This window comes from Bufo bufo, chromosome 2 (assembly GCF_905171765.1).
Source record: "Bufo bufo chromosome 2, aBufBuf1.1, whole genome shotgun sequence".
In the NCBI taxonomy this organism is placed as follows: Eukaryota; Metazoa; Chordata; class Amphibia; order Anura; family Bufonidae; genus Bufo; species Bufo bufo.
The window spans coordinates 831,693,308-831,765,396 of record NC_053390.1 but is presented as its reverse complement, the minus strand read 5'-3'; the positions used below and the strand labels follow the sequence as shown (position 1 = coordinate 831,765,396).

At 45.9% G+C, this 72,089-nt stretch overlaps 1 protein-coding gene across 1 annotated transcript; it reads left to right on the top strand.

Moving 5' to 3' along the window:
* The first annotated feature begins 29,922 nt into the window (after positions 1-29,922).
* LOC120991096 (vomeronasal type-2 receptor 26-like) lies at positions 29,923-70,719 on the top strand. Its single transcript, XM_040419987.1, has 4 exons — positions 29,923-29,979; positions 30,349-30,472; positions 69,812-70,185; positions 70,333-70,719. The coding sequence occupies exons 2-4, from the start codon at positions 30,397-30,399 to the stop codon at positions 70,717-70,719; spliced, it is 837 nt and encodes a 278-aa protein (XP_040275921.1). The 5' UTR covers positions 29,923-29,979; positions 30,349-30,396.
* Positions 70,720-72,089: the final 1,370 nt, after the last annotated feature.

The following is a 72,089-nucleotide window of genomic DNA, read 5'->3' as shown; positions in this document are numbered from 1 at the left end:
CCCCGGCACCCAGACAGAGGAGAGGTTCATTCAACTTTGGGTTGCCCCGCAATATAATGGTAAAATGAAATTAAAAATAGTATTGAATGAGGAAGTGCCCTGGAGTAGAATGATATATTGTTAAGGGGAGGTAGTTAATATCTAAACTGCACAAGGGATGGACAGGTCCTGTGGGATCCATGCCTGGTTCATTTTTATGAACGTCAGCTTGTCCACATTGGCTGTAGACAGGCGGCTGCGTTTGTCTGTAATGACGCCCCCTGCCGTGCTGAATACACGTTCAGACAAAACGCTGGCCGCCGGGCAGGCCAGCACCTCCAAGGCATAAAAGGCTAGCTCTGGCCACGTGGACAATTTGGAGACCCAGAAGTTGAATGGGGCCGAACCATCAGTCAGTACGTGGAGGGGTGTGCACAGGTACTGTTCCACCATGTTAGTGAAATGTTGCCTCCTGCTAACACGTTCCGTATCAGGTGGTGGTGCAGTTAGCTGTGGCGTGGTGACAAAACTTTTCCACATCTCTGCCATGCTAACCCTGCCCTCAGAGGAGCTGGCCGTGACACAGTTGCGTTGGCGACCTCTTGCTCCTCCTCTGCCTTCGCCTTAGGCTTCCACTGGTTCCCCTGTGACATTTGGGAATGCTCTCAGTAGCGCGTCTACCAACGTGCGCTTGTACTCGCGCATCTTCCTATCACGCTCCAGTGTAGGAAGTAAGGTGGGCACATTGTCTTTGTACCGGGGATCCAGCAGGGTGGCAACCCAGTAGTCCGCACACGTTAAAATGTGGGCAACTCTGCTGTCGTTGCGCAGGCACTGCAGCATGTAGTCGCTCATGTGTGCCAGGCTGCCCAGAGGTAAGGACAAGCTGTCCTCTGTGGGAGGCGTATCGTCATCGTCCTGTGTTTCCCCCCAGCCACGCACCAGTGATGGGCCCGAGCTGCTTTGGGTGCCACCCCGCTGTGAACATGCTTCATCTTCATCCTCCTCCACCTCCTCCTCATCCTCGTCCTCCTCGTCCTCCAGTAGTGGGCCCTGTCTGGCCACATTTGTACCTGGCCTCTGGTGTTGCAAAAAACCTCCCTCTGAGTCACTTTGAAGAGACTGGCCTGAAAGTGCTAAAAATGACCCCTCTTCCTCCTCTTCCTCCTGGGCCACCTCCTCTTCCATCATCGCCCTAAGTGTTTTCTCAAGGAGACATAGAAGTGGTATTGTAACGCTGATAACGGCGTCATCGCCACTGGCCATGTTGGTGGAGTACTCGAAACAGCGCAACAGGGCACACAGGTCTCGCATGGAGGCCCAGTCATTGGTGGTGAAGTGTGTCTGATCCGCAGTGCGACTGACCCGTGCGTGCTGCAGCTGAAACTCCACTATGGCCTGCTGCTGCTCGCACAGTCTGTCCAGCATATGCAAGGTGGAGTTCCACCTGGTGGGCACGACGCATATGAGGCGGTGAGCGGGAAGGCCGAAGTTACGCTGTAGCGCAGACAGGCGAGCAGCGTCAGGGTGTGAACGCCGGAAGCGCGAACAGACGGCCCGCACTTTATGCAGCAGCTCTGACATGTCGGGGTAGTTGCGAATGAACTTCTGCACCACCAAATTCAGCACATGTGCCAGGCAAGGGATGTGCGTCAAACCGGCTAGTCCCAGAGCTGCAACGAGATTTCGCCCATTATCGCACACCACCAGGCCGGGCTTGAGGCTCACCGGCAGCAACCACTCGTCGGTCTGTTGTTCTATACCCTGCCACAACTCCTGTGCGGTGTGGGGCCTGTCCCCCAAACATATGAGTTTCAGAACGGCCTGCTGACGTTTACCCCGGGCTGTGCTGAAGTTGGTGGTGAAGGTGTGTGGCTGACTGGATGAGCAGGTGGAAGAAGAGGAGGAGGAAGCTGAGTAGGAGGAGGAGGAGACAGGAGGCAAAGAATGTTGCCCTGCGATCCTTGGCGGTGGAAGGACGTGCGCCAAACAGCTCTCCGCCTGGGGCCCAGCCGCCACTACATTTACCCAGTGTGCAGTTAGGGAGATATAGAGTCCCTGGCCGTGCTTGCTTACTGGTCCACGTATCTGTGGTTAGGTGGACCTTGCCACAGATGGCGTTGCGCAGTGCACACTTGATTTTATCGGACACTTGTTTGTGCAGGGAAGGCACGGCTCTCTTGGAGAAGTAGTGGCGGCTGGGAACAACATACTGTGGGACAGCAAGTGACATGAGCTGTTTGAAGCTGTGTGTGTCCACCAGCCTAAATGACAGCATTTCATAGGCCAGTAGTTTAGAAATGCTGGCATTCAGGGCCAGGGATCGAGGGTGGCTAGGTGGGAATTTACGCTTTCTCTCAAATGTTTGTGAGATGGAGAGCTGAACGCTGCCGTGTGACATGGTTGAGATGCTTGGTGATGCAGGTGGTGGTGTTGGTGGTACATCCCATGTTTGCTGGGCGGCAGGTGCCAACGTTCCTCCAGAGGCGGAGGAAGAGGCGGCAGCAGCAGAAGAGGCCGAGGCGGCGGCAGCAGAAGAGGTAGCAGGGGGAGCCTGAGTGACTTCCTTGTTTTTAAGGTGTTTACTCCACTGCAGTTCATGCTTTGCATGCAGGTGCCTGGTCATGCAGGTTGTGCTAAGGTTCAGAACGTTAATGCCTCGCTTCAGGCTCTGATGGCACAGCGTGCAAACCACTCGGGTCTTGTCGTCAGCACATTGTTTGAAGAAGTGCCATGCCAGGGAACTCCTTGAAGCTGCCTTTGGGGTGCTCGGTCCCAGATGGCGGCGGTCCGTAGCAGGCGGAGTCTCTTGGCGGCGGGTGTTCTGATTTTGCCCACTGTTCCCTCTTTTGCTACGCTGTTGGCTCGGTCTCACCACTGCCTCTTCCTCCGAACTGTGAAAGTCAGTGGCACGACCTTCATTCCATGTGGGGTCTAGGACCTCATCGTCCCCTGCATCGTCTTCCATCCAGTATTGATCCCTGACCTCCTGTTCAGTCTGCACACTGCAGAAAGACGCAGCAGAGTCTTCAAACAGCATAAGAGACTGCTGCATAACTTGAGGCTCAGACAGTTTCCCTGATATGCATGGGGGTGATGTGACAGACCGATGGGCTTGGTTTTCATGCGCCATCTGTGCGCTTTCTGCAGAAGACTGGGTGGGAGATAATGTGAACGTGCTGGAGCCACCCAATTGACTAATGCCTGTACCTGCTCAGGCCTTACCATCCTTAGAACGGCATTGGGCCCCACCAAATATCGCTGTAAATTCTGCTGGCTACTGGGACCTGAGGTAGTTGGTTCACTAGGACGTGTGGCTGTGGCAGAACGGCCACGTCCTCTCCCAGCACCAGAGGGTCCACTAACACCACCACGACCATGTCCACGTCCGCGTCCCTTATTAGATGTTTTCCTCATTGTTCCCGTTCACCACAATTTTGAGAATGGCAAATTTGGGAATGCTTTTTCAACCCAGAACAAAAAGTGTGCTTTTACGGTCACCACAAATATTTTGACCTGCTAAAATAGTGCAGATTTGGTTGAATAGAGATGTGAGACCTGTTTTTTTTTTGCGCTGTGTGACAGGTATAGGTTTAATCACAGAATCACACTTCTATCAGCACGCTAGTGTGTGTCTTAGGTTTTTCTGAATGACACTATCAATACCTTCAATGTAAGATTTTCTTTTTGGGATAGATTTCAAGTAGGCCTCAAATACCAGAAACTAGTTATTTTGAGAATGGCAAATTTGGGAATGCTTTTTAACCCAGAACAAAAAGTGTGCTTTTACGGTCACTACAAATAACTTGACCAGCTAAAATAGTGCAGATTTGGTTGAATAGAGATGTGAGACCTGTTTTTTTTTGCGCTGTGTGTCAGTTATAGGTTTAATCACAGAATCACACTTGTATCAGCACGCTAGCGTGTGTCTTAGGTTTTTCTGAATGACACTATCAATACCTTCAATGTAAGATTTTATTTTTGGGATAGATTTCAAGTAGGCCTCAAATACCAGAAACTAGTTATTTTGAGAATGGCAAATTTGGGAATGCTTTTTCAACCCAGAAAAAAAAGTGTGCTTTTACGGTCAATACAAATAACTTGACCAGCTAAAACTGTGCAGATTTGGTTGAATAGAAATGTCAGGTCTATTTTTTAGGCGCTGGGTGACAGGCTCAACTTGCCCCTGATGTAATATATGGCCAAAAAATAACCACACTGTTGATGGTTAAATGCACTTGGGTGACACAGGCTCAGCCTGCACCAGATGTAGTATACGGCCAAAAAATAACCAGACTGTTGATGGTTAAATGCACTTCTTTGACACAGGCTCAGCCTGCAGCTAATGTAGTATATGGCCAAAAAATAATCAGACTGTTGATGGTTAAATGCACTTGGGTGACACAGGCTCAGCCTGCAGCTGATGTAGTATATGGCCAAAAAATAATCAGACTGTTGATGGTTAAATGCACTTCGGTGACACAGGCTCAGCCTGCACCAGATGTAGTTTATGGCCAAAAAATAACCAGACTGTTGATGGTTAAATGCACTTCGGTGACACAGGCTCAGCCTGCAGCTGATGTAGGATATAGCACACAATAACCACACTATCGATGGTTAAATACACTTGGTGATAGCTCGTGCTGGCGCACCACAAGTCACAAAATGGCCGCCGATCACCCCAGAAAAAAAGTGATATAAAAACGCTCTGGGCAGCCTCAAAAAAGTGAGCAAGTCAATAATAGCACTTCAATGATCCACAGCTGCAGATCGATCACAGAATGAAGTCTTTTGGAGGAGTTAATCTGCCTAATCTCGCCCTAACGTCGCAGCTGCAACCTCTCCCTATACTGATCATAGCAGAGTGACGTGCGGCGCTACGTGACTCCAGCTTAAATAGAGGCTGGGTCACATGGTGCACTGGCCAATCACAGCCATGCCAATAGTAGGCATGGCTGTGATGGCCTCTTGGGCCAAGTAGTATGACTCTTGTTGATTGGCTGCTTTGCAGCCTTTCAAAAAGCGCCAAGAAAGCGCCGAACACCGAACCCGGACTTTTACGAAAATGTTCGGGTCTGTGTCACGGACACCCCAAAATTCGGTACGAACCCGAACTATACAGTTCGGGTTCGCTCATCCCTACCCATAATGTTTTAGATGGTCAGACCAGCAGTCCCTCGCTCCTATTGTTTTTGAGGGTTACCAGCAGGCCATCAATCATTGTAAAGGGTGTGTATGATTCCCTCCTTTATGTGTAACTAAGGGTGTATCGGAGTGCCTCTTCCATTATGTAAAACTGGAGTACTATTCGGACAACATAGTTCCCAGCATCGACCTGGGAGTCCAAGATGCATCCATCATACATCCTCCCCATCAGGGGCACCCAGGAATTTTGTCTAGGGGGGGGTCCGAAAGGCAACAAATGTGGCACGTGTAGCGCACTTTGGCAATTATTTTGCCGGCCCATTTTTCTAAGGCTGAGTTCACATCAGCGTTCAGCCTTTCCGCTCTCCTACTCCGTTAGAGGAGCAGGAAAACGGAAAGGACGGATTCAGTACATAACGGAGCCTACGGACCCTATAGACTATAATGGGGCCTGTTAGGTTTACGCTCAGAAGATGATTTTGGAGCGGAGACAAAAGTAGTGCATGCAGGTTTTTTATCTCCACTTCAAAAATCTTCCTCTGGGCGGAAACCTAACGGACCCCATTATAGTCTATGGGGCCCGTGGGCTCCGTTCGGCTCAGTTATGTGCCGAATCCGTCCTTTTCGTTTTCCTGCTCCTATAACGGAGTAGGAAGACGGAAAGGCTGAACGCTGATGTGAACTCAGCCTAAGCCCCCTTCATATTTAAAAATGCGGGGCGCGTAGCGTGCTGCGCCGATTCTTTTCCCTGGCCATTTCTAAAAGCCCTTTAGAAGTTGCAATTTATTTTAGCCCCGCCCAATATTAAAAGCCCCTCCTACATATAATGGGCCACTCCCAACAAACACTGTAAAGCTGACATTCTATAGTTGCGGCCTGTCTCTACACATCATACGGAGAGGGGGGGCCTGTCCTGGCTGCACTGCCTGCTTCACATTATACAACAGACAGCCGGCTACAGCCAGGACGCTCCTCCGCTCTCCTCCCTCCTCAGATCCTGCTCAAGGCCTGTGTTTCCCCCCACCATCTGCCACCCGTCCTCACCCAGTTCTGAATCCTCCTTCTGCAAATGGCAGGGGGGGGGGGGAGCCGGAGCATCTCCTCTCCTACATAGAGCCCCATACCTCTTACATCCAGTGATGTCATTGTTGTAGACGTTCTCTTTCCTCATCTTCTCCATTCAGACCAGACCGCCATGATGATTTGTCTGCCATCTCCCGTCTCTGCAGAGATTGACAAACAGACATTAGTTTCCCACATTTCCATCATCTTTCCATCTTCTGAACACCCTTTCCTGCCACCCCCAAAACTATACTGCAGAAACAGTACCCCTGGAAATATTACTACCACACAGATAGTGCCCCCAATACTGTACCCGCTGTGCCCCCAATACTATACTGCAGAAACAGTCCCCCTGGAAATACTGCTACCACACAGATAGTGCCCCCTTTAACAATTTTTGGCACACAGTGCTCTAAAAAGTAAATGCGCCCAGACACTAATAGTATAAAGATAATGTCCCCCAAAAATAATTGTGCTAAGCTGATACTGTACCAGGGTGCCTCCCAGAGTAACAGTGCTCCCCAAAATCCCACCAATAGAAATAATTCTCTACCAGAGCACACTTAGTAGTAATAATGCCCCTATAGTGCCCATACTAGTAGTCATGTTCCTCATAGCCCCTCAGTAGTAGTAAAGCTCCCCATAATACCCCCTAGTAGTAATAATTCTCCCTATAATATGACAGTACATGAAATACCTCCGTTTAGTGCCCGCAGTTGAGCTAATGTCCCCATAATGTATGCCAGTATAAAAATACCCCTATATAGTGCCTTAATAAATGCCCTCATACTGCTCCTCTCCCTCTTCCCCATAGTGTCCTCTATAATGTGCCAGTAAGAACTGCCCCCATAGTGCTACCCCAAAAAAAATGGGGCTGTAAGAAATGCCAGATGCCCCTTTAGTGCCAGTCCCCCCCCCCCCCCCAAAAAAAAGACAAAAACAAAACACTAATACTTACCTCCATCAGCAGCGATGTGATGCAGCCTCTTCCGGCCTGTGTCCCCTGCTGTGTGCAGCCCGGATCAGGTGGCGAGATGATAATGACATCATCGCGCCGCCTGAGCCGGCCTCTGATAGGCTGCAGGCATTAGTGCCTGCGGCTTATCAGAAGAGCAGGGAAGGAAGACGCCTCTCCCTCCCCCGCCGCAGCACAGCCATCTGTATCACTGTCCTGAGGATGGCGATACAGATGAATATGGAGATGAGCGCTTCCACAATGGAAGCGCTCATCTCCTACTGACCCCTCACCGCCCTGAGGGATAAAAAAATATTAAAAATGATTCACTGGTTGTTCTAGGGGGGGTCCAGACCCACTGGACCACCCCTGTCGGTGCACCACTGCTCCCCATGCTGTTACAGAACCATTTTGGTTGACATTTTCTTATGAACCAGGCACCCTCCCCTCTTCAGAGCAGGGGGCGCCTGGTTTAATGCTCGCGTTCTCCTATTGACTTCCATTATACTCGGGTGCTCGGTCGATCACGATGTGTTCGGCCCGAGCCCCGAGCACTACGGTGCTCCATCAACACTAGACACAAGCACAGCAATAGATAAAAAATCTTATTATGAAAAAGCACTGATTGAACAGTTTCAGACTGCCACTAAAAACTGTATGTATAAAATCAAAATGTATTTACAGGAATTGTTCATTTTCTGTAGACCATAGGCAGCAGATCATGAATGAGGTTAAAGCCCATAGATACAACCAGACAGAGACAGATTAATAAGCAGTTATGATAAATGAGTCAATCAATCAAAGGAAGGAGACAGTGTATTTTTTTTATAAAGCAATATTGAATTTAGTAAAGGGAGGGAAATGTGTGCTGCCTACGACCTAAAAGAAATTTAAATTTCAGGTAAATACATTTTAATTTTCCTGGACGTCTTGGGCAGCACAAGCATGAATGGGACCTACAAAGCAGTGTTCAAGTTTGTGGAACAAAAGACTACACCCAAATATTTTTGGGTAAATAGAGGCCAATGCAGTGAGAATGTCGAGTTTATAATTCTTCATCAAGGGTGAAAACATTGACCCCGCAGCAGAGTTGCAAATTTGTTTCAAGTGGCACGTGCTCAAGTTTAGTCCATGAGATAGCAGTTGAGCAGCTAAGGTGACTAATGAACTTCTCAATAGATTCTCTGTTCCTCCACAATAGTGGCGGCATCACTTGCTCTCTAATATGCCTTGTAGAGAAATGTGTAATATACCAGTAAAAAACGAAAAAAGGTGTACATCTTAGAGAGTTGGTATAAAACCTTCCCGGACACCTGATGTACCTGTGTGCCAAATTTGGTGAAGATCGGTCCAGTCGTTTGGTTGTGCATAAAGAACAGACAGACAGAAACTCATTTTTATATACAGTATATAAGAGACTAGCAGAAGGAGCCAGCTTCGCACGGGTATATTTCATCTAGTTCAATTAATGTTTCTATGACCAGGTGCGGGCACTATGGAGGTCACTGTTAAAGGGGCGGGCAATGTGTAGGTCACTGTTAAAGGGGCAGGCACGGTGTAGGTCACTGTTAAAAGAGCGGGCGCTTTGGAGGTCACTGTTAGAGGCGGGCGCTTTGGAGGTCACTGTTAAATGGGTGGGGGATGTGAAGGTCACTGTTAAAGGGGTGGGGGATGTGGAGGTCACTGTTAAATGGGTGGGGGATGTGTCCCTCTATATAGCTGCGGTATGGCAGCAGAACCGCACACAACTGCTGCAAAATACAAATGCACTATAATATACTTTCTATGTTAGATAGTATATTATAAGTTTATCACACCTATCGATAGCACACCTATACCAGTCCTTAAAAGGATTTTTGCGGCCATATTAGCTAGCATTTGGTGTCCCTAACAGCCTGTCCCTGCTCCACACAGCAACCTCTCCCTACACTGGCAAAACACTGAATGTAAAATGGCTGCCAGATCAGGTTCTGTTATAGGGTGGGTGTGTGTCCATGTGCTAAAACGTCTTAATTGGCTTTCCTGTCCCACCTGATGTGTGCGTCATGAGTCAAAGTTTGGCGAAATTCAAAAGAATATGGCGCCAGCGGACCTCGTCATATGTTCGCATGGTCGGAAAATCACGAACGTGCAAAATTCCCCGCAAAACAACTGCCGGGCGAACCGCAAGGCCATCTCTAAGGCTTGATTTAGTTGGTCCGTTTTGGCCCCGTAAGTGCCCAAATAAGAGAAGTGTGCAGTGATTCTAAGAGCGACGCCTGTCATCTGCATGTCATACGGACTCACAGTATTATTTCACTACCACAGCAGTCTCCCTATGCGTGTTCAGGCTCATGCACACGACCGTATGCCCTCCGAGTCATACGATCCGTGAGCGGGCCATATATTCTGGAGCGGCATATATCGTGCGCACGGGAGTACACAGCATCATAGATTACAATGATGCTGTGCATGTTGAGCATCATATGAGTGCAGGACAATGGCACCACGGGTGGTCCGACGTGCACAGCATTATTGTAATCTATGATGCTGTGTACTGCGGTGCGCACAATTTATACCGCTCCAGGACATCCGCTCGCGGACCGTATGTCTCGGAGGGCATACGGTCGTGTGCATGAGCCCTTACTGCAAGGCACAGTGTTCTACATTACTATAAAGGCTCTCTGCAGGCAGGAAATAGCTGTTTAACGCGATTCGTCACAAATACATTTGTTAACAATCCGCTTATCTCTACAACCCATGTAGGCGACACAGCAAAGGTGCTTTGGTCACATGAGACCAAAGTTAAACTTTTTGACCTAAATGCAAAACTAACCCTGCACATCACACTGAACACACCATCCCCACCATGAAACAAGGAGGTGGCAGCATCATGCTGGGGGAGGCTTTTCTCCAGCAGGGACAGGGAAGCTGGTCAGAGTTGATAGGAAGATCGATGGAGCTAAATACAGAAAGTGGTAGAGGCTGCAGAAGACTTGAGAATGGGGCGGAGGTTCACCTTCCAGCAGGACAACGACCCTAAAGATCCAGCTAGAGCTACATTGGAAGGGTTTCGCTCAAAGCATCTTCATTAGTGTTGGTCGAGCACCAAAGGGCTCGTGTGTTCGAGTAAAACACTTTGCGATGCTCGGGTGTTCTACCGAGCCCTCGAGCACAATAGAAGTCAATGGGAGAACCCCAGGCACCCCCTGCTCAGAAGAGGGGAGGGTGTTGGGACTCTAGTTCTGCTTAAGAGTCCCGGCTCGGACTCCATAAATAGCTATGTCCATATATGGAGTCAGTGCTTGGGGACACCCCAGTGTATTTAAATGTCATTTAGCCTGTATTTCAGAAAAGTTTGAGGGGGGATGCAAACTCACAAGCTTTGACATTACAGCCCAGAATGTTATCCACCACACTACAAGAGCTGCTGAATAGTTACTATATAAAAATGTATAAATAACACAATTTGAGACTCCAGCTGGATAGGAATACTTAGCAGTATTTAGGGTTCCTATACAGCAGAAGTCTCACATGTATTTTTCCTTAGTAACTGGCCATGCAGCTCTTGATTCTGGGCTGTAATGTCAAAGCTTGTGAGTTCGAATCCCACCTCAAACTTTTCAGAAATACAGGCTAAATTTAATTTAAACATATATATAACTTTTTAACCCTAATATATTTACATATATTATTATATATTTAAAACATATAATATATTGTAATATATGTAAATATATTATGGCTAAAACATCAGTAGTAGTTCCCCACATATTTTGCATACATATGTATCAGTATGATTTTATCTATGATTTAAATTCGAATGAGAATCTGCGGCAAGACTTTAAAATCACGGACGCTCTCCATCCAATCTGACTGAGCGCAAGCTCTTCTGCAAAGAAGAATGGGCAAAAATGTCAGCCTCTAGATGCGCAAAGATGGTAGAGACAAACCCCAAAAGACCTGCAGCTGTAACTGCAGAGAACAGTGGTCCTACAAAGTACTGACTGCGGGGGAGCTGATAGCACAGAGGATTAATGGCATGGGGGGAGCCGATGGCACTGGGGGACTGATGGCATGGGGGAGCTGATGGCACAGAGGATTAATGGCATGGGGGGAGCTGATGGCACAGAGGACTGATGGCACAGAGGATTAATGGCATGGGGGGAGCTGATGGTACAGAGGACTGATGGCACAGAGAATTAATGGCATGGGGGGAGCTGATGGCACTGGGGGACTGATGGCATGGGGGAGCTGATGGCACAGAGGACTGATGGCACAGAGGATTAATGGCATGGGGGGAGCTGATGGCACTGGGGGACTGATGGCCCACAGGACTGATGAGATGGGGGAGCTGATAGCACAGAGGATTGATGGCACTGGGGGGAGCTGATGGCACAGAGGATTAATGGCATGGGGGGAACTGATGGCACAGAGGACTGATGGCACAGAGGATTAATGGCATGGGGGGAGCTGATGGTACAGAGGACTGATGGCACAGAGGATTAATGGCATGGGGGGAGCTGATAGCACAGAGGATTGATGGCACTGGGGGGAGCTGATGGCACTGGGGGACTGATGGCATGGGGGAGCTGATGGCACAGAGGACTGATGGCACAGAGGATTAATGGCATGGGGGGAGCTGATGGCACTGGGGGACTGATGGCCCACAGGACTGATGAGATGGGGGAGCTGATAGCACAGAGGATTGATGGCACTGGGGGGAGCTGATGGCACAGAGGATTGATGGCATGGGGGAGCTGATGGCACTGGGGGACTGATGGCACAGAGGATTGATGGCACTAGGGGGAGTTGATGGCACAGAGGACTTATAGCACTGGGGGGGCTGATGGCACAGAGGATTAATGGCACTGGGGGGAGTTGATGGCACAGAGGATTGATGGCACTGGGGGACTGATGGCACAGAGGATTAATGGCACTGGGGGGAGTTGATGGCACAGAGGATTGATGGCACTGGGGGACTGATGGTACAGAGGACTGATGGCACTGGGGAGAGTTGATGGCACAGAGGATTGATGGAACTGGGGGGAGCTGATGGCACTGGGGGACTGATGGCACAGAGGATTGATGGCACTGGGGGGAGTTGATGGCACAGAGGATTGATGGCACTGGGGGGAGCTGATGGCACAGAGGACTGATGGCACTGGAGGACTGATAGCACAGAGGATTGATGGCACTGGGGGGAGTTGATGGCACAGAGGACTGATGGCACTGGGGGGAGTTGATGGCACAGAGGACTGATGACACTGGAGGAAGGATGGCACAGAGGATTGATGGCACTGGGGGACTGATGGCACAGAGGACTGATGGCATGGGGAGCTGATGGCACAGAGGACTGATGACACTGGGGGAGCTGATGACACTGGAGGACTGATGGCACAGAGGACTAATGGCACTGGGGGTCTGATGGTATGGGAAAAGCTGATGGCACAGGGGGTCTGATGACATTTAATAATGGAAAATGTTCTTTTTTTATTAGTTTTTTCTTATTAGAGTACTCGATTAATCGTTGAATTATTCGATAGATTACTTGATTACTAAAGTATTCGATAGCTGCAGCCCTAGACTCTACACTGTCCCTAAAATTATTTTCTGTCAGACACCACATAGAGCCATCCACCCTCATTCACATCCCAACACTTAATGACTTTCTGCAAGGACACCTCCCTGCCCGCTGCAGCACTGATTGACCCATCCAGTCTATCGGCCTTTGAGCCAATGTGGGCAAGCCCTCCCCCCACTTCCTCTTAGGGTCGTGTGAGCATCCATATTCCTCCTCTATGTGTTTTCCCACGATATGGTCAGTAAAATAGGGCTGTGCGTGAATGTCCTCCGCCACCAGTTCACCCCCCACTGGGTTCAGGTGGCTATGAGATGTAGGTCCCACATATCCTGTCCCCTGGCCAGCCAGATTTATTAGCATCTGCTCCAGGATGTGAAGGAGTGGAATTACATAATTCATCCCATAGTTCTGGCTACCTCAGAGGGGCTGCTTCTGTGTTATTGGACGAGTGCACGCATACTGTTGTCTTTCTGCAATGGCCTTGTGATCAGTTGCTGGAAAAATGAGTGATGAGGAGTAGGAGGAGGAGCATCAGGAGCATCAGGACCAGTAGATGATGGGAAGGAAACACAGCTCCCTTCTGCTGAGGTGGTGAAGCCTTGACTGCTGGAAAAGGATTGCGGGCCGTACCTGAACTTTAGCACCACGGTTTTCCCAGGCCACTTTATGGTGACACTACATGGGTTGATGCAGCGCTGTGGTGCCAACATTGGCACCCTGGCCACGCTTCACCTTCTGCCAACTGATTCATGAAAAGTCACACCAGTGAGTAGGGAATTTTACCCCCTTCACTCCATGCTAATTGCCTGCCGCCTCCTTTATGAACCCATGCACTGCTAGTTTTTTCGGACAGATATGCTCCTGAATAGCAGACGGTCTACCCCTGACACGTTTGGCTCCAGACCTCACACTGCTTACACCCCGCCAACTCCCGGCCATGCTACCACCCTGCTGGCTCAGCCGCTGTCTCATGCGCAAGCTGCCACCCTCATCCCCTGATGATGAAGCCCCCTGTTCACCAGGCTCCCACGTGCTATCGGTTAAATCATCATCCCTCCACTACTGTCTGCACGTCACTGATGTCCTCCTCACCAGTCTCAGAGCCATGTGCCTGACCGCTCGCAACACCAGCTCCCACGCGACTCTCATTGTTGCTACTTGCCCGCCTACTGGAGGAAGCAGCCGATCTCTCCTCCACATCTTGTCTGGGCAGTAGCTGCTGACTGTCCTCACTGAAAAGTGAAGCCAAGCCGACAGCATACAATACCTCCTGAGCAGATGGAACATGACAGAGGAAGTTTCAGGACAGGTGGGGACACATGGCCTTCTCCCAGGTTATGCCAACTAAGCGTTGTGTTAGAGGAACCCACCGAATCTTGGCTAGGGGTGTCTGATGCTACTTGTGACGAAGTAGAAGACCAAGTCAACCATTCAAACATCACTGGGTTGCTGGTCAAAACACAACCTCCTTCCCCCCTTCTTCCGCTGCTACTTCTACCAGCTGCAGAAACATTTTTGCCACTGTGTGTTCCCTTAGAAGGCCCTGGCACCTGTTTGTCTGACATACTGTACTATAACTGTAAGTATAAAATAGCAGTAGTATAAGCAGGGCCAGTGTTGGCTGGGGGTCAAACTGGGAAATTGCCCAGGGCCCCCATGGTCTAAGGGGCCTCCTGCTTCAGTGTTGCTGTTCAGCTGAACGTTAGTGGAAGCAGGTGGGCGGACAGCGGAAAACCTCCACTGTAATGCAGTGTAAGGTCCCTGTACATATAAGAGAAATCATTACTACAGCGCTGCTCTGGGAACTAACAGCTCCTGACACCAGCAGCGCTCTTCTACTGGAGCTGTAGGACCTGCCATGATGTCAGGTGCAGGAGGCGGAGCTCAGCAGAGAAGAGGGGATGCAGCATCTGTGATGACCTCGCCATCATGTGACCAGAACAGGAGGCGGAGCTCAGCAGTGCAGTAAAGTAATGAAGAAGAAGACCAGTGATGCATGGGAAGAAGTGAAGGACGGATTTAATGTAAGTGCGAGGTAATGCTGGGAGTTATAGTCCTCTCCTCTTATACCTCCTGTAATGTGCTCTTATATTACATAATAATGAGCCAGACATGCTGGGAGTTGTAGTCCTCTCCTCTTATACCTCCTGTTATGTAATATCAGAGTACATTTGAAGATAAAGTATGAGGAGAGGACTACAACTCCCAGCATGTCCAGCTTGTTATGTAATATCAAAGTACATTACAAGAGGAGGTATAAATGTCCACACTGCTGGGGGAACCAGGGAAGGGGGAAGGAGATCATTAGATATACCGCACACTAGTGGGGAGGAATGGAGGAGCATTATATACTGGCACTACGATGTACATTATATATATACTGGCACTTTGGGGGGGGAGCATTATATATTGAAACTAGTGGGGGGCACTACAGGGGGACAATAGACCCATTGGGAGCATTATGGTTATATTATTACTATTAGGGTACTGTAAAAGCGTTATTATTATTTGACACAATATGGATATATCACTATCATCAATATCTTGGGGAGGATTATCACTATTGGGGTCACTATTACTAATGAGGACAGTCTGGGTGTATAGTATAGTGTTTATGGACATACGGGGAGCACAGCAGGCTCAGTATTATGAGTAGCTTCAAGAGGTTCTCCAGGTTTTTTAATATTGATGACATCAGGATAGGTCACCCGGCACCCCCGCTGATCAGCTGTTTGAGGAGAAGGAATGTGCTGTGCGGACGTGTCAATACCCTTCTCTCTTCCTAATCTGCTTCTGTATGTCTATGGGACAGCAGCAGTGAAGAGCACACATCTCCTGAAACAGCTGATCGGCGGGGGTGCCAAGTGTCGGACTGTGTTTTTAGCGCATTATTACAAGATTTGGGGCCTCACTTTTGATTTTGCCCAGAGCCACATTTTGTCTAAACCCGGCCCTGAGTATAGGATGCAATTTCACCCCCGAAACAAGGATGAATGGATGTACTTACATATAGGAGAACGTGAGCACCCTCAAATCAGTAGTATCAGACCGCAATTTCACCCCAATCACAGAATCAAGAATTAATGGAAATAACTTTTGTAAAATAACAATGTGATCCCTCCCAAAATCTGTAGAATCAGTCCACTATTTCATCACAATTACATAATCAAGGATTAATGGAATTACTTCTGTATAATCCTCTGGATCAACTTGCAGGATAACAGGCTGACCTGGATGGAGAGATGTCTTTTTTCAGCCTTATAAACTATGTTATTATGTTACTAATGTGAACACCCTGAAATCAGTAGTATTAAACCTCTATTTCACCAAAGCTTTACACTCTCCTATTGGTCCCTTTTCTCTCCCTGTAGTGTGGATAATGCCTCCCTATTATCTCTACACTATCTCTAAGCTGTCCCCGCTCTCTCCCTATAGTGTGGATAAAGCCTCCCTAATATATCCCTACACTATATCTAAGCTGTCCCTGCTCTCTCCCTATAGTGTGGATAAAACCTCTTATTATATCCCTACACTATCACTAAACTGTCCCGGCTCTCTTCCTATAGTGTGGATAAAGCCTTCCTATTATATCCCTACACAATCTCTAAGCTGTCCCTGCACTCTCCCTAAAGTGTGGATAAAGCCTTCCTATTATATCCCTACACTATCTCTAAGCTGTCTCCGCTCTCTCCCTATAGTGTGGATAAAGCCTTCCTATTATATCCCTACACTATCTCTAAGCTGTCTCCGCTCTCTCCCTATAGTGTGGATAAAACCTCTTATTATATCCCTACACTATCACTAAACTGTCCCCGCTCTCTCCCTAAAGTGTGGATAAAGCCTCCCTATTATCTCTACACTATCTCTAAGCTGTCCCCGCTCTCTCCCTATAGTGTGGATAAAGCCTCCCTAATATATCCCTACACTATATCTAAGCTGTCCCTGCTCTCTCCCTATAGTGTGGATAAAACCTCTTATTATATCCCTACACTATCACTAAACTGTCCCGGCTCTCTTCCTATAGTGTGGATAAAGCCTTCCTATTATATCCCTACACAATCTCTAAGCTGTCCCTGCACTCTCCCTAAAGTGTGGATAAAGCCTTCCTATTATATCCCTACACTATCTCTAAGCTGTCTCCGCTCTCTCCCTATAGTGTGGATAAAGCCTTCCTATTATATCCCTACACTATCTCTAAGCTGTCTCCGCTCTCTCCCTATAGTGTGGATAAAACCTCTTATTATATCCCTACACTATCACTAAACTGTCCCCGCTCTCTCCCTAAAGTGTGGATAAAGCCTCCCTATTATCTCTACACTGTCTCTAAGCTGTCCCCGCTCTCTCCCTAAAGTGTGGATAAAACCTCTTATTATATCCCTACACTATCACTAAACTGTCCCGGCTCTCTTTCTATAGTGTGGATAAAGCCTTCCTATTATATCCCTACACAATCTCTAAGCTGTCCCCGCTCTCTCCCTATAGTGTGGATAAAGCCTTCCTATTATATCCCTACACTATCTCTAAGCTGTCCCTGCTCTCTCCCTAAAGTGTGGATAAAACCTCTTATTATATCCCTACACTATCACTAAACTGTCCCCGCTCTCTTCCTATAGTGTGGATAAAGCCTTCTTATTATATCCCTACACTATCTCGAAGCTGTCCCCGCTCTCTCCCTAAAGTGTGGATAAAGCCTTCCTATTATATCCCTACACTATCTCTAAGCTGTCTCCGCTCTCTCCCTATAGTGTGGATAAAACCTCTTATTATATCCTTACACTTTCTGTAAGCTGTCCCCGCTCTCTCCCTAAAGTGTGGATAAAGCCTCCCTATTATCTCTACACTATCTCTAAGCTGTCCCCGCTCTCTCCCTATAGTGTGGATAAAACCTCTTATTATATCCCTACACTTTCTGTAAGCTGTCCCTGCTCTCTCCCTATAGTGTGGATAAAGCCTTCCTATTATATCCCTACACTATCTCTAAGCTGTCCCTGTTCTCTCCCTATAGTGTGGATATTGCCTCCCTAATATATCCCTACACTATCTCTAAGCTGCCCCTGCACTCTCCCTACAGTGTGGATAAAATCTCTTATTATATCCCTACACTATCACTAAACTGTCCCCGCTCTCTTCCTATAGTGTGGATAAAGCCTTCCTATTATATCCCTACACAATCTCTAAGCTGTCCCTGCTCTCTCCCTATTGTGTGGATAAAGCCTCCCTATTATATCCCTACACTTTCTCTAAGCTGTCCCCGCTCTCTCCCTATTGTGTGGATAAAGCCTCCCTATTATATCCCTACACTATATCTAAGCTGTCCCCGCTCTCTCCCTATAATGGGGGGGGGGGGTTTATCAAACTAGTGCAACTTAGAACTGGCTTAGCTGCCCATAGCAACCAATCAGATTCCACCTTTCATTTTCTAAAGGCCTGTGAGCCAATGTGGTCAAGCTCTCCTCCCCAGATCCTCTTAGGGTCATGTGAGCATCCATGTTCCTCCGCTATGCATTTTCCCACTGACATTGGCAGTAAATAAGGGCTGTGCGTGAAAGTCTTCCTCCGCCAGTCCAGCCCCCACCAGATGGTGACTCAATTATTAGGGGTACAGATAGGGAGCTCTGCACAAAGACTGGGATCGTCGAACGGTGTGTTGTCTTCCTGGCTCTCGAGTTCGACACATTGCGGATCGGGTTGACAGAGAACTGGTAAGGGCTGGAGAAGATACAGCAGTCGTGGTCCATATTGAAACCAATGACAAAGTTAGAGGTACAGTTGCAAGAAAAAGTATGTGAACCCTTTCTGCACAAATTGGTCATAAAATGTGATCTGATCTTCAACTAAGTCACAACAATAGACAATCACAATCTGCTTAAACTAATAACAAACAAAGAGTTAAATGTTACCATGTTTTTATTGAACACACCATGTAAACATTCACAGTGCAGGTGGAAAAAGTATGTGAACTCCTAGACTAATGGGCACTCAGATCTTTGGAGTGGCGGAGTGAGTTCAGCCTCGTGTCCTTGGACGTTGAGAGTTTATATACCCGTATCCCCCACGACCTAGGACTCAGGGCCATTCAACGTACCCTTAGTCGGAGTAATAAGGATACCTTGTTCCAGCACATTATCCAGGAGGCCTTGGACCTTGTCCTCGCCAACAATGTATTCCAGTTTAACGGCCAATGGTACCGCCAGGTACTAGGTACTGCAATGGGCACACCGGTCTCGTGCACATTTGCAAACCTGTACCTGGCGGTATTTGAAGAGACCTATATCTTCTCGACGGATAACCCCTTCCTGCAGTCCATTCACCTGTTTTTAAGATATGTGGACGACATTTTTCTGGTCTGGTCGGGGAGCGAAGCGTCATGCCGTGCTTTTATTGACTATCTTAACACGCGCAACCAGATGAACATGAGATTCACCGTCAATTATGGTGGTGAATCCCTTGACTTTCTGGACGTGCGCGTCATGGTCATAGATGGTGTAGTACACACCAAGGGCTTTCGCAAGCCCACGGCGACCAATTCGCTCCTCCACCAGACCAGCTTCCACCCGCCCTCAGGGAAACGTGCGGTCCCGTGTGGGCAATTTGTCCGGCTAAGGAGGATCAACGACACTGACGCTGGATTTTTTCAACAGGCCGGCGAACTTGAGAGCAGGCTGCTGGACAGGGGTTATCCGTCGGGTAGTGTCTCAGCGGCTTTGCGCAAGGCGGCCGCTCTGGATCGTAATTCCTTGCTTACCCAGGGAAGGAGGAACAGAACACCTCCTCGTTTTGCGTTCTCTTTTAAGTATAGCCCGGTTGCAACGGCAATAAAACGGGCTATTTATGATAATTGGGACCTTCTCAAGGGGGACTCATCCCTGAACAACTTGTCCAATCAAAGACCCTTAGTTACATTTAGGAAGTGCCCCACCCTCAAGGATAAGCTGGTCAGAAGCGTGTACAGCCAACCGCAGGAAGTGACCTGGCTTAGAAAACCTAGAGGAAATTTTAGGTGCGGTCACTGTTCTTTTTGTTCATTAAATACATGTAGCAAAAGGGTAGAGGTAGGAGGAATTAACCACACCGTACGAGATTTCATTAATTGCCGTACACCCTATGTGGTGTACGTCGTTTTCTGTCCCTGTAAACGCTTTTATATCGGCAAAACTATCCGCCCCTTATTTGAGCGAATCCGCGAACATGTGGGTTCCATACGATCAGGCAGAGGTTGTCCACGCTTAATTGAGCATGTCCGCACTGCCCATGATGCCCATCCACGGTGCCTCTCCTTTGCAGGAGTAGAACATGTCCGACCTATCCCAAGAGGTGGGGACTGACATCGCCTGCTCCTGCAGAGGGAGGCAAGGTGGATTATGCTCACTGAGGCCATGGGAGCTGCGGGGTTAAACGAGAGGAATGATATGTCAGTGTTCATATGAGCTATCCCTCTGTGCACATGGTCTGACTTAGCCCCTTATGTATACTCCTTTGATACCATATATGCATATTTTGTGCTCTGTTTTGATTCCGGTACACATCTTGTTTTGACTTCATAAGAAATGTAATGTGCCCCCTCCTTTTTCCCTTTTTTTCACCTTTTTTATTTGTAGTGCAATTGAGAAATCCTTTTCCTGCTTCACTTGTTTTTAGAATGTCACTAATCAGCGGCGCACAGCTGTGGCTAATAGTACAGGTCACATTCAGCCCGCCCTTTATAAAGCGCAAGTCTGCGCCATGACGTTGTCCGCAGCCAGAAGAAGCGCGCCTGCCGCGTGAAACGGCTGTAGCCGCTACTATCTGCCACACTGTGTCTGCCCCTGGATCCGATGTAACGCTTTTCTTCTTGGAAGTATGAATAAAGCCGCAACATAATCACAGCTTCGGTGAGTGCCGCGAACTTTGTTTCTTTCTCTACCTACATTATAACTCCTAGACTAATGACATGTCCAAGAGCTAATTGGAGTGAGGTGTCAGCCAACTGGAGTCCAATCAATGAGATGAGATTGGAGCTGTTGGTTACAGCTGCCCTGCCCTATAAAAACACACCAGTTCTGGGTTTGATATTCACAAGAAGCATTGCCTGATGTGAATGATGCCTCGCAGAAAAGAGCTCTCAGAAGATCTACGATTAAGAATTGTTGACTTGCATAAAGCTGGAAAGGGTTATAAAAGTATCTCCAAAAGCCTTGCTGTTCATCAGTCCATGGTAAGACAAACTGTCTATAAATGGAGAAAGTTCAGCACTGCTGCTACTCTCCCTAGGAGTGGCCGTCATGTAAAGATGACTGCAAGAGCACAGCGCAGACTGCTCAATGAGGTGAAGAAGAATCCTAGAGTGTCAGCTAAAGACTTACAAAAGTCTCTGGCATATGCTAACATCCCTGTTAGCGAATCTACGATACGTAAAACACTAAACAAGAATAGATTTCATGGGAGGATACCACAGAGGAAGCCACTGCTGTCCAAAAAAAACATTGCTTCACGTTTACAGCTTGCACAAGAGCACCTGGATGTTCCACAGCAGTACTGGCAAAATATTCTGTGGACAGATGAAACCAAAGTTGAGTTCTTTGGAAGAAACACACAATACTATGTGTGGAGAAAAAGAGGCACAACACACCAACATCAAAACCTCATCCCAACTGTGAAGTATGGTGGTGGGGGCATCATGGTTTGGGCCTGGACGGATTGCTATCATCGAAGGAAAAATGAATTCCCAATTTTATCAAGACATTTTGCAGGAGAACTTAAGGCCATCTGTCCACCAGCTGAAGCTCAACAGAGGATTGGTGTTGCAACAGGACAACGACCCAAAGCATAGAAGTAAATCAACAACAGAATGACTTAAACAGAAGAAAATACGCCTTCTGGAGTGGCCCAGAGTCCTGACCTCAACCTGATTGAGATGCTGTGGCATGACCTCAAGAAAGCGATTCACACCGGACATCCCAAGAATATTGCTGAACTGAAACCGTTCTGTAAAGAGGAGTGGTCAAGAATTACTCCTGACCGTTGTGCACGTCTGATCTGCAACTACAGGAAACGTTTGGTGGAAGTTATTGCTGCCAAAGGAGGTTCAGCCAGTTATTAAATCCACGGGTTCACATACTTTTTCCACCTGCACTGTGAATGTTTACTTGGTCTGTTCAATAAAAACATGGTAACATTTAACTCTTTGTGTGTTATTAGTTTAAGCAGACTGTGATTGTCTATTGTTGTGACTTAGATGAAGATCAGATCACATTTTATGACCAATTTGTGCAGAAATCCATATCATTCCAAAGGGTTCACATACTTTTTCTTGCAACTGTAGGTGGAGCGTCCTTAAAAATTATTTTAGGGATTTAGGTCACAAGCTTAGGGCAAGGACCTCAAAGGCTGTGTTTTCCGAAATACTACCTGTACCGCGAGCCACACAAGAAAGGCAGCGGGAGATTAGCGAGGTTATTAAGTGGCTCAAGAACTGGTGTAGGAAGGAGGGGTTTGGGCTCCTGGAGAACTGGGCCGACATCTCTGTCGGCTACAAGCTCTATCGTAGGGATGGGCTGCGCCTCAATGGGGAAGGGGCAGCTGTGTTTGGGAGAAGATGGCTAGAAGGTTGGAGGAGTGTTTAAACTAGGACCTGGGGGGCAGGGTAATTATGTTATAGGATGGAAAGATAGTGCAGATAGAGACCGGGGGTGAGGTAATGGGACCGGGGAGGGGGGGTAATTACATTATAGGAGGGGAAGATAGTGCAGATAGAGACCGGGGGTGAGGTAATGGGACCGGGGAGGGGGAGTAATTACATTATAGGAGGGGAAGATAGTGCAGATAGAGACCGGGGGTGAGGTAATGGGACTGGGGAGGGGGAGTAATTACATTATAGGAGGGGAAGATAGTGCAGATAGAGACCTGGGGGAGGTAATGGGACTGGGGAGGGGGAGTAATTACATTATAGGAGGGGAAGATAGTGCAGATAGAGACTGGGGGGAGGTAATGGGACCGGGGAGGGGGAGTAATTACATTATAGGAGGGGAAGATAGTGCAGATAGAGACCTGGGGGAGGTAATGGGACTGGGGAGGGGGGGTAATTACATTATAGGAGGGGAAGATAGTGCAGATAGAGACCGGGGGGAGGTAATGGGACCGGGGGAGGGGGAGTAATTACATTATAGGAGGGGAAGATAGTGCAGATAGAGACCGGGGGGAGGTAATGGGACTGGGGAGGAATGGAAAGAGGGACTAGAACAGTTCAGAAGGAAAGGTGTAGGGTAAAAAATATACATAAACCTCTTAATTGTATGTATATTAATGTCAGAAGCCTGACTAATAAAACTGGGGAACTGGAATTAGTGATGTGTGAGGAGGACTGTGACAGTGGGAATAACTGAGACATGGCTGGATGATAGCTATGACATAGTGGGAATAACTGAGACATGGCTGGATGATAGCTATGACAGTGGGAATAACTGAGACATGGCTGGATGATAGCTATGACTGGGCAGTTAATGTACAGGATTACAGTCTGATTAGAAAGGATCGCAAAAAACGGAGAGGGGGAGGTGTCTGCCTTTAAGTCCTGTCTAAAGCCCACACTCAGGGAAGATGTAAGTGAGGGACATGAACACGTGGAGTCACTGTGGGTAGAGATACATGAAAAGCAAAACAATAATAAATTACTAATAGGAGTTTACTATAAACCACCTAATATACCAGAGTCCACAGAAAATCTACTACTAAACGAGATAGACGAGGCGGCAAATCACAATGAGGTGGTTATTATGGGGGAACTCCGCAGATATAGACTGGGAAACTGAAACCTGTACATCTCATAAGGGAAACAGGTTCTTGGCAATAACCAAAGACAATGACCTCTCCCAACTGGTTCAGGACCCGACTAGAGGGACGGCCATACTGGACTTAGTACTAACCAATAGGCCTGACAGAACAACAGACGTGCAGGTCGGGGGACACCTGGGAAATAGTGACTATAAAGTAATAACCTTCAAATTATCATTCAAAAGAGCGTTTCTACAGGGAGGAACAAAAATACCAAACTTCAAAAAAGCTAAATTTAGCAAACTAAGAGAGGCCATAGGCCTAACTAAATGGCACAAAATCCTCAAAAATAAAGATACAGCCACAAAATGGGATATCTTTAAAAGCATCCTAAAATCTAATTGTGAGAGGTACATACCGTATGGGAATAAAAGGTTAAGGAACAAGAAAAAACTATGTGGATAAATAGAACTGTAAAAAAAGCAATAAATGACAAAAAGAAAGCATATAAATCACTAAAACAGGGGGGTAGCGAGGAAGCACTGAAAAACTAAGGAAAAAAATTGAATATGTAAAAAACAAATAAAAGCAGCCAAACTAGAGACCGAGAGATTAATTGCCAAAGAGAGTAAAACTAACCCTAAAATGTTCTTCAATTATATAAATGGGCAAAAAGAGAGCCTGGAAACTATAGGCCGGTAAGTGTAACATCTGTTGTGGGTAAACTGTTTGAAGGTTTTCTAAGAGATGATATCTTAGAGGATCTCAATGAAAACAAGCAAATAACGTCATATCAGCATGGCTTCATGAGGGATCGGTCATGCCAAACTAATGTAATCAGTTTCTATGAGGAGGTAAGTTCTAGACTTGACAGCTGCGAATCAATGGCTGTCGTATATCTGGACTTCTCCAAAGCATCTGACACTGTGCCACATAAAAGGTTAGTATATAAAATGTGGACGACATTTTTCTGGTCTGGTCGGGGAGCGAAGCGTCATGCCTTGCTTTTATTGACTATCTTAACACGCGCAACCAGATGAACATGAGATTCACCGTCAATTATGGTGGTGAATCCCTTGACTTTCTGGACGTGCGCGTCATGGTCATAGATGGTGTAGTACACACCAAGGGCTTTCGCAAGCCCACGGCGACCAATTCGCTCCTCCACCAGACCAGCTTCCACCCGCCCTCAGGGAAACGTGCGGTCCCGTGTGGGCAATTTGTCCGGCTAAGGAGGATCAACGACACTGACGCTGGATTTTTTCAACAGGCCGGCGAACTTGAGAGCAGGCTGCTGGACAGGGGTTATCCGTCGGGTAGTGTCTCAGCGGCTTTGCGCAAGGCGGCCGCTCTGGATCGTAATTCCTTGCTTACCCAGGGAAGGAGGAACAGAACACCTCCTCGTTTTGCGTTCTCTTTTAAGTATAGCCCGGTTGCAACGGCAATAAAACGGGCTATTTATGATAATTGGGACCTTCTCAAGGGGGACTCATCCCTGAACAACTTGTCCAATCAAAGACCCTTAGTTACATTTAAAAAATATGTACATTTACAATATGTAAAAAACAAATAAAAGCAGCCAAACTAGAGACCGAGAGATTAATTGCCAAAGAGAGTAAAACTAACCCTAAAATGTTCTTCAATTATATAAATGGGCAAAAAGAGAGCCTGGAAACTATAGGCCGGTAAGTGTAACATCTGTTGTGGGTAAACTGTTTGAAGGTTTTCTAAGAGATGATATCTTAGAGGATCTCAATGAAAACAAGCAAATAACGTCATATCAGCATGGCTTCATGAGGGATCGGTCATGCCAAACTAATGTAATCAGTTTCTATGAGGAGGTAAGTTCTAGACTTGACAGCTGCGAATCAATGGCTGTCGTATATCTGGACTTCTCCAAAGCATCTGACACTGTGCCACATAAAAGGTTAGTATATAAAATGAGAATGCTCGGACTGGGAGAAAACGTCTGTATGTGGGTAAGTAACTGGCTGAGGGATAGAAAACAGAGGGTGGTTATTAGTGGTACACACTCAGATTGGGTCACTGTCACTAGTGGAGTACCTCAGGGGTCAGTATTGGGCCCTATTCTCTTCAATATATTTATTAATGATCTTGTAGAAGGCTTGCATAGTAAAGTATAAATTTTCGCAGATGACACTAAACTGTGTAAGTAATTAACATAGAAGAGGACAGTATACTGTATATATACAGTACAGACCAAAAGTTTGGACACACCTCATTCAAAGAGTTTTCTTTATTTTCATGACTATGAAGGCATCAAAACTATGAATTAACACATGTGGAATTATATACATAACAAACAAGTGTGAAACAACTGAAAATATGTCATATTCTAGGTTCTTCAAAGTAGCCACCTTTTGCTTTGATTACTGCTTTGCACACTCTTGGCATTCTCTTGATGAGCTTCAAGAGGTAGTCCCCTGAAATGGTTTTCACTTCACAGGTGTGCCCTGTCAGGTTTAATAAGTGGGATTTCTTGCCTTATAAATGGGATTGGGACCATCAGTTGCGTTGAGGAGAAGTCAGGTGGATACACAGCTGATAGTCCTACTGAATAGACTGTTAGAATTTGTATTATGGCAAGAAAAACGCAGCTAAGTAAAGAAAAACGAGTGGCCATCATTACTTTAAGAAATGAAGGTCAGTCAGTCAGCCGAAAAATTGGGAAAACTTTGAAAGTAAGGGCTATTTGACCATGAAGGAGAGTGATGGGGTGCTGCGCCAGATGACCTGGCCTCCACAGTCATCGGACCTGAACCCAATCGAGATGGTTTGGGGTGAGCTGGACCGCAGAGTGAAGGCAAAAGGGCCAACAAGTGCTAAGCATCTCTGGGAACTCCTTCAAGACTGTTGGAAGACCATTTCAGGGGACTACCTCTTGAAGCTCATCAAGAGAATGCCAAGAGTGTGCAAAGCAGTAATCAAAGCAAAAGGTGGCTACTTTGAAGAATCTAGAATATTACATATTTTCAGTTGTTTCACACTTGTTTGTTATGTATATAATTCCACATGTGTTAATTCATAGTTTTGATGCCTTCATAGTCATGAAAATAAAGAAAACTCTTTGAATGAGAAGGTGTCCAAACTTTTGGTCTGTACTGTTTATATACAGAGGGATCTGGATAGATTGGAGGCTTGGGCAGATAAGTGGCAGATGATGTTTAACACTGACAAATGTAAGGTTATGCACATGGGAAGGAATAATAATGCAAGTCACCCGTACATATTAAATGGCAAAACACTGGGTAACACTGACATGGAAAAGGATCTAGGAATTTTAATAAACAGCAAACTAAGCTGTAGAAACCAGTGTCAGGCAGCTGCTGCCAAGGCCAATAAGATATTGGGTTGGATCAAAAGGGGCATAGATGGCGGTGATGAGAACATAGTCCTACCACTTTACACATCACTAGTCAGACCACACATGGAGGACTGTGTACAGTTCTGGGCTCCTGTGAACAAGGCAGACATAGCAGAGCTGGAGAGGGTCCAGAGGAGGGCAACTAAAGTAATAACTGGAATGGGGGGACTACAGTACCCTGAAAGATTATCACCATTAGGGTTATTCACTTTAGAAAAAAGACGACTGAGGGGAGATCTAATTACTATGTATAAATATATCAGGGGTCAGTACAGAGATCTCTCCCATCATCTATTTATCCCCAGGACTGTGACTGTGACGAGGGGACATCCTCTGCGTCTGGAGGAAAGAAGGTTTGTACACAAACATAGAAGAGGATTCTTTACGGTAAGAGCAGTGAGACTATGGAGCTCTCTGCCTGAGGAGGTGGTGATGGTGGGTACAACTTGCAGGATAACAGGCCGAACTAGATGGACAGATGTCTTTTTTCAGCCTTATATACTATGTTACTATGTTACATCAGAAAGGAGTAGAGGGATTGGTTATCTCACCGGTGTTTCATGATAATTAGATTAACCGTTTCATTTCCGTAGTGTTTATCCCCCTCCTTACCAGGGCAATTTTTCAGTTTTAGCAACAGGCCTATTTAACTGCAAATAACAAATTAATGTCACGGTGCCTCCTGTGAGAGAGGTGAGAAGATCGGATAGACTTGCTGCACGTGAGGCTATCTGACAGGTCTCTCTGTTTTCCTCTTTGTATGTTGTGGGTTGGCAGGATCTCACCGCTCCTCAGGTGCGGCTTGTTATCAGTGATGAGGCCCTATTTAGGACCGCCTCACACTAGTGACCATGCGATTAATAGTTTCTGCTTGGAGTTGTTAGAGCCTGTGTGTCTTGGATCTCCTGCTTCTCCATACATCTCGAAGCTAAGTACTTGTTGCCTTTGCTGTATGTTGTTATCTGGTGTGTGTTGTTTCTAGGCCTCAGGGAGATGTGGGTTCCTTCATTGTGGAAGAAACCAGCTGTCTCATCCGCGCCTACCTATCCTAGGTCTCGACTGTTTCAGCAGGGCTTTAGGTATCCGGCGTATGAGCATTTCCACCATCAGGATCTGCTCATACTGGCAGGAGTTAGGGAAAGGCCTAGGGATAACTAGAAGGTCATCATCCCTCTTCCTTAGCTTTTGAGGCCTAGATTGTCGTCTATTCGTTGTGGTGTGTATTTGGTGTTTTCCCTTCCCCTTACCCGTGGCAATTCAATTCTGAGCCAGCCTACATGTATGTTATATTATTATTCATGGGACACCTTAGAAGTTTGTTTTGTGTCATTAGATGACAGATATAATATTTTTTTTTTAAAACAAATATTTTAATAAAAACTCCAAATTATGAAAAATCTTTTTTTTTTATAATTTTTTGCTGTTACAAAAGAATTCAAGACAAAATATTTCTAAAACCATTACCATATGTTTTTACTGTGGAAATGGACACTTTTTGGATAATTTATCTACTGGCTGGGCCCACCACAAGACTTCAGAGGACTGGAGCGCTTTTTGGATTTTGGCAGCCTATTTTTCTATTGCTGATTCTGTGGCACCGTACCACCAGAACAAGTGTTGTACAGAGCCAAAACATTAGAAGCTCCTTCAAGGTGACTTTTACATGTTTTAAGTTTAAGTTTTTTTTTTTCATTTTTAAATCAGATTAAAATAAGTGTTTGCATATTTTACATAATATATATAGCTAAAAAAAAATACCTATACTTTCAAAATTTGGAAGAAATAAAAAAAATACACATTTGTATCTTTAACACAAACAATGTCTGCTATGCTATTACTGTTCTCTATATTTATACTATTCTTTATTCCATTTTTTATTATTTTTTACATTGTTATTAATTTTTTATTTATATATTTAACTATTATTTTTTATTTTTATTTTTTCTGAAATCTGAAAAAAGTGAATTTACCCCTTCCTGCCACAGTCAGGGCAGCCTGAAGGCTCACAATTAATTTAACTACCAACAGGGGGCACTCTGACATCAAGAAGAGCATGATCCTGCCGGCTTTTTGACTTCACACTGCGATGGATCGCTGTACACCTGCCTGGGCTCTGGGATACTTACTGTGACCGGAGATGTCTAATGACAGCACATGGAGATCTACAGGGTGGGCCATTTATATGGATACACCTTAATAAAATGGGAATGGTTGGTGATATTAACTTCCTGTTTGTGGCACATTAGTATATGTGAGGGGGGAAACTTTTCAAGATGGGTGGTGACCATGGCGGCCATTTTGAAGTCAGCCATTTTGAATCCAACTTTTGTTTTTTCAATAGGAAGAGGGTCATGTGACACATCAAACTTATTGGGAATTTCACAAGAAAAACAATGGTTTGCTTGGTTTTAACGTAACTTTATTCTTTCATGAGTTATTTACAAGTTTCTGACCACGTATAAAATGTGTTCAATGTGCTGCCCATTGTGTTGGATTGTCAATGCAACACTCTTCTCCCACTCTTCACACACTGATAGCAACACCGCAGGAGAAATGCTAGCACAGGCTTCCAGTATCCGTAGTTTCAGGTGCTGCACATCTCGTATCATCTGAAGGCAATTGTCTATGCTGTGAAGATACGAGATGTGCAGCACCTGAAACTACGGATACTGGAAGCCTGTGCTAGCATTTCTCCTGCGGTGTTGCTATCAGGGTGTGAAGAGTGGGAGAAGAGGGTTGCATTGACAATCCAACACAATGGGCAGCACATTGAACACATTTTGTAAGTGGTCAGAAACTTGTAAATAACACATGAAAGAATAAAGTTACGTTAAAACCAAGCAAACCATTGTTTTTCTTGTGAAATTCCCAATAAGCTTGATGTGTCACATGACCCTCTTCCAATTGAAAAAACAAAAGTTGGATTCAAAATGGCCGACTTCAAAATGGCCGCCATGGTCACCACTCATCTTGAAAAGTTTCCCCCCTCACATATACTAATGTGCCACAAACAGGAAGTTAATATCACCAACCATTCCCATTTTATTAAGGTGTATCAATATAAATGGCCCACCCTGTACAACCCCATGGAGTGCTGACAGATCTCAATGTGACCTGTCACTTTCATACGTCGGGCTACATGTAAGAGCTTACAGCCACAACGCAAATAGTATGGCGGTAAACAAAAGGTTAATGTATGCTGGTTGGTGTTTCATACCATTGTATTTAGTCTGTATTTGTATGGCCTGAAAAAGGCTGATATGAAAGGGGTATTCCACATAGAGAAAGTGATCCCCTTTAAGTGGAAATGTCGCTATGCTTCACATATGTCTGTAACCTAAAGCTAGAAGAAATAGGACCTGCTGACGTCACTCTTCTATGTAATATTCGGAGAACCGCTGGTGTTGTCTTCATTTACTTCTTATGATGGTGACTTTACTTTCTGTAGTCCACCCTTCTAGGTCTCCTCATCACTATTATCACATTTGTGCCTTTTCTCTTTTCCTTCAGATCCCGGTATCCCGCTGCTCAGACCCATGTTTACCTGGAAGCCGGAAAATGGCGAGACCAACAATTCACACCTGCTGCTATGACTGCGTCCCATGTTCAGAAGGAGAGATATCCAATATAACCGGTGTGTGGTAGTATGAGTTGTAGTACTGTGTTACCAGTGTTGATGATCAGAGATGAGCGAATCGAAGTTGACAAAGTGGAATTCGATAAAAATTTCAGGAATTATTCGATTTGCACTAAATCCAAATTTCCTCATGTTTCGTGATATTTTCCTAAAATGGCTGCTGCACATGTTAGGACATGGAACAAGGGTCTCTGGGAACGAGGGATCCCCCATAATGCCATGCATGCAGCCAATCAGCAGCCAGCCCTGTGATGTCACAGCCCTATAAATAGCCTCAGCCATCTTGGATTCTGACATTTTCCAGTGTCCTTAGTGCAGGGAGAGATGTCAGCAGGCGCTAGGGACAGTGCTAGGAAAGACATGAAACTTATATTTTTCTCAATAGAAGTTCAGGGAAAGAGCATTAGAGGAAAGGATAGGGATGAATCATGCCAGAGTATTGAAGCAGAACAGGGTTCAGTAGGGCAGTGTACAGCCCGGGTAATAGGAACAATCCTATTACACCTTGCTGCACTGACTGGGGAACCAAATTGGTGTTATACTGCTGCTTTTAGGTTTGCACTATATGATACCTCTGTAATTCCAGCAAACAGTAATTGTTATTGGGGTCTTATTAGCCCTTGTGCGGTGCAGTTATATATATATATGTTCTAAAGCCCTTTTTGGCGTGTATTAGTGGCAAAAAAAAAATATTGTTTGCCATTCACGGCCACAGTTATATGTTCTAAAGCCTTTTTTTGGCGTGTATTAGTTGGGAAAAAGAAAAGGGTTTATTAGCTATTGTGTGGTGAAGTGAGAAAATTACAGCCCTTTTTGTCGTGTATTAATTTCCTTTTTATTTACTTGTTTGATCTAACAGTATGTCAGACAGAGAAGTGCCCGGCCCTGCACAGGGGAAGGGCACAGGCCTAAATGTTTCGGGGGCAGGAACAGGTCGCAGCAGAGTAAGGGGCGTAGCAGCAGGGGTCACTTCGAGAGCCCTGAGCTCCCAGTGTCAGCTAGCGGTCATGTCTTGACCAGCAACCCAGCGGTTCTTGAATGGTTGACTCGATCTTTTACTTCGTAGCAAGTGACATCAGACACCCCCAGTCAAGAGTCAGTGGGTTCATCAGACACAACCCTTAGTTGGCATGGCCCGGGAGCAGGACCTGTGCCCTCACCTGTCCTCAACCTGCCTCTGTCCTTTTCTGTTCCCTCAGCCAGAGAAGTACTATATACTGTGGGCTCAGCTCCACTATATAGCGAGGACAAGCAACTAGAGGACAGTCATCAGCTACTGCACAGCCAAGATCCAGAGGAGACATCCGCCTCTTTCTCCGGTAGGCGGGCAAGTAGTGATGAGGAGAGTGGTGTGAGAGATGGTGTTGCAAGAGGTCAGGCTCCTAGGTCAGGGACCGTTGAGGAGGACATCAGTGACGTGCAGACAGTACTCGATGATGTATCCAATCGCAATTGGGGGCTTCATCATCATCGGGAGAAGAGGGTGTCAGCTTGCGCGTGAGACAGCGGTGGAGCAAGCAAGTCAGTAGCGTGGCCGGGAGTCAGCAGGGTGGCAGCAGTAGGAGGTCGGGAGCCAAAAATGCCCGAGGTAGACCACCCGCTTCCCAGGAGCCTACCTGTCAGGAAAGTAGTGGTGCAGGGGGTTCACGGAGGCAGTGGCGGTAGCAGAGTGTTGGGGGTAAAATCAACTAATTGGCGGTGTGGCAGTTTTTGTTAATTCGCTGGGGAAGGTGAACATGGGCATTTGTCAAATCTGTAGGCAGAATCTTAAGCATGGCCAGGGTGCCAATGTTGGCACCACGGCCCTGTGTCAACATATGCAGCGTCACCATAAAGTGGCCTGGGAGAACCATGGCTCCGATGTGGTGGTCCAGCCTGCCGCAGCAACCGCTGCATCACCCAGTGCCATGCACCCGATTTCAGGCAGTCAAGGTTCTACCACCTCAGGAAGGAAGCTGTCTGTCCTTCCCATCATCTGCTGGTCCTAATGCTCCTGCTCTTGCTCTTCCTCCTCCTAGTCAATCATTCCGCCAGCAATCGATCACCGAAGCGATTTCCAAGAGACAACAGTATGTGTACACTCATCCAACGGCGCAGAAGCTGAACGTGCTCCTGGCCAAGTTGCTGGTACAGTTGTAAGCCGTGTACCGGGGTGGGCTCCCCAGGATACAGACAAGAAAAGCGACACTGACACCAGCTATATATGCAAGAACAGAAACTTTACTTTAACAATAGTGAAAACACAACAATATAAGTATACAGACTAAGTTATACCCCAGGCCCACAGTCACCGTCCCTGTCCGAGGGACAGGCCTAGCCCGATGGCGCACACAGCAGAGCTTACAAGTCGTGCCGTGCCGCTAAAGAGGATACACCTAGTCGGTGGCGGACGCAGCAGAGCCTGCAAGTCAAATACTGCACCGCAGTCCAGTACAGTAAGGCCTAGCAAAACATATAACCCTAACTATCTAACTACTATAAGGCCTAGGCTAGTCTCTGTTACTTCAGGCGCCACACATTAGAATACAATCAGTAACCAGGTGTACTGACCTGCATCCGTTCTGGGCCCGAGGATGCCGCTTACCTGGGATGGCCACCAACCTCTCAGCAACCGTGCGGCCTTGCCTGATAATAAGACTTCTGCCCACACGCTGTAAACTGTCTTCCTGGAGCACTCTCTCTTTCGAAGAGCCGGATCCAGTAAGGGGACAACAGCTAATCTCCTTCCTCTGCGTGTCCATTCACTCCCGGACATCCGCAAGTCAGGATGGAATCGGATTCAGTCTCTCAAAGAACATTGCTTCCACCATGTCAGATCAGCACTTCCTGGTTTTCAGAAGCAGCTAGCATGATTCATTATCTGCTTTACATATGCAGATCCCAGAGTGTGCTGCAAAACAGTGGCCTCTAGTGCCCGGAATGCCAAAAGACAGCTTCAATACAATTTAAACATAAACATTTACAGGCAGAGTTTATCCACAATCTCACACTGCAGTCCCTCCCTTTCCAAGTTGTGGACTCTGCACCTTTCAGAGAACTGATGGCTTGTGCCGAGCCGAGGTTGAGAGTCCAAAAAAACGTAATTTCTTTGCCAAAAAGGCAGTACCGGCCCTGCACACACATGTAGAACAGAAGGTGGGCCAGTCCTTGAGCCTGTTGGTGGCTGCCAAAGTGCAAGTCAGCGCCGACGTGTGGAACTATAGCTACGGTCAAGGACAATATATGTCCGTTATGGACCACTGGGTAAATGTGGTTCCTGTGGCCTCCTGATGCTAACGCCACCTCCACACTGTCATTGGGCCCCTCTGTGTTCTCCTCATACTGCTTCCACCTCACCACTATGTCATAGAGCCACTCTGTGCACTTTTCATGCTGTTCCCACCCCCCCTACTTTATTACTTTTTTTTCCTGCTTCCCACTACATCATATGCAATATTAAATGGTGATGTTGAAAAGTGCAACTTGTCCCGCAAAAAACAAGCCCTCAATTGGCTATGTGGACAGACAAATAACAAACTTATGGCTCTAGGAAGGCAGGGAGCGCAAAACAAACTCCCCCCCCCCAAAAAAAAATAAAAAAAATCTGGGCCTGAAAGGGTTAACATTAGGGTTGAGCGAACTTTAGGATATTTTTACCCCGGACCCGAACCCGAACATTTTAGTAAAAGTTTGGGTTCGGGTTCGGTGTTTGGCGATTTCTTGGCGCTTTTTTAAGGGCTGCAGAGCAGCCAATCAACAAGCGTTTAACTCTGTGCCCTTAGAAGTCATCACAGCCATGCCTACTAATGGCATGGCTGTGATTGGCCAGTGCAGCATGTGACCCAGCCGCTATATAAGCTGGAGACACGTAGCGCTGCACGTCACTCTGCTGTGCTTAGTGTAGGGAGAGGATGCTGCTGGTGATTTCAGGGAGAGAATAGGAGAGAATCTTTGTTCAGAACTGGAATCTAACTCAGCGATCTACATAGATTTAGTTGTATGGGTGCAGGGCACAATCTTTTTACCCTGCCCTGAGCCCAGTGACAGAAAAAAAAATCTTTTATCTGTCTGTTAGTTAGGTGGGCGGCAGCGGCGGCCATTTTATGCAAGCTCATGGCACCAGCACTGCATCTGAGCTTTTGTGACATTGTAATCCAATCTTTGGAAAACTGCACTAATAATCTGGTTGTAAAAAAATCACCCTTTTTTGGCAATATACAACATCTGGTGCATTTGCAGGATTAGTCAGTGTGCAATTTAAGCTAGAAATACAGCCATAATTTTCTAGGTTTTTACAAACACCCTTTATTGCCAAAATACCCAATTTTACAGCCCTTGCAGCATCAGCACGTGTGAAATTCAAGGGTTATACACAGCTTTCATATTCTGTTAGTAAAAAAACACACTTTTTTGATAATATCCAACATCTGGATTAGTCGATGTGTAATTTAAGCTAGAAATACAGCCATCATTTTCTGGGTTTTTAAAAACACCCTTTTTTTTTTGGCCAAAATCCACTATTTTACAGATCTGCACGTGTGAAATTCAAGTTTAATATATACAGCTTTCATATTCTGTTACTAAAAAAACACATTTTTTTGGCAATATACAACATCTGGATTAGTCAGTGTGCAATTAAAGCTAGAAATACAGCTATAATTTTCTGGATTTTTAAAAACACCCTTTTTTTGATAAAATCCACTATTTTACATCTCTTGCAGCCTCAGCATGTATGAAATTCAAGGGTTATATACAGCTGTCATATTCAGTTATTAAACAAATTACATAGTGTGGTTCTATTCAGTTATTTGAAAAACAGCCATTTTTCGGAACAAATCTTTAATTGCGGCCTAGTGTGGGTCAGGGTGTGTGAGATACACCCTGTATATACAGTGGTTATATTCTTCTATTAATAAAACACCCTTGACTTTCTAGGATGGAAGATCCCTTTAGTCATACACCATACCTTCCGACTTACCCCGCCCTTCTACCCAAATTAAGACACAAGGATACATTCTTGGAGAAAGAGGCCTTCACTGCCCAATTTATTAAGCAGTACATATTCACCAACTTTTCCAATAATAATAATGAACACAGAAACATATCAAAATGTAACAACATTCCAAACCTAGTAATAGAATAATAGGATCCTAGAAGGCAACCAGGCAAGCCATATTCTTCACTCTTCCCCTCCACTTGTCATACCACCTTACCCTTGGCCGCGGTCACCGACCCAAGGGCACCACATCCTCCAAATTATAGTTCCATCTACCCCTGTGGACCCATTTTGCCCAAACAGGGGCCCCATCCACCAGCTTACCGAACCTCATGCAATGCACGCTCCAACTTGTCATGCACCTATTAAGCCTTGCATTGCCTTCCAGGACCCTCCATTAACATGCCCGTGAACATACCCCCCTCAAAACATCCTGACAGGTAGGGTGGGTGGGAAACTTGACTGAATAATACTGTACGCCAGTGGGAGGTGCCTCCTCCCCCCAGGATTAAATACAGCCCGCGAATCCCTAGTCCAACCCCTATCCTACCAGATAACACATTAACCCTTCCTGCCTTCAACTTCCCCCCAAGTCAGGTTACACTATGCTATGCTGCGCCCCGCTCCGTTGCTCTCATGACTTACTGGGATGGAAGATCCCTTCAGTCATACACCGTACCTTCCTACTTACCCCGCCCTTCTACCCAAATTAAGACACAAGGATATATTCTTGGAGAAAGAGGCCTTCACGGCCCAATTTATTAAACAGTACATATTCACCAACTTTTCCAATAATAATAATAATAATAATAATAATAATGAACACAGAAACATATCAAAATGTAACAACATTTCAAACCTAGTAATAGAATAATAGGATCCTAGAAGGTAACCAGGCAAGCCATATTCGCCACTCTTCCCCTCTACTTGTTATACCACTTTACCCTTGGCCGCGGTCACCGACCCAAGGGCACTACATCCTCCAAATTATAGTTCCATCTACCCCTGTGGGCCCATTTTGCCCAAACAGGGGCCCCATCCACCAGATTACCGAACCTCATGCGATGCACGCTCCAACTTGTTATGCACCTATTAAGCCTTGCATTGCCTTCCAGGACCCTCCATTAACATGCCACAAACGACCAGAGGTGACACCTCACCTATGGGCGTCCTGCCACACCCTACCCTTCCACACGTCTCCAAGCCCTACTGAAGCCCCAAAGCCCACATGTCAGTACCCACATCATTGAGATGAACCAGGTCATCCCTCAGGAGCCTCCAATTCCCTATGGTGCAACCCTATTCCACCATGATGCCGCACAAAGTGCCCCACTCAGTGGCGTACCTACAATATAGGCAGACCATGCAGCTGCTATGGGGCCCGTGAGAAAGAGGGGCCCGAAGTGGAGAAGAAGCCCCGCCCCATAATTGCTCCTGTATATCTTTCTAAAGCTAAAGGACCTTTGATGATGTCATCACAGGTCCTGTAAGGGAACTGCACAGTGTAAAGTGTAGTTCCCAGGTTAGAACAGTGCATATGCCAGGACCTGTGATGACATCATCTTCAACATCACAGGTCCTGCAGAATCTAGAAAAGGAACTGCGCCAAAAATTGTATAGTTCCAAGTTTTGAAAGGTACATCTGCCAGGACCTGTGATAACAGGTCCTTCAACCCCTAACAGCAAGTATTAGAAGTTCACAATCAGCTCTGCATGGATCCATACAGACTGAAATGGAGTTGTAAGAGGAGGTCCTCCACTTCTCACTCATATATAATACTTCAGACAGGTACAGTGACCACTGCCTCATGTATCTCACACACACAATGACCATAATATATAACTGACCACATATTTCTGTAAACACTGCATCTACAGTATTATACTGTCACGGCGGACATTATATAAGATACACAGATAACTTCTCTAGGCGAGAAGCTGGGGATAAGGTCACCTCCTAGCAAATCCCTAACAGCTCTCCCTATACTGCTAAGCCCACATTCAGACCCTAATGGTGGGAATAATGTGTCCTCGTGCCTGGGTTGAAAATAGCCTAGAATCCCTGAGATGGTGAAAGTGGAAAAGTGGCAGCCTGCTCCCTCAGAACCAGGAGGGGACAGACGACACTCAAACAGCCTAGACAGCAAACCAAAGAAATCAGAAACCAACTTATCTTATCTGAGCAGGAAAAGCCAATCCTTCCCTCCTTGCTTCCACAGCCTGACAGAAGCTATAACCCGCACGGAACACTGGGAGGGGAGTAATTTAAATCAACGACCCCACCCAGTGCACCTGAAGGGAGGCGGATCTAGCACGACTCCAAAACAAAACAAATGACTAGACACGTGCTGCTAATCTGGCAGTCCTCCGCACATAGTCTGAGCAGGGCATGACAGTACCCCCCCTTCTACGGGTGACATCCGGACACCCCGGACCAACCTTATCCGGGTGGGATCTGTGAAAAGCCCTCACCAGTCGGCTGGCACTGACATACAGTGCCAGAACCCACATCCTTTCCTCAAGGCCGTATCCCCTCTAGTGTGCCAGGTACTGAAGGGAACCCCGAAGAACTCTAGAGTCAAGAACCCTGGAGATCTCGAACTCTAAATTTCCATCGACCAGAACAGGAGGAGGGGGCAATGGCGATGGTTCCACCGGTTTCACATATATTTTCTGTAAAGACCTGTGGAACACATCATGGATCCTCCAAGTCTGCGGAAGATCCAGCCAAAACGCTACTGGATTGATCACCGCAGATATTTTGTATGGACCAATAAATCTTGGACCCAGTTTCCAAGATGGCACTCTCAGTTTAATATTTTTAGTGGACAACCACACCAGATCACCCACACACAGGTCCGGACCAGTCACACGTCTCTTGTCAGCCATTCACTTATACTTCTCACCAATCTTCGCCAAATTCACTTGGATCCTCCGCCAGATAGAAGACAAGGCAGAAGAAAATCTCTCCTCCTCTGGCATCTCAGAGAAACTAGTCCCAGAAAAGGTACCAAACTGCGGATGAAAACCGTATGCGCCAAAAAATGGCGACTTATCCGTGGATTCCTGCCTATGGTTATTCAAAGCAAACTCTGCTAGGGACAAGAATGAGGACCAGTCCTCCTGATTCTCAGCCACAAAGCACCTCAAGTAGGTCTCCAGGTTTTGATTAGTACACTCTGTCTGTCCATTCGACTGCGGATGAAAAGCCGAAAAGAACGAAAGTTGAATGCCAAGCCGAGAGCAGAACACCCTCCAAAACCTGGAGACAAACTGCGTGCCCCTGTCAGAAACCACATCCGAAGGAATACCATGCAATTTCACGATATTATCAACAAAAATCTGCGCAAGAGTCTTGGCATTAGGCAGACTAGTTAACGATATAAAGTGAGCCATTTTACTAAAACGGTCAACTACCACCAAAATTACTGTTTTCGCGGAGGAACTCGGCAGATCCGTAATAAAGTCCATAGACAAGTGTGTCCAAGGACGAGATGGAATCGACAAAGGAAGAAGTGAACCAGCCGGTCGAGTATGAGCAACCTTTGACCGTGCACAGGTTTCACAAGCTGCCACGTAATCCTCAATGCTCTTACGTAACCCGGGCCACCAGAACCTCCGGGACACAAGGTCACAGGTGGACTTACCACCAGGATGTCCAGCAAGGACAGTATCGTGATGTTCCTTGAATACCTTGTATCGCAGTCCTTCAGGAACAAACAACCTCCCTGGGGGACAAGAACCAGGAGCCCCCTCCTGGGCTCCCAACACCTCCATCTCCAATTCGGGGTACAGAGCGGAGACCACCACCCCATCAGCCAAAATCGGAGCAGGATCCTCTGAATCACATCCCCCAGGAAAACTGCGAGACAACGCATCTGCCTTGACGTTTTTAACCCCCGGGCGAAAAGTCACCACAAAATTGAACCTGGTAAAAAACAGTGACCATCTGGGCTGTCTAGGGTTCAGACGCTTGGCAGATTGCAGGTAAGCCAAATTCTTATGATCCGTATGTACTGTAACGGGGTGAGACGCCTCCTCCAACCAGTGACGCCATTCCTCAAAGGACAACTTGATGGCCAGCAATTCTCTATCTCCCACATCATAATTCTTCTCGGCGACCGAGAGCTTCTTGGAAAAAAAAGCACACGGGACCCACTTACCAGGAGATGAACCCTGCGACAGCACCGCTCCAACCCCCACTTCTGATGCATCAACCTCCACCACGAATGACTGAGACACATCGAGCTGCACCAGAATGGGAGCAGACGCAAAACACTCCTTAATAGTCGAAAAGGCCTGCAATGCCTCATCCGACCAGACAGAGACGTCGGCGCCCTTCTTAGTCATATCAGTCAGAGGTCTTACAATGGTAGAATAGTTCAAAATAAATTTTCTATAATAATTAGTAAACCCCAAAAACCGCATCAAAGCTTTCTGATTCTCTGGTCGATCCCATTCCAGAACCACCCGGACCTTTTCGGGGTCCATACGAAAACCAGAGTCAGAAAGCAGATAACCCATAAACGGAAGCTCCTGCACAGAAAACACACATTTCTCCAATTTGGCATATAATTTATTCTCCCGAAGGATCGTCAAAACCTGTCTCACATGATCCTGATGGGTCTTCAGATCAGGAGAGTAAATTAAAATGTCATCCAAGTAAACTACCACGAACCTCCCCACCAAATGATGGAAAATGTAATTGACGAATCGCTGAAATACCGCTGGCGCGTTCGTCAACCCAAAAGGCATAACCAGATTCTTAAAATAACCCTCGTGCATATTGAAGGCTGTTTTCCACTCATCCACCTCCTTGATTCTGATCAGATTGTAGGCCCCTCTCAAATCCAACTTGGAGAACACCTTGGCACCAACAATCTGATCAAAAAGGTCAGAGATCAAAGGAAGGGGATACGGATCCCGGACCGTAATACGGTTCAATTCCCGGAAATCCAAACAAGGTCTCAGCGATCGATCCTTTTTTTTTTTAACAAAGAATAAACCTACTGCCACCGGAGACTTAGATGGCCTAATATGACCTTTTGCCAAACTCTCGGCGATATACTTCCGCATGACCTCTCTTTCAGGTTGAGAAAGATTGTAAAGCCGAGACTTTGGCAACTTAGCCCCTGGGATGAGATTAACTGGACAATCATAGTCACGATGAGGGGGCAATTCCTGAGCCCCACCCTCCGAAAAGACATCCGCAAAATCTGAGAGATACTGAGGTAGAGCCGTAGTGAACACACCAGAGATAGATGTGCCAAGACAATTATCCGAACAAAATTCACTCCAGCCAATGATTTGTCTTGCTTGCCAATCTATAATTGGGTTATGTTTTGTCAACCACGGCAACCCTAAGTCTATAGGAGCGGGCAAATCCTTCATGACAAAACAAGACATAATCTCAACATGTGAATCACCCACCCTTAACTGAATACCATGAGCAATATGAGTGAGACTCCTTTGAGAAAGAGGGGAAGAATCAATTGCGAAAACCGGAATCTCTCTTTCTAAAGTGCAAGTACTTAGACCCAGATTTTGAAGAAAAATAAAGTCAATAAGGTTTACCCCAGCACCACAGTCAATGAATACTTCAACAAAAAATGTTCTTGAGTCTAGCGCCACCATAGCTGGAAGGAGAAAACGAGTATTACAGGGAGCTTGCATACCTGCTTGCTCCACCACTCCATTCAAGCTACCAAGAGTCAGGACGTTTATTTTTTTCTCTTTCTTATCAACATGCGGTTTAACAAAAGGACAAGCAAAAATAAAATGACCACTTTTCCCACAGTAGTAACATAGTTTATGCAATTTCCTAAAGTCTCTACTATCAGAACGGAAAGATACCTGACCCAGCTGCATGGGTTCCTCCCCTTCCCCAGAGTTACCTGTAACATCACCCTGGGAAACAGTAGAGACGAAACCACTCACAGAAGGGATCCCTTGCGCGGAGGGAGCCTTACACCTCTCTCTAATACGTCTATCTAACCGTACTTCCAAAGACATAGCATTCTCCAAAGAATCTGGGTACTCATGAAAAGCAAGGGCATCTTTCAATCTCTCAGATAACCCCTGACAAAACTGACTACGTAACGCAGGGTCATTCCACTCTGACTCTGTATCCCATCTCCTAAACTCAACGCAGTAAACCTCTGCAGTATGTTCACCCTGTAATAAATTACGCAATTTAGATTCCGCCATCGAGACTCGATCTGGGTCATCGTAAATTAATCCCAGGGGTTTGAAAAATTCTTCCACCGACCGGAGAGCCAGAGAACCGGGCGGCAGAGAAAAGGCCCAGGATTGCGCGTCCCCTTTAAGCAGAGAAATTATTATACCAACCCTCTGACTTTCATCACCTGAAGAAGATGGACGCAGCCGAAAATACAACTTGCATGACTCTTTAAAGCGGATAAAGTCATCCGCACCCCCTGCAAATCTCTCAGGAAGAGCGACTTTAGGCTCCCCAAAAATTTGACCTGCACCTGATGCCAGAGCATTCTGACACCGTGTGACCAAACTACGCAGATCCGCAACCTCTAGAGATAATCCCTGCATGCGGTCAACTAGCGCATTAATTGACGCCTTCACAAAACCGCTGAGTAATGGCAGTCAAAGTATGGCGGGTTATAATGTCAGGGCGGACAGGATATAAGATACACAGATAACTAAACAAACAAGTTTTCTAGGCGAGAAGCTGGGCATAAGGTCACCTCCTAGCAAATCCCTAACAGCTCTCCCCATACTGCTAAGCCCACATTCAGACCCTAATGGTGGGAATAATGTGTCCTCGTGCCTGGGCTGAAAATACCCTAGAATCCCTGAGATGGTGAAAGGGGAAAAGGGGCAGCCTGCTCCCTCAGAACCAGGAGGGGACAGACGACACTCAAACAGCCTAGACAGCAAACCAAAGAAATCAGAAACCAACTTATCTTATCTGAGCAGGAAAAGCCAATCCTTCCCTCCTTGCTTCCACAGCCTGACAGAAACTATAACCCGCACGGAACACTAGGAGGGCAGTAATTTAAACCAATGACCCCACCCAGTGCACCTGAAGGGAGGCGGATCTAGCACGACTCCAAAACAAAACAAATGACTAGACACGTGCTGCTAATTTGGCAGACCTCCGCACAGTCTGAGCAGGGCATGACATATACCTTGTATGTTTCACATCAATACACTGCTTTGCGTATATGTACATGTACTTTGCGTATATGTACTTTGCGTATATGTACAACCAATCACATGGCAGTTGCTTCAATGCATTTAGGGGGGTGCTCCTGGTCAAGACAATCTCCTGAACTCCAAACTGAATGTCAGAATGGGAAAGAAAGGTGATTTAAGCAGTTTTGAGCGTGGCATGGTTGTTGGTGCCAGACGGGCCGGTCTGAGTATTTCACAATCTGCTCGGGGATTTTCACGCACAACCATTTCTAGGGTTTACAAAGAATGGTGTGAAAAGGGAAAAACATCCAGTATGCGGCAGTCCTGTGGGCAAAAATGCCTTGTGGATGCTAGAGGTCAGAGGAGAATGGGCCGACTGATTCAAGCTGATAGAAGAGCAACGTTGACTGAAATAACCACTCGTTACAACCGAGGTATGCAGCAAAGCATTTGTGAAGCCACAACACGCCCAACCTTGAGGCGGATGGGCTACAACAGCAGAAGACCCCACCGGGTACCACTCATCTCCACTACAAATAGGAAAAAGAGGCTACAATTTGCACGTGCTCACCAAAATTGGACTGTTGAAGACTGGAAAAATGTTGCCTGGTCTGATGAGTCTCGATTTCTGTTGAGACATTCAAATGGTAGAGTCCGAATTTGGCGTAAACAGAATGAGAACATGTATCCATCCTCTGATGGCTACTTCCAGCAGGATAATGCACCATGTCACAAAGCTCCAATCATTTCACATTGGTTTCTTGAACATGACAATAAGTTCACTGTACTAAAATGGCCCCCACAGTCACCAGATCTCAACCCAATAGAGCATCTTTGGGATGTGGTGGAACGGGAGCTTCGTGCCCTGGATGTGCATCCCTCAAATCTCCATCAACTGCAAGATGCTATCCTATCAATATGGGCCAACATTTCTAAAGAATGCTATCAGCACTGTGTGGTATCAATGCCACGTAGAATTAAGGCAGTTCTGAAGGCAAAAGGGGGTCCAACACCGTATTAGTATGGGGGCACTAATAATTCTTTAGGGGAGTCTATAGTATATACAGCAGTGTACTGATATGTGAGGTACGAGGTATAATAGATGCAGTGTGTACAGATATATAGTATATACAGCAGTGTACTGATATGTGAGGTACGAGGTATAATAGATGCAGTGTGTACAGATATATAGTATATACAGCAGTGTACTGATATGTGAGGTACGAGGTATAATAGATGCAGTGTGTACAGATATATAGTATATACAGCAGTGTACTGATATGTGAGGTACGTGCTGTCAATACACTGCTGTATTTACTATATACCTATACACACTGCATCTATTATACCTCGTACCTCACATATCAGTACAGGCTGTATATACAATATATCTGTACACACTGCATCCATTATTCCTTTTACCTCACATATTACACTGCTGTATATACTATATACCTGTACACACTGCATATATTATACCCTGTACCTCACTTATCAGTACAGTACAGAATATACTATATACCTGTACACACTGCATGTATTATACCTCGTACCTCACATATTAGTACACCGCTGTATATACTATATATATGTACACACTGCATCTATTATAGCTCTTTTGTGTGCCGGCCCTGATGCAATAAATTATAAAACGCAGCAGCAAGAATAGTTCATGGAACAAAGGGAGAGGCCTGGAATGGGTAATGGGAGGGGCTATAAAAGGGGAATGGGGGCCCAATTTAGATTCTTGCTATGGGGCCCAGTGATTTCTATGTATGCCCCTGGCCCCACTTCCTTTTTAGCTTTGCCCTCGCCCTATTAATCCGGTCCACCGACCGCGCAAAACGCCAAGCTTTCCAACCACACCACCAACAACCCAGGAAAATCACACCATAACCGCAACAAGTCCAGTTTAATATCCCGAATCACCTCTCTAGAACTACGAACCCCTAAATCGTTACCGCCCACATGCAACAACAAAATATCTGGTGCACTGTCAAAAGAAACAGAAGCATGAAATTCCTGAAGCACCCATCCCCATAAGAGCCCCCACAAACCAATCCATCGCACTTGCAATTCATCGGGTCGGAAACCCAATTGCCTTCAGTTCCTCCGCACGTCCGCACGCAAAGCTCCCCAATAAACGTAGGAATGTCCAAAAGTCCACGCCAAGCACAGTGATGAACCTAAAACAAAACAATTACACTTGCTGAACTGAATATCACCAACAACGTGAACAGCGCAATACCAATCACAACCCAGAATTACAGCATGTGAGGACGAATGTACGAGCAATAACACACTGATTCCCAATGCCCTATCCGCTTGATAGCTTCCTCGCCCAAACCCCATCTAGCCGCATCAGGTCGCAGCGCCAATCCTGAAAGAATGAGACGCAGACAGGCATTTTCTAAATACCGCCACAAATTAAAAACGGGACAAAGCCGATCCATCCCGATGCATCAGCAACGAACCTGGAACATCAGGCCTAACTCTCAAAAATTCCTCCACACTCCTAATTGGTCACAAGACCGACCCACTCAAAGCGCGCAACACAATACCCACCCCCTTGCCCTCCTGGTCAGTCTTAGACCTGCGCAACACACACCGCAACCCCACTTCACCAAAGCAAATGTCCTCACGTAACAAGCCGCCCCCACCAAACAGACTACTAGCCACCAACTCCGAGACCCGAAAGGCACCAAAAAAGGCCAAAGAAAAAGCGGCTCTAAACAGACTCACCTCAAACCCAGATGAACACACCACACTAGCTTGCAACACAGCAAACGAGACTGGCCGGCGAGAGTCCTGTCTTAAAACACTACGACGATAGCCTTTTAAGGCCTGGCGCACCAAAAAACTCTTAGACACATCGGGCCAACCTCGCAACCGCAACCAAAAAGCTACCGCCGCTACCTTTTTGGAGGCTACTGAAAAGGACACACCCGAACTGAAAGACACCCCCACATAATACAATAACAATGAATGAAAATCGTCCACCTCCACACAGCCCCCCACCTGCTCAATTAACGGCTCCCACTGAGTCCACACAGATGCATAAGCCGACCACGTACCCCTACTCACAGACCGCCCTATCAGATCTGAGGAGACCCCAAGGCCACGCTCCAGAGCCACTGAGGACAAGGCAGACCCTTCGCAACACCCGTTTTGGGCCAAAAAGTTGATTTTGCAGCATTTGCTGCATATGTCATTGTTAAATACACCCTTTACATAGTGTGGTTATATTCTATTATTAAACAAACACACGTTTTGGGCACAAATCTTTAATTGCGGCCTAGTGTGCATCAGGGCGTGTGAGATACACCCTTTACATACTGTCGTTCTATTCTGCTATTAATTAAACACCCATTTAGGGCAAGATCCTAAATTTGAGAAATATGAGGAGAGCGTCAAATAAGGGACATGGCCCTGGTCATGGTGCTGCTTGTGGAGCTCCTGTTGCAGGGAGAGGACGTAGTCGATCTGTGCCAGCTACACGCACAAGTGAAACCCCTTCCTCAGGTGCGAGTAGGCGACAAAACCTGCAGCGGTATTTGGTCGGGCCTAATGCTGCTCTACGAATGTTGAGGCCTGAACAAGTACAGGCGATAGATTGGGTTGCTGACAGTGGATCCAGTTCCTTCACATTGTCTCCCACCCAGTCTCCTGCTGCCAGTTGGCACCTGCAGCCGATGTCCATCAGTCTTTCACCTCACCCCCTTGCAAATCAGCCAAGCAGTCTGAGCCCCAAGTCATGCAGCAGTCTCTTCTGCTTTTTGCTGACTCTGTTAGCAGGGTTTCCCAGGGCCATCCACCTATCCCTGCCCCAGTAGTGTAAGAGATTGAGTGCACCGATGCCCAACCACTTATGTTTCAAGATGAGTACATGAGAGGGCCATCGCAGCACGTCTCGGATGATGACGAAACACAGGTGCCAACTGCTGGGGCTTTCGAAAGTGTGCAGACCAACAAGGAGGGCAGGGGTGAAGACTGGGTGGAAGATGATGTGGAGGACGATGAGGTCCACGACCCCACATGGAATCAAGGTCATGCGAGTGACCTATGTAGTTCGTAGGAAGAGGCGGTGGTCGCACAGAGCCACCAGCACAGCTGAAGAGGGAGCAGGGTGCAAAAGCGGAGCGGCCGTCCTCTAGACAGTACGCCTGCTACTGCCCACCGCAGCAAATGACCGAGCACACCAAAGCCAGCTCCAAGGAGTTCCCTGGTGTGGCAGTTTTTCAGACAATGTGCTGACGACAAGACACGAGTGGTTTGCGCGCTGTGCAATCAGAGCCTGAAGGGAGGCATAAATGTTCTCAACCTGAGCACAACCTGCATGACCAGGCATTTAAGTGCAAAGCACAAGCTGCAGTGGAGTAGACACCTCAAAAACCAAACATGGTCTCTGGCTCCTCCTGCTTCCTCTTCTGCTGCAGTCTCGGCCTATTCATCCACCTCTGGAGGGACAGTGGCACCTGCCACCCCACAAACAGAGGATCTGCCAGCAACACTACCACCTGGGTCACCAAGCATCTCGACAATGTCCCACGGAAGCGTTCAGCTCTCCATCTCCCAAACGCTGGAGAGGAAAAGGAAGTATCCCCCTACCCACCCGCTTTTCCTGGCCCTGAATGCCAGCATTTCTAAATTCCTGCCTTTGAAATGCTGTCATTCCGTCTGGTGGAGACAGAGAGTTTTAAAGGCCTTATGGCGGTGGCTGTCCCACAGTACGTCGTGCCCAGCCGCCACTACTTTTCCAGGCGAACCATCCCTTCCCTGCGCAACCAAGTGGGGGACAAAATCAGGTGTGCACTGCGCAACGCCATCTGTGGCAAGTTGCACCTCACTACGGATACGTGGACCAGTAAGCACGGTCAGGGACGTTATATCTCCATAACAGCACACTGGATAAATGCAGTGGCGGATGGGTCTGAGGCAGATAGCAGTTTGTCGCATGTCCTTCCACCACCGAGGATTGCAGGACGCTTCAGTTTGCCTTACTATTGCTTCCTCCTCCTACTCCGCTTCCACATCCTCTACCGGCTCTTCATCCGGTCAGCGTAACACCTTCACCACCAACTTCAGCACAGCCAGGGGTAAACGACAGCAGGCAGTTTTAAAACTTATCTGTTTGGGGAACAAACCTCACACCGTGCAGGAGCTGTGGACGGGCCTTGAACAACAGAACGATGAGTGGTTGGTGTCAGTGAGCCTCAAGCCCGGCCTGGTAGTGTGCGATAATGGGCGAAATCTCGTAGCAGCTCTGGGACTAGTTTGTTTGACGCACATCCCTTGCCTGGCACATGTGCTGAATTTGGTGGTGCAGAAATTCCTTTAAACTTACCCCGATATGTCAGAGCTGCTGAAGCAAGTGTGGGCCGTCTGTGCGCGCTTTCGGCGTTCTCATCCTGCTGCTGCTCGCCTGTCAGCGCTGCAGCGTAACTTTGGCCTTCCTGCTCACTGCCTCATATGCGACTTGCCACAAGGTGGAACTCCACCTTGCACATGCTGGCCAGACTGTGCGAGCAGCAGCAGGCGATAGTGGAGTTTCAGCTGCAGCACGCACGGGTGAGTCGCTAAGCGGAACAGCACCACTTCACCACCAATGACTGGGCCTCCATGCGAGACCTGTGTTCCTTGTTGTGCAGTTTCGAGTACTCCACCAACATGGCCAGTGCCGATAACGTCGTTCTCAGCGTTACTATCCCACCTCTATGCCTCCTTGAAAAAAGGCTGCTGGCGATGATGGAAGAGGATGTGGCACAGGAGGAGGAAGAGGAGGAAGAGGGATCATTTCGTAGGGTTTCCGGACAGTCATTAACAAGTGGCTCCGAGGGTGGGTTCCTACACCCACAAACGCCAGGTACACAATTGTCCAGCCAGGGCACAGTTCTGGAGGATGACGAGGTGGAGGATGAGGAGATGGAGGAGGAGGAACCATGTTCACAGCAGGGTGGCCCCCAGACCAGCTCATGGCCATCACTGGTGCATGGCTGGGGGGATACAGAGGACACAGACGATACACCTCCCACAGAGGACAGCTTTTCGTTGCCTCTGGGCAGCCTGGCACACATGAGCGATTACATGCTGCAGTGTCTCTGCAATGACCGCCAAGTTGCCCACATTCTATCTTGTGCTGATTACTAGGTGGCCACGCTGCTGGATCACCGTTACAAGGACAACGTACTGTCCTTAATTCCCTCACTGGAGCATGATCGTAAGATGCGCGAGTACAAGCACACGCTGGTAGACGCGCTGCTGGTGGCATTTCCACCTGACAGCGGGGGCACAGTAGAAACAAAAGGCGAAGGCAGAGGAAGAGGTCGCCAACGCAGCTGGAGCACCGCCAGCACCTCAGAACGCAGGGTTGGCATGGCCGAAATGTGGAAAAGCTTTGTCAGCACACCACAACAACCAGCACCACCAGCTGATATGGAACGTCTTAGCAGGAGGCAGCATTTCACCAACATGGTGGAGCAGTATGTGTGCACACGCCTACACTTACTGAATGACGGGTCTGCCCCCTTCAACTTCTGGGTCTCCAAATTGGGCACATGGCCTGAGCTTGCCCTTTACGTATTGGAGGTGCTGGCCTGCCCTGCAGCCAGTGTATTATCTGAACGTGTGTTTAGCACGACAGGGGGTGTTATCACAGACAAGCGCAACCGCCTGTCCACAGCCAACGTGGACAAGCTCACGTTCATTAACCACTACAGGACCGCCGTACGCAGGATTGCGTCTTTGCAGCGGCCCTGTTATTCTGGGTGGACGCGCCGGTGCGTCCTCTCGCGAGACGCGAGATTTCGGGCAAAGCGCATGCGCATCGCGGACCGGCAAAATTTAAAAGACAAGTTCGTCATCAGCCTGCCAGCCAATGATCGTCGCTGGCAGGCTGATGATTTTCAAAAAAACTAATCAGAAGCCATTTAACACCTTATATTTATACATATAATGTGTTAAATGGCTTCTGTGCTCCTCTGCGGGTCCTTTTCGTCGGTTGGTCCCAGCAGAGGAGCACACATCACTGTGAGTACAACCAACACTACACTTAGCCCCCAGATCACCCTCCATCACCCCAATTAACCCCTTGATCACCCCTTGATCGCCCCTGTCAATCACCTAGTGAAAGGGAAAAAAGTGATCAGTGTAAACTGTCACTTTTTTTTTTCACTGGTATTGACTGTTAGGTTTTAGGATAGTTTAGGCCCCTTGGTTAGGTAGTTAGCGATCGTTTAGCGCCCAGCCCACCGCACCGCAGTCACTGATTCGTTGATTATCGTATCGCTAATCAGCATTTGTACTTTTATAGTATCTGTAAGTGATCAGAACTGATCACATTCAGATCTATAATAGCATTAGTGTCACCTTAGTTCGCCCTCCACCCAAAACGCAGTGTTTGCCCGATCAGCCCTGCCGCAGTTACAAAAAAATTATTATTTTTTGATCACTGCACAATCACTTTACAAGCGCTGCGGCGATAAAAAAATCAGTTTTGATATTTTTTATCAATCGCAGCGGCCTCCGGTACTTCGCTAGACTCCCATTTGTAAGACAGGCTTGCTTTTTTTCTTGGGTAGTCTCAGGGAATACCCCTAAATTTAGTAGTCCAAATGTCAAACAGGGGGTATTCTTCTGAAGAGGCCTACAGGCTTCTGACCCAGTCGGATGAGGAATGGGAACCCTCATCTGACGAATCCAGCGGGTCAGAATATGAACCTGTAGAAAGCAGTGGCAGTCTGACCCAAAGTTCGGACGAGGAGGTTGAGGTCCCTGATACCACCAGCCGTACCAGGCCCTGTGTTGCTACACCACAGGTTGCGCAGCATCCGCTTCAAGGGCAGCAGAGTGGGGCTGGCGCTGTCGGATTACGTGGTGAGGCATACACCAGCAGCGCAGCCCATCCTGGACCTAGTACCAGCACTGCCGTACAACATGGTGAAGTGGCGAGCACCAGAAGGGCAGTTGAAGCTGGTACGGTGGCACGTGCATTAGTTCCCCCGTCGCAGCCACTGCACAGACAGGCCCGTAGAGCCCCTAGAGTCCCTGAGGTGCTGGCAAACCCTGATTGGCAGCCCCCAACTTCAGCCGCACCTGTAGTTCCCCCTTTCACCGCCCAGTCTGGAGTTCGGGTTGAGACAGCTCAGATCGGTTCGGCACTGGGGTTTTTTGAGCTGTTCTTGACTGCGGAGCTCTTGGACTTAGTTGTGGCAGAAACAAACCGATATGCCACTGAATTTATAGCCGCCAACCCGGGAAGCTCATGCCCAGTCTTTCCGGTGGAAACCCGTCCAAGTTTCTGAATTTAAAAATTTTCTGGGCCTTCTCCTCAACATGGGCTTAACCAAAAAGCATGAATTGCGGTCATATTGGTCCACGAACCCAATTCATCACATGCCCATGTTCTCTGCTGCCATGTCCAGGACACGATTTGAGACCATCCTGCGTTTCCTGCACTTTAGCGACAACAGCACCTCTCGTCCCAGAGGCCACACAGCTTTTGACCGGCTCCACAAAATTCGGCCCCTCATAGACCACTTCAACACCAAATTTGCAGATTTGTATACCCCGAGCAAAACATCTGCGTAGACGAGTCCCTTATACATTTTACTGGGCGCCTTGGCTTCAAACAATACATCCCAAGCAAGCGCGCCCGGTATGGGGTCAAATTGTATAAGCTCTGTGAAAGGGCCACAGGCTATACCCACAAATTTTGGATCTATGAGGGTAAAGATCAGACCCTGGAGCCGGTCGGTTGCCCTGACTACCTGGGGAGCAGTGGGAAGACAGTCTGGGACTTGGTGTCACCCTTATTTGGCAAGGGGTACCATCTTTATGTGGACAATTTTTACACAAGTGTGCCCCTCTTCAGGCATTTGTTCCTAGAACAGATTGGGTTCTGTGGCACCGCGCGACCTAGTCGCCGGGGCTTCCCCCAATGGCTCGTTACCACCCGTCTTGCAAGGGGGGAGAGGGCTGCCTTGTGTAACGAAGAACTGCTCGCGGTGAAATGGAGAGACAAGCGTGACGTTTACATGCTCTCCTCCATTCACGCAGACACGACAATCCAAATTGAACGAGCAACCAGTGTCATTGAAAAGCCCCTCTGTGTCCACGACTATAATTTGCTCATGGAATGGGGTGGACTTCAATGACCAGATGTTGGCTCCTTATCTACTTTCCCGCAGGACCAGACGCTGGTATAAGAAGGTGTCTGTATATTTGATTAAATTGGCTGTATATAATAGTTTTGTTCTCTACAGTAAGGCTGGGAGAACAGGATCCTTCCTCAAATTTCAGGAAGAGATCATCGAGAACCTCCTGTATCCAGGAGGTTCCGTGGCCCCATCCACCAGTGTAGTTAGCCGTCTACACGAGCAACATTTCCCCAGTGTCGTTGCTGGTACCTCAAACCGACCGTCACCCCGAAAAAAATGTTGTGTCTGTAGCAGGAGTAGAATAAGGCGTGACACCCGCTATTTCTGTCCTGACTGCCCTATGCTTTGGGGAGTGTTTTCGGAAGTACCACACACAGGTACACTTAGCATAGGGATTGCATCTCACAGGACAGGCACACAGGGCTATTAGGGCCCTTTCACTCACAGCTGCTGCAAACCTCTCCTTTCACCTGGGCATAATGTACTTCGCCACATCTTTGGGCAATTTGCGCTTTGCACATTGTCCCATGGGGAAGGAGAGGTTTGTCCTATAGAGGTAAAAAAAATAAAAAATCACCGTTAAGCAAAAAAGTTAACGTTCTGTTCAAAAAGTTAAATAAAGTTCATATGTTCCGTTCAAATGTTATTATAAAGTTAATAAATTTATTGCGTTGCGGCCTGTTTTTTTTTTTTTTTTTTTTACCTTCTAGGTGGACCAACCGATGAACCAGCTGCAGCACTGATGTGCATTCTGACAGAAGCATTGCGCTGCTGTCAGATTACACAAAAGTCGGTGTATGCGGCACTTCAAGACGAGATTTCTCCTCTGCAGTAAAAGATATGTTTGCCGAGGCATATGAGCTGAGGGGGCGGCGGTGTTCATATGCTTTGGCAAACACTTTGTATATAAAAAAAATATAAATAAAATCCCGGCAATGATTTATTCATCCACATCGATTGATGTGAATGGAGAAATCGGGTTTGCCAGGGCATACGGACAAAGTGGGTATGGATGTTGGGCGGAGCTCCTATGTCCTGGCAGATTTTTTCATCCACATTGATCGATGCGAATAAAGAAATCTGTGCCGTTCATTTTTTTCTTTCAGCCCAGAGGCTGAACGAAAAAATAAAATAATCTCATTACCCGTATGCTCAATATAAGGAGAATAGCAGAAACTCCTAAAGCTGGCCATACATGTAATGATTGCGGAGACCCTCAAATGCCAGGGCAGTACAAACACCCCACAAATGAGCCCATTTTGGAAAGAAGACACCCCAAGGTATTCGCTGAGGGGCATATTGAGTCCATGAAAGATTGAAATTTTTGTCCCAAGTTAGCGGAAAGGGAGACTTTGTGAGAAAAAAAATAAAAAATCAATTTCCGCTAACTTGTGCAAAAAAAAAATCTATGAACTCGCCATGCCCCTCATTAAATACCTTGGGGTGTCTTCTTTCCAAAATGGGGTCACATGTGGGGTATTTATACTGCCCTGGCATTTTAGGGGCCCTAAAGTGTGAGAAGAAGTCTGGGATCCAAATGTCTAAAAATGCCCTCCTAAAAGGAATTTGGGCACCTTTGCGCATCTAGGCTACAAAAAAGTGTCATATATGTGGTATCACCGTACTCAGAAGAAGTTGTTAAATGTGTTTTGGGGTGTAATTTTACATATACCCATGCTGGGTGAGAGAAATATCTCGGTTAAATGCCAACTTTGTATAAAAAAATGGGAAAAGTTGTCTTTTGCCGAGATATTTCTCTCACCCAGCATGGTTATATGTAAAAAGACACCCCAAAACACATTGCCCAACTTCTCCTGAGTACGGCGATACCACATGTGTGACACTTTTTTGCAGCCTAGGTGGGCAAAGGGGCCCACATTCCAAAGAGCACCTTTCGGATTTCACATGGCATTTTTTACACATTTTGATTTCAAACTACTTCTCACGCATTAGGGCCCTTAAAATGCCAGGGCAGTATAACTACCCCACAAGTGACCCCATTTTGGAAAGAAGACACCCCAAGTTATTCCGTGAGGGGCATGGCGAGTTCCTAGAATTTTAAATTTTTTGTCACAAGTTAGCGGAAAATTATGATTTTTTTTTTTTTTCTTACAAAGTCTCATATTTCACTAACTTGTGATAAAAAATAAAAACTTCCATGAACTCACTATGAGCATCACGGAATACCTTGGGGTGTCTTCTTTCCAAAATGGGGTCACTTGTGGGGTAGTTATACTGCCCTGGCATTTTAGGGGACTCAATGCGTGAGAAGCAGTTTGAAATCAAAATCTGTAAAAAATGCCCTGTGAAATCCTAAAGGTGCTCTTTGGAATGTGGGCCCTTTTGCCCACCTAGGCTGCCAAAAAATGTCAAAAATGTGGTATCGCCGTACTCAGGAGAAGTTGGGCAATGTGTTTTGGGGTGTCATTTTACATATACCCATGCTGGGTGAGATAAATATCTCGGTCAAATGCCAACTTTGTATAAAAAAATGGGAAAAGTTGTCTTTTGCCGAGATATTTCTCTCACCCAGCATGGGTATATGTAAAAAGACACCCCAAAACACATTGCCCAACTTCTCCTGAGTATGGCGATACCACATGTGTGACACTTTTTTGCAGCCTAGGTGGGCAAAGGGGCCCACATTCCAAAGAGCACCTTTAGGATTTCACAGGGCATTTTTTACACATTTTGATTTCAAACTACTTCTCACGCATTAGGGCCCCTAAAATGCCAGGGCAGTATAACTACCCCACAAGTGACCTCATTTTGGAAAGAAGACACCCCAAGGTATTCTCCGAGGGGCATGGCGAGTTCCTAGAATTTTTTATTTTTTGTCACAAGTTAGCAGAAAATTATGATTTTTTTTTTTTTTTCTTACAAAGTCTCATATTTTACTAACTTGTGACAAAGAATAAAAACTTCCATGAACTCACTATGCCCATCATGGAATACCTTGGGGTGTCTTCTTTCCAAAATGGGGTCACTTGTGGGGTAGTTATACTGCCCTGGCATTTTAGGGGCCCTAATGCATGAGAAGTAGTTTGAAATCAAAATGTGTAAAAAATGCCATGTGAAATCCGAAAGGTGCTCTTTGGAATGTGGGCCCCTTTGCCCACCTAGGCTGCAAAAAAGTGTCACACATGTGGTATCGCCGTACTCAGGAGAAGTTGGGCAATGTGTTTTGGGGTGTCATTTTACATATAACCATGCTGGGTGAGATAAATATCTCGGTCAAATGCCAACTTTGTATAAAAAAATGGGAAAAGTTGTCTTTTGCTGAGATATTTCTCTCACCCAGCATAGGTATATGTAAAAAGACACCCCAAAACACATTGCCCAACTTCTCCTGAGTACGGCGATACCACATGTGTGACACTTTTTTGCAGCCTAGGTGGGCAAAGGGGCCCACATTCCAAAGAGCACCTTTAGGATTTCGCAGGGCATTTTTTACACATTTTGATTTCAAACTACTTCTCACGCATTAGGGCCCCTAAAATTCCAGGGCAGTATAACTACCCCACAAGTGACTCCATTTTGGAAAGAAGAGACCCCAAAGTATTCCGTGAGGGGCATGGCGAGTTCATAGAATTTTTTTATTTTTTGTCACAAGTTAGCGGAAAATGAGACTTTGGAAAAAAAAAATTATCATTTTCCGCTAACTTGTGACAAAAAATAAAAAGTTCTATGAACTCACTATGCCCATCAGCGAATACCTTAGGGTGTCTACTTTCCGAAATGGGGTCATTTGTGGGGTTTTTCTACTGTCTGGGCATTGTAGAACCTCAGGAAAGATGACAGGTGCTCAGAAAGTCAGAGCTGCTTCAAAAAGCGGAAATTCACATTTTTGTACCATAGTTTGTAAACGCTATAACTTTTACCCAAACCATTTTTTTTTACCCAAACATTTTTTTTTATCAAAGAAATGTAGAACAATAAATTTTGAGAAAAAAATTAAATAGAAATGTAGTTTTATTTGAAAAATTTTACAACTGAAAGTGAAAAATGTCATTTTTTTGAAAAAAAAAACGGGTAATTTCGATTAATAAAAAAAAAAGTAAAAATGTCAGCAGTAATGAAATGCCACCAAATGAAAGCTCTATTAGTGAGAAGAAAAGTAGGTAAAATTCATTTGGGTGGAAAGTTGCATGACCGAGCAATAAACGGTGAAAGTACTGTAGGTCAGAATTGTAAAAAGTGGTCTGGTCATTAAGGGTGTTTAAGCTAGGGGGGCTGAGGTGGTTAAAATGAACCAGGCAGGGATCCCACAGGACTTGTCAGTACTTTGTGCAGAATAGACATGTATACCGGCACTAACCAGCAATTGTTATACTGCAGCGCAATTGCTCATTGTTGTATTTTGGATATTTCACACTCTTTTGGAGTGTACCCTAATTGTTAAAAAAATTAAAACCAAAAACCAGTGTTGGCTAACTCGTCCTCCTCCAACGCTGCTTCCACCTACACTGCTACGTCCACCGCCTCCTCAAACTCCATATGGAACTCCACCTCATAAATCCATTTTTTTTTTTTATTTGTATGTATTTTATTTTATTTTATGTCATTTCACTACTTTGTCTGTTACATTTTTGGGTGAAATTCACCAATTTTTGGGTGTGATGTACCACTGCTATACCTAGTAGACAGGTTAAAAAAATTCACAAATTTGTCTGTTACATTTTCGGGTGAGATTCACAAATTTTTGGGTGTGATGTCCAACTGCTATACATAGTAGACATGTTAAAAAAATTCACAAATTTGTCTGTTACATTTTCGGGCAAAATTCACCAATTTTTGGGTGTGATGTACCACTGTTATACATAATAGACAAGTTAAATAAAATACACAATTTTTTCTTTTACATTTTCGGGTGACAATAAACAATTTCTTTTTGTCATAGACCCCTGCTCTACCAAGTAGACAGGTTATTAAATTTCACAAATTTTTCTGTTACATTCTTGGGTTGACATTTTACAATTTTGGACGTGAATAAACCCCTGCTCTGCATAGGTGACAGGGAATAAAATTTCAGAAATTCTTCTTTAATTGATGCGCGCCACCTCCTTTCAGTCAATGATTAAACTTTAATAAGTTGTCCCACATTCGCGCTTTAATAATTTGTCACACATTTGCGCTTCAATAATTTGTCCCGCATTTGCATTTTAATAACTTTTCCCATATTTCCGCTCAATCAAATAAATGTTTTATCCATTTATCTCCCTTGGATGTGGTCTCTCTTTCTCACACTCCCTCTCTGGCGTGGAACCCTGATTCGCCAATAACCGTGATCAACATGGTAGGCGCAGAAAAGAACATCAAAAGTTGATAAGGAAGATATCCAAATGGATGGTGGACTTCACAGGGACGTGCGATCAGACAGAAGTTATCTAGAGTCAACAAAGCGGCAGCAGGGCCTCTCCTGGCTAACATTTCCAAATCCAAAATACCCCAGTGACATTCCCTGTAATTTTCTATTAATCATTCCAATAACAGGGCATCTTAAGAGTCCTGTATTGTTATTTATTGTCACTACCTCCCCGAGTTCAGAGTGGGTAATTGCCGAGCGCCCCCTCCTTAATTTGGAAGCTTATGCTTCAATACTTTGTCCCACATTTTCGCTTAATTACATTTAATTTCATTCATTGACCTCCCTTGGATGTGGTATCCCTTTCTCAGGCTCCCTCTCCGGCCTGGAACCCTGAATCCCCGCCACCTGTCATCACCATGGTAGGCGCATAAAAGAACATCGAAAGTTGATAGAGAAGATATCCAATTGGATCGTGGACATCACGGGGACGTGCGAAATGGTGGAGCAGTATGTATGAACATGCCTACACGTACAATGATGGGTCTGCCCCCTTCAGCTTCTGGGTCTCCAAATTGGGCATATGGCCTGAGCTTGCCCTTTACGCCTTGGAGGTGCTGGCCTGCCCTGCAGCCAGTGTATTGTCTGAACGTGTGTTTAGCACGACTGGAGTGGGTTATCACAGGTTATATTTCCCAATGTTTTGGGGTGGACCCTAATTTAAAAAAATAAAAATAAATTTAAAACCAAAAAACTGTAGGCTACCTCCTCCTCCTCCACCGTCGCTTCCACCTACACCGCCACATCCACCGCCCCCTCGACCTCCTACTCCATATGGACCTCGTCCTCCTAGATCAAGATTATTATTTTTTATTTTTATGTATTTTATTTTATTTAAAGTCATTTCCTTATCCATTTTTGTTTGCATAGCACTTCCCATGCTCTTAACCACATTTTGCTGGCATTTGCAGCCCTCTAGCCCTTTCCATGGCATTTTTACTGCCATTTTAGTGCTCAAAAGTTCGGATCCCCATTGACTTCAATGGGGTTTGGGTTCGGGGTCAAGTTCGGGTCCCGAGCTCAAACTTTTTTCTTGAGTTCGTCCGAACCCGTCAAACCCGAACATCCTGGTGTCTGCTCAACTCTAGTCATAACGCTTTCAGGGGCTTCTTACTTTTACTTTGTAACACGTGTAGCCATCATTTTAGGAAAAAACACTACGAAGTGTGAGGAAATTCGGATTCATGGTGAATCAAATTTTTACTGAAATTCAGATCAAATTTAATTTGTTTCACTTCAATTCGCTGAACACTAATGTCACTTACAGGAACCGCCCTGTCACGTGACCTGGGTTTGACTGCTAAGGTTCGATCTATTTCACGCACTCAATCTCTCGCTCCCTACAGAATAAACCTAGATCGCACCCTGAAACAACCTGTCATGCACAATGCCACCATCTATGACATTTAAATTAATACACCAATAGCTAATAGAAAACCCCACAGCGCCTCCACTCGCAAGCAGCACTCAGTAGCAGAGGCCACACTTTCAGCAGATATGCAGTAACACAAACCGCACTTATACATTTAAAATGGAGGTAACTGGACTCATTCAGGGCACAAGGCAAAACAAATAAAAGATGTAGCTTTAATGTAATAAAAGTGTAAAGGACTTAGAAAAATTACAAGAAATAAGAGACATACATAAACGTGCACAAAACAGTTATAAAAATGGAAGGATAAAAACAGAAAGGTTCTTACTACTCAAAGAATTGCGTGATCAGAGTCTGTTCTGATTTCCGGGGACAAGAAAACATGAAACAGAACCCATTGTTGATCGGATCTCCAAATTGTGTCAATGAAATGTTCTCAATCGTTCATTTTTATCCCCATTGGGCAGAGGGTGGAGCTGAGAGGAGTCTCCCTCCTATTCTCGTCCAATCCTTTTCGGAAGGTCCTCATTACCTGTGCACGCTCCACCTCTCTTACTCAGCTGGCAGACATAAAATATTAATAAAACATGGCTTCCCGTCCACACTAATGGATATTCGGGCCCCGACATGTTTTAATGATGCATATACAGTATTATCAGGCTGATTGTTTTGATACCACATATGACCGGTCTAGGGGTTGGTCCAAGAAGTTGAGATACTTGTTATGTGAGAATGTTGGCTGTCAGGGGTGGGATGTCTGGACTCCCTACGATGCCCACATTATACAGAATGCAATGATTTGTATTATGTATCTTGAAAAAGCCAGTAACATCTTGTTCTTCTGTAACATCCTGTTATCCTGAAACAATCTGTTCTTCTGTAATGTCCTGTTCTTCTGTAACATCCTGTACTTCTGTAACGCCCTGTTCTTCTGTAACACCCTGTTCTTCTGTAATGCCCTGTTCTCTGTAATGCCCTGTTCTCTGTAACGTCCTGTTCTTCTGTAACATCCTGCTCTTCTGTAACATCATGGTATTCTGTAACATCCTGCTCTTCTGTAACATCCTGTTCTTCTGTAACACCCTGTTCTTCTGTAACACCCTGTTCTTCTGTAATGCCCTGTTCTCTGTAATGTCCTGTTCTTCTGTAACATCCTGTTCTTCTGTAACGTCCTGTTCTTCTGTGACGTCCTGTTCTTCTGTAACGTCCTGTTCTTCTGTAACGTCATGGTATTCTGTAACGTCCTGTTCTTCTGTAACATCCTGTTATCCGGTTCTTCTGTAACATCCGTTCTTCTGTAACATCTTGTTATCGTGTAACATCCTGTTCTTCTGTAACGTCCTGTTCTTCTGTAACATCCTGTTCTTCTGTAACGTCCTGTTATTCTGTAACATCCGTTCTTCTGTAACATCCTGTTCTTCTGTAACATCCGTTCTTCTGTAACGTCCTGTTATTCTGTAACATCCTGTTCTTCTGTAACGTCCTGTTCTTCTGTAAAGTCCTGTTATCCTGTAACATCCTGTTCTTCTGTAACATCGTGTTCTTCTGTAACGTCCTGTTCTTCTGTAACGTCATAGTATTCTGTAACGTCCTATTCTTCTGTAACATCCTGTTATCCTGTAACATCCTGTTCTTCTGTAACGTCCTGTTCTTCTGTAACATCCTGTTATTATGTAACATCCTGTTCTTCTGTAACGTCATGGTATTCTGTAATGTCCTGTTCTCCTGTAACATCCTGTTCTTCTGTAACATCCGTTCTTCTGTAACATCCGTTCTTCTGTAACATCCATTCTTCTGTAACATCTTGTTATCGTGTAACATCCTGTTATTCTGTAACATTCTGCTATCCTGTAACATCCTGTTCTTCTGTAACTTCCTGTTCTTCTGTAACATCCTGTTATCCTGTAACATCCATTCTTCTGTAACATCCTGTTCTTCTGTAACGTCCTGTTATCCTGTAACATCCGTTCTTCTGTAACATCCTGTTATCCTGTAACATCCGTTCTTCTGAAACATCCTGTTCTTCTGAACGTCTTGTTCTTCTGTAACATCCTGTTATCCTGTAACATCCGTTCTTCTGTAACATCCTGTTATTCTGTAACATCCTGTTCTTCTGTAACGTCCTGTTCTCCTGTAACATCCTGTTCTTCTGTAACACCCGTTCTTCTGTAACATCTTGTTATCGTGTAACATCCTGTTCTTCTGTAACGTCCTGTTATTCTGTAACGTCCTGTTCTCCTGTAACATCCTGTTCTTCTGTAACTTCCTGTTCTTCTGTAACATCCTGTTATTCGATTGTTTCAGCTTATTATTATTCCGATTTATTCTTCTTATCCGCCCCCCCTTTTTCTATACGCTACTCCTCCTACTTTCCACACTTCTTCAACCTATAGCGAAGTAAGTTGCTTGTGCTTTAATAAGCGATCCCACCCTCAGGGCCCCTGTGGCGGACCACCGAAGACCCTTTTTTTGCCATTGACTTTGATAGGGAAAATTTTCTAATCGCTCCCACTCGCAGTTATGAAGCTACACTCCCAAACTCGGACCATATATTGTTGGTGTCAACCCGAATAAAAGGATAAATTTTGAGGGGAAACCCCAAAGTGGGCAGAGCTAGCAACAGGCAATGAAAATTTCGCTATTTTCTATACGCTACTCCTCCCACAGTTTTAGGAGTACAATTTTCCATATTGACTTCAATGAGAAAATTTAAAAAGCTGTCATTCTCACAGTATTTAAGCCAGAATACCCAAACTTCGCACCGTTGGTCACTGGGTGAGTGGGGTTAAAATTTATAAAAAGAGGGTGGAGTCTACAGCGGCCAATCAAATTTCAGCCATTTGTTTAAATGGGAAAATTTAAAACTGCCGCTGCTCTTAGACTGTTAATGGCAGGGTCCTCAAACTTGGCACAGTTGGTCACTGGAGGACTGGGATTAAAATTCTGAAAAGTGGGCGGGGCCAAAAACAACCAATCAGATTTATTTGATTGATTTAAATGGGAAAAACTAAAAATGCTGCCATTCTCACATTATTGATGTCATGGACATCAAATATCGCAAATGTGGTCATTGGGTGTTTCCACTTCAAAGTTAGAAAAAGTGGGCGGATCCACCAACAACAAATCAAATTTCACTCATTGATTTTCAATAGAAAACAATAAAACTGCTGCCATTTTTACACGTTAAATGCCATAATTCCCAAACCTTAACCTCTTAAGGACATAGGGCGTACAGGTACGCCCTTGTGCCCTGGTACTTAAGGACACAGGGCGTACCTGTACGCCCTGTGTATTTTCGATCACCGCCGCGCGGCGGGCGGTGATCGGAACCCCGTGCAAATGGGGCAAATGCGCCGGGGGGTCCGGTGACCCCCCCATGTATGCGATCGCAGAAAACCGCAGGTCAATTCAGAACTGCGGTTTTCTGCGTTTCCGGGTTGTTCGGGTCTCTGAAGACCCGATAACCCGGAACAGGATGGTGATGGTGGTGTGATTTCACCCCACCAATCACCATCCAGCGATCCTGAGTGGTGATGGTGACATCACCACTCAGGATCGCTTTCCGATTGGTCTGTGGGCGGTCCGGCGCCAAATTCAAAAGAGGCAGGCGCTCCTCTCCTCCTCCTTTTGTGTTCCGGAGCCGGAGGAGAGAGGAGCTGCCTGCACGTGTGTCCACCATCGGTGCCAGCACCCCCAGGACCCGATCTGTGCCCCCAGGACCCGATCTGTGCCCCAGCACCCCCCATCAGGTACATAGGGACAGCATAGGGAAAGTTTGGTTTAGGCAGGGGAAAAAAAAGGGAAAGTTAGTTTCTGAACTTTTCTTACTTTGATTGCATCACCCTGTGTGACCCTAGACACCCCAGGGGTGCTGCCACTTGCCCCCCCCCACCTTTTTTGGGGTGCATTTTTTTTTTTTTTGTGTACGCTGATTGTGGCCGGCACTTAGTGTCCGGCCACTGTTAGCGCATCGCACACCCCACCGCTGATCAACTTCGGACAGTTGATCAGCGGTTTTGATTTTTTTTCCCCACATTTTTTGCCCTTTTTTTAGTTAGTTTATTTTTTTTTTTTTCTGTTAGTTTTAGGGTGAGTTCGTGAACACCCGTGCCCCCACACACACGCACACAAAATAAAGAGTTACACACACGCACATATACACGCAGACACACACTCCCCTATGGCCCGCCGGACGTTCTCGGCCGAGGAGGCATACGCCCAGCTTGCCTCCGACTCCGAGAGTCCCAGTGAGGATGAGGATGACCCCACATTCCTGTTGTCATCCGCATCTAGCGATGATGATGAGCCCCCAAGGCGGCGGAGACGCCGCCAGGCGGAGCAAGGGGACCGCCATGTTAGGGACCCTGTGGCCCACACTAGTACGAGCAGCTCTGGGGCTCGTACTGGTTTCCCGGCCCACCAGTTAAATCCACCGGAGCCCCCTGCCGGTGAACTTGTCTGGTGTAGCCCAGAGCGATACGAGCCCGTGATTCCTGATTTTGTAGGCCAATCAGGAATCCAGATTTCCACAGTGGGCTACACTGAATATGACTTTTTTTGTCATTTTTTCAGTGACCCACTGGTAAATCTGATGGTGGAGCAGACGAATCTGTACGCCCAACAGTTCGTCGCTCAACACCCGGGCTCCTTTTTGGCCAGGCCCGGTGGCTGGACGCCGGTCAGTGCAGCCGAAATGAGGATATTTTGGGGCCTCGTGCTGCATATGGGCCTGGTCAAAAAACCCAGTGTCAGGCTGTACTGGAGTGGGGACGTCCTATACCAGGCCCCACTTTACAGTACAGCCATGACACGCTCCCGGTTTGAGGCCATCCGGAAATGTCTGCATTATTCCGATAATGCAGCATGTCCACCCCGAGGTGATCCTGCCCATGACCGTCTGTATAAGATACGGCCGGTCATCGATCACTTTGGGGCCAAATTCATGGAGGCCTATGTACCTGGAAGGGAGGTCGCGGTTGATGAGTCTCTCATTGCGTTCAAGGGGAGACTCATTTTCCGCCAGTATGTGCCCTCCAAGCGGGCGAGGTATGGCGTGAAGCTATACAAAATTTGTGAGAGTACCTCAGGGTACACTTACAAATTTCGTGTGTACGAGGGGCGAGATTCCCGGATTCAACCCCCAGAATGTCCCCCCACTCTGGGTGTTACCGGGAAACTTGTGTGGGACCTTATGTACCCACTGCTGGATAAGGGTTACCACCTTTACGTGGATAACTTTTATACCAGTATCCCCTTGTTCCAGTCCCTTGCCGCCAGATCCACGTCCGCTTGTGGGACCGTGCGGAAAAATCAACGCGGCCTCCCTGCCCACCCCCTCCAGGTACCTATCCCCAGGGGTGAGACCCGTGCCCTTACCACTGGAAACCTGTTGCTGGTCAGGTATAAGGACAAGAGGGATGTCCTTATGCTGTCCACAATTCATGGTAACGGCATCACCCCTGTCCCTGTGCGAGGTACCGCGGCAACGGTCCTCAAGCCCGATTGTATCGTCGCCTACAATCGGTATATGGGAGGAGTTGATCTCTCGGATCAAGTCCTCAAGCCATATAATGCCATGCGCAAAACCCGGGCATGGTACAAAAAAGTTGCGGTCTACTTGGTGCAGGTTGCCATGTACAACTCTTTTGTACTATCCCGAAGCGCTGGCAGCACAGGGACATTCCTCCAGTTCTATGAGGCAGTCCTCAAGGCCCTGATCTTTTCGGACCGGGAAAGAGCAGGCCGGAGTACCTCGGGAACTGTAGGTGCCCGGATCGTCCCTGGCCAACACTTTCCAGGTGTGGTCCCCCATACTGGAAAGAAGGGACGAACCCAAAAAAAAGTGCAGAGTGTGTCGCAGGAGGGGGATACGGAAGGACACGACTACTCAGTGCGACACGTGCCCCGATCATCCGGGCCTCTGCATTGACGGTTGCTTCAGGGAGTATCACACTTCCATGGAGTACTAAATTTATATCCCAATTTAGCACTGACATCGGATAAAAAAAAATGGTTCTCAGACCTGAGACACCCAAAAAAACTAAAATAATTTATTAAAAGTAGACATATTAGGTATCGCCGCGTCGGTAATAATCTCCTCTATAAAACTACCCCATGACCAACCCCCCCAGATTAACACGGTCAAGAAAAAAAAAAAAAAAAAGTGCAAAAAATGTTTTTTTTTGTCACCTTACATAATAAAAAGTTTAATAGCAAGCGATCAAAAAGTCATATAGCCCCCAAAATAGTGCCAATAAAACCGTCCGCTCCTCCCGCAAAAAATGAGCCCCCACATGAGATAATTGGATAAAAAATTTTTTAAAAAAATGACCCTTAGACTTTAGAGATACCCAAAAAAAAGATTTGTATCAAAAAAGATAATATAGTCAAAAACCTAAATAATTGTAAAAAAAGTAGACTTATTAGGTATTGCCGCGTCCGTAAGAATCTCCTCTATAAAAATATCCCATGACCTAACCCCCCAGATTAACACGGTTAAAAAAAAAAAAAAAACGGTGCCAAAACCGCTATTTTTGGCACTTTTCCATTTCAATCCGTTTTTTCCGGTAACAAAACAAGGGTTAACAACCAAACAAAACTTAATATTTATTACCCTGATACTGCAGTTTACAGAAACACCACATTTGTGGTCGTAAACTGCTGTATCAGTAAAAGGGAGGCCGCAAAAGGAAAGGACTGACATGGTTTCTGGAAGGCCGATTTTGATGGCCTTTTTTATTGACACCATGTCCCTTTTGAAGCCCCCCTGATGCACTCTAGAGTTAAAACTCCCCAAAACTGACCCCATCTAAGAAACTACACCCCTCAAGGTATTCAAAACTGATTATACAAACTTTATTAACCCTTTAGGTGTTCCTCAACAGTTAATGGCAAATGGAGATGAAATTTCAGAATTAAAATTTTTGGTAACCTTGCCTCACAAAAATGTAATATAGAGCAACCAAAAATCATATTTACCCTAAAAATAGTCCCCAAAAAAATGCCACCTTATCCCGTAGTTTCCAAAATGGGGTCACTTTTAGGGAGTTTCTACTCCAGGGGTGCATCAGAGGGGTTGAAACAGGACACGGTGTAAATAAACCGGTCCATAAAAATCAGCCCTCCAAAAACCAAACGGCGCACCTTTCACTCTACGCCCCGCTGTGTGGCCGTACATTAGTTTACGGCCACATATTGGGTGTTTCTGTAAACGGCAGAGTCAGGGCAATAAAGATACAGTCTTGTTTGGCTGTTAACCCTTGCTTTGTTAGTGGAAAAAATGGGTTAAAATGGAAAATAAGGCAAAAAAATGAAATTCTCAAATTTCATCCCCATTTGCCAATAACTCTTGTGCAACACCTAAAGGGTTAACGACGTATGTAAAATCAGTTTTGAATACCTTGAGGGGTGTAGTTTCTTAGATGGGGTCACTTTTAGGGAGTTTCTACTCTAGGGGTGCATCAGGGGGCTTCAAATGGGACATGGTGTAAATAAACCAGTCCATAAAAATCAGCCCTCCAAAAACCAAACGGCGCACCTTTCCCTCTACGCCCCGCTGTGTGGCCGTACAGTAGTTTACGGCCACATATTGGGTGTTTCTGTAAACGGCAGAGTCAGGGCAATAAAGATACAGTCTTGTTTGGCTGTTAACCCTTGCTTTGTTAGTGGAAAAAATGGGTTAAAATGGAAAATAAGGCAAAAAAATGAAATTTTCAAATTTCATCCCCATTTGCCAATAACTCTTGTGCAACACCTAAAGGGTTAACGACGTATGTAAAATCAGTTTTGAATACCTTGAGGGGTGTAGTTTCTTAGATGGGGTCACTTTTAGGGAGTTTCTACTCTAGGGGTGCATCAGGGGGCTTCAAATGGGACATGGTGTAAATAAACCAGTCCATAAAAATCAGCCCTCCAAAAACCAAACGGCGCACCTTTCCCTCTACGCCCCGCTGTGTGGCCGTACAGTAGTTTACGGCCACATATTGGGTGTTTCTGTAAACGGCAGAGTCAGGGCAATAAAGATACAGTCTTGTTTGGCTGTTAACCCTTGCTTTGTTAGTGGAAAAAATGGGTTAAAATGGAAAATTAGACAAAAAAATGAAATTCTCAAATTTCATCCCCATTTGCCAATAACTCTTGTGCAACACCTAAAGGGTTAACGACATATGTAAAATCAGTTTTGAATACCTTGAGGGGTGTAGTTTCTTAGATGGGGTCACTTTTAGGGAGTTTCTACTCTAGGGGTGCATCAGGGGGCTTCAAATGGGACATGGTGTAAATAAACCAGTCCATAAAAATCAGCCCTCCAAAAACCAAACGGCGCACCTTTCCCTCTACGCCCCGCTGTGTGGCCGTACAGTAGTTTACGGCCACATATTGGGTGTTTCTGTAAACGGCAGAGTCAGGGCAATAAAGATACAGTCTTGTTTGGCTGTTAACCCTTGCTTTGTTAGTGGAAAAAATGGGTTAAAATGGAAAATTAGACAAAAAAATGAAATTCTCAAATTTCATCCCCATTTGCCAATAACTCTTGTGCAACACCTAAAGGGTTAACGACGTATGTAAAATCAGTTTTGAATACCTTGAGGGGTGTAGTTTCTTAGATGGGGTCATTTTTGGGTGGTTTCTGTTATGTAAGCCTCGCAAAGTGACTTCAGACCTGAACTGGTCCCTAAAAATTTAGTTTTTGTAAATTTCTGAAAAATTTCAAGATTTGCTTCTAAACTTCTAAGCCTTATAACATCCCCAAAAAATAAAATATCATTCCCAAAACAATTCTAACATGAAGTAGACATATGGGGAATGTAAAGTCATCAGAATTTTTGGGGGTATTACTATGTATTACAGAAGTAGAGAAACTGAAACTTTGAAATTTGCTAAATTTTTCCAAATTTTTGTTAAATTAGGTATTTTTTGGGGCAAAAAAAAATAATTTTTTGACTTCATTTTACCAGTGTCATGAAGTACAATATGTGACGAAAAAACAATCTCAGAACGGCCTGGATAAGTCAAAGTGTTTTAAAGTTATCAGCACTTAAAGGGACTCTGGTCAGATTTGCAAAAAATGGCCTGGTCCTAAGGTGTAAAAAGGCTGTGTCCTTAAGGGGTTAAAGGGGTATTCCCATCTTAGACAATGGGGGCATATCGCTAGGATATGTCCCCATTGTCTGATAGGTGCGGGTCCCACCGCTGGGACCCGCACCTATATCGAGAACGGAGCGGGAAGCGCTGTGGCTGGAGGACCACATATTTCCCGGGGTTCGTCCACCACCAAGCTCTAATCCCCGCCTCTCCCATAGAAGTGAATGGGAGTGTGCCGCGCATGCACAGCCCATGCTTCCATTCATTTCTATGGAGCAGACGGCAATAGCCGAGCCATCGCTTGACTATTTTCGACGGCCCCTTAGAAATGAATGGAGGGCGGCTGCGCATGCGCAGTGCGCTCTCCTTCATTTTCAGGGCGCCGTTCTCGATATAGGTGTGGGTCCCAGCGGTGGGACCCGCACCTTTTAGACAATGGGGGCATATCCTAGCGATATGCCCCCATTGTGTGAGATGAGAAAACCCCCTTAAAGTGTTAGTCACTGGGTGACTGTGGTTCACAATTAGGAAAAAAAAAGGAGCGGGGAAACAACAGCCAATCAGATTTCAACCAGTGACCTTAATGAAAAAAAGGTAAACTGCTGCTATTATCACAGTTTAAATGCCAAGTGCCCCAAACTTAGCACAATTACTCACTGGGTAACTGCAGTCAAAATTTTGGAAAATTGGGTGGAGCCTAAAACAGCCAATCAGATTTCCCCTATTGATTTCAATGTAAAACTTTCAAATACTGCCATTCTCACAGCTTTAAAGCCAGCAGCCCCAATCTTGGCACAGACCATGACTGGGTGACTGGGCTTAAAATTTGGAAAACTGGGCGGAGCTTAAATCAGCCAATCAAATATTACCTAGTGCTATTCAATGGGAATATTTAAATTGCTGCCATTCTTACACTGTTAATGGCAGGGTCTTCAAACTTGGTACATTCGGTTACTGGGTGACGGGAATTCAAATTTTAAAAGTGGGTGGAGCTACAAACAACCATTTAGATTTTCCCTATTGACTTCAATGAGAAAATGTAAAAAGCTGTTATTCTTACAATATGAAAGCCAGAGTACCCAAACTGGCACCATGGGTGAATGGTGAGTGTGGTTAGAATTTAGGAAAATTGGGTGGAGCCTTTAACAGCCAATCACATTTCAGCCATTCATTTTATATGGGAAAATTTAAATTACTGCCGCTCTTTAACTGTTAATTGCAGGGTCCTCAAATTTGCCACAGTCAGTCATTGTGTGACTTGGGTTCAAATTTTTAAAAGTGGGTGGAGCCACAAACAGCTAATCAGATTTCAAGCCAACATCCTGTGGTTTCTTCAGAAATGACACCATCTAGTTATTATATTCTCCCTCCCCCCCCCCTTTTTCTATACGCTACTCCTCCTACAGTTTTGGCGGTGTAGACGCCAAACTTTCCACAGTTCTTCGACCTATAGCAAAGTAAGTTGCTTGTTCTTTAATAAGCGATCCCACCCTCCGGGCCCCTGTGGCGGACCACCGAATACCCCTTTTTTGCCATTGACTTTGACAGGGAAAATTTTCAAATTGCAGTTTTGAAGCTACACTCCCCAAACTCAGACCACATATTGTTGGTGTCAACCAGAATAAAAGGGTCAATTTTGCGGGGACACCCCAAAGTGGGCGAAGCTAGCAACGGCCAATGAAAATTTAGCTATCTTCTATATGCTACTCCTCCCACAGTTTTAGAAAATTTAGGAAAAGTGGGTGGAGCCTAAAACAGTCAATCATATTTCACCTATTTACTTCAATGTCAAACTTTCAATTACTGCCATTCTCACAGTTTTAAAGCCAGAGGCCAATCACATTTCAGCCATTCATTTTATATGGGATAATACAAATTACCGCCGCTCTTAGACTGTTAATGGTAGGGTCCTCAAATTTGGCACAGTCAGTCATTTGGTGACTTGGGTTAAAATTTTTATAAACCAGGTTCAACAGACTTTGCTTATATCTCTAGCGTTTTTAAGCCAACATCCTGTGGTTTCTTCAGAAACGACACCATCTAGTTGTATTTGCTATTTGAGTAATTTTGGTTTTCCAATATAACGTTAATAGGAGTCACTAAACAACCATCGTAGGCATATTATGTGGATGATGTAATAAACCATGCTGTTTAGCATCGCTACTACTGTGTATGAGATGGGGAGATAGATATAAGATGTTATGACATTTTCCTACAGATTCTGACAGCTGCATTAAATGCCAAAGTGATGAATGGCCTAATGAGAAGAGAGACCGATGCCGGCCCAAAGTAGTGGAATTCATCTCTTACCAGAATGACACCATTGCTTCTGTCTTCTCCTGTGTCTCGGTCTTCGGATGTCTTGTGACCGGCTTCATATTTGGAATATTCATTTCCCATCGAGACACTCCTATTGTTAAAGCCAATAACAGGAACCTGAGTTATCTCCTCCTGGTCTCCATCATCCTCAGCTTCCTCTCTGTCTTCTTGTTTCTGGGTCGTCCCAATGATGTGACTTGTAGATTACGTGAAACCAGTTTTGGAATCTTCTTCTCAGTAGCCGTCTCTTCACTTCTCGCCAAGACTGTGATGGTTTGTGTTGCTTTTAAGTCCACCAAGCCTGGAAGCCCTTGGAGAAAATGGCTCACTGTGAAACTACCATATACCATAGTGTCATTGTGTTCATCCTTTCAAGCTATAATCTGTATTATCTGGTTGTCTATTTCTCCTCCATTCCAGGACCTGGACACTGACTCTTATCCTGGGAAGATCATCATTCAGTGTAATGAAGGCTCAGATATCTGGTTCTACTCCATGTTGGGTTATCTGGGGTTCCTGGCAGCTGTGAGCCTTGTTCTGGCTTTCATGGTGAGGACATTACCGGACAGTTTTAATGAGGCCAAGTACATCACCTTCAGCATGCTGGTGTTCTGCAGCGTCTGGATCTCCATGATCCCGGCTTATCTGAGCACTAGGGGAAAGAACATGGTGGCTGTGGAGATATTTGCAGTAATGGCTTCCAGTGCTGGACTTTTAAGTTGTGTATTTTTCCCAAAATGTTTTATTATTTTGTTTAAATCTGAAATGAACAGAAAAGCTGACCTGCTGGGGAAAAGAATGAACTGACGGCAAAATGGTAACCCCGATAATAGTGATTAACTCTGAAAATAACAACTTGTAGATATCATCTTATACTAGAAAGAAATGATAAAATATAAGTAGATTCCAATCGTTACATTATCTCAGCAGTGCATTTATTAGGAGGAGAAGGAGAGGCTCTCCCCATGTCTACCTGCTGATATGTAGGATCTATACACAGGCATTACTGCTCCTTGCTATAGCTAATGAATTCATACATCTGACATGGTGTCAAAGACATCGAAAATATCAGTCCCTTTATGTTACGGGGGCTTTGTAATTGTCTTTCTTTTTCTGGGTAAGGTATTTTTAAATATACAAATAAATATAAAAAAGATGAATTCTTTTATCACAAGACTCTACATACATATACAGTGTATAACGTGCAGGGCAGAGTGATGTCATAAGGTCTTTCAGGATAAAAACAGCAGACCTTGAGAACAGATCTAAGAGAAGCTGCAGCAACCGCGGTCCGCAAGGGGTCCCTTTAAGATGGTATAAGTGTTTGTTGTGACTCCAGTTGCATTGCAGCAACGAGGACCCAGGGCCCCATTTTAGTGATATGGTGGTACCCAGGTGTAGGAATGCCAGAGTGGTGCAGGGTGGCCTAATGTCCCTTAAAGGTGTTGCATTTGTCACGGTGCTCCCACCTGGATACACTGGAACCCCAGGTGTGGCCGTCCATTGCAACAAAAAGAATAGTTGATTAAGGAGATGATTAAATAAATTGAGTCCAGACCCTGTGATGAACTTGACAACAGCTTTACTTGAATAAACTTTCATCAGACAACAATCTTCCAACTTTATCTTGGTCACCAGCAGGCTTTGGCATAAATTCTGGCAGGCAAACACACTCGGCCCTGCTACATCTTTTACTCTCTGGCTATGCTGTGCTGACAGGATTAGATATGAACTCTTCCTTTGCTGTATGCTGCAACTTAACTTTGTCATCTGGTCTGTCTCTTACTTTCTTTATCCAAAGGAACTGTCTCTCCCTGGCTCTTGAGGCTTGTAGCATGGGCCTCCAGGTCCAGCAGAGCTGATGGTGCTCTGCTGGCTTTAGCAGGGTCCGTCCAGCAGGGACGAGGGCCTGCTTCCTTCCCCTTAGAGGGGATACTCTCATCTGACCTTCATTAACTAAAACTCGTCCCTCTCTAAAGAGGTCTAGAATGGAAAGAAAGGCTCCATTTCAGGTAAACTATCACTGCCAAGCTTGCTGCCACCTGCTGGTGAACCAGGCACATTACATGAACACAACAGTTACATAGAAATAAATATACACATTTTGCAGGATCTAGAAATAAGTGCATATCTGGAGTTAACCATATGAGATAGCGAGGGGGTGTAAACGGTGATAA

Coding starts and splice junctions, on each gene's coding strand:
- LOC120991096 (XM_040419987.1), top strand. CDS start 30,397: ATGGCGAGACCAACAATTCACACCTGCTGCTATGACTGCGTCCCATGT. Junction 30,473..69,811: donor AGAGATATCCAATATAACCG/GTGTGTGGTAGT, acceptor ATTTTCCTACAG/ATTCTGACAGCTGCATTAAA. Junction 70,186..70,332: donor TTCTCGCCAAGACTGTGATG/GTTTGTGTTGCT, acceptor CCTCCATTCCAG/GACCTGGACACTGACTCTTA.